The sequence below is a fragment of the Miscanthus floridulus genome, chromosome 7 (genome assembly GCF_019320115.1).
Source record: "Miscanthus floridulus cultivar M001 chromosome 7, ASM1932011v1, whole genome shotgun sequence".
NCBI classification, from domain to species: Eukaryota; Viridiplantae; Streptophyta; class Magnoliopsida; order Poales; family Poaceae; genus Miscanthus; species Miscanthus floridulus.
Window position 1 is genome coordinate 112,298,250 of NC_089586.1, and position 72,089 is coordinate 112,370,338.

The following is a 72,089-nucleotide window of genomic DNA, read 5'->3' on the forward strand; positions in this document are numbered from 1 at the left end:
AGAGAATTAATTACCTCCATGCCCGGTGGTATATGCTTCTTCAACTGGGAGACATGGACCACTGGATGAATAGCAGCTGAAGGAGGTAAGTCAAGCTTATAAGTCACTGATCCAACCCTGGACAAAATCTTATAAGGCCCAAAATACCGAAAGGATAGCTGCGATTATTACAAAATGCCATAGATGATTGTATATGAGGTTGAAGTTTCAAGTATACTAAATCCCCTTCACTAAACTCCCTCTCCGATCTATTTTTGCCCGACTATTTTTTCATGCGCTGTTGGGCTCTTAATAGCTGCTGCTGCATCAGTTTGGTCAACAAATTTCGTTCTATGAGCCACGATGCCAGATCAGGAACAATAACTTCCAATGGATCATAGATGCCCAAATGCCTTGGAGGATGCCCATACAACACTTCAAAGGGAGTGGTTTGCAAGGTTGAGTGATTTGAACTATTGTACCAAAACTCAGCTAATGGTAACCACTTGTGCCACTCCTTTGGACATGAATGAACTATGCACCTGAGAAATGCCTCTAAACACTGATTCACCCTCTTAGTTTGGCCATCCGTTTGTGGATGGTAAGATGAGCTCATGAGAAGTTTAGTGTCTGACAGAGTGAACAGCTGCTGCCATAATGCACTTGTGAAAATCCTGTCCCTATCAGAGATGATGGCACTAGGCAACCCATGAAGCTTATATATATTGTTGAAATAGGTCTGAGCAACCTGTAATGCAGTGTATGGATGGGAAAGAGGCAAAAAATGTGCATACTTTGAGAACTTATCCACCACCACTAGGATGACATCCCACTTGTATGACTTGGGTAATCCTTCTATGAAATCTAAGCTCACAGTGTGCCAAGCCTGCTCTGGTACTGGCAGAGGTTGTAGTAACCTAGGCAGTTTCACATGTCCATGCTTAGCTTGCTAACAGATCTGACAGCCCTGGACAAACTGGGTGATGGTTTGTTTGAGTTTTGGCCAAGCAAAAAGAGCCTTAATCCGCTCATAAGTAGCTTGAACCCCAGAATGCCCTCCTACTGCACCAGCATGTAAGGCTTGCAAAATATGTTGCTGAGCTATAGTGTTATTGCCCACCCAGATTCTGCCCTTTTTCCTGATGATGCCATTGTGTAGACTGAACCCTCTTGAGTTTTCCTCATGCAAGCTAAGCTCAGCCAACAACTATTTAGCTTCATCATCATCCTCATACCCCTGTTGAAGTCTGTTCAACCAAGCTGGTGTACTTAATGAAATAGCCAGGATATGAGGTTCTTCCATTACCCTAGATAAGGCATCAGCATCAGCATTAGTGACTCCTTTCTTGTATTGAATTTTGTACCTGAGGTCCATCAATTTGAGTAGAGCCTTTTATTGAACCTTGGACACCACTTTTTGATTGTCCAAGTGCAACAAGCTCTTGTGGTCAGTCCTGATCAAGAACTCCTGTCCATGCAAATATGACCTCCACTTCTCTATTGCCATGATGATAGCAAGACACTCCTTCTCATAAGTAGAGAATGCCTTGGACCTAGAGCTGAAAGGTTTGCTCAGAAATGATATGGGATGGCCATTCTACATCAGTACCGCTCACATACCTAATTCACTTGCATCAGTTTATTACAAAAGGCTGACTGAAATCTGGTATTGCTAGAACTGGGGCTTCTGTCAAAGCCTTCTTAAGCAGCAGAAAAGCCTCCTGAGCAACTAGGGTCCACTAAAATTGTACTCCCTTTTTCAACATCTGAGTCAATGGTCTGCTGATAAGCCCATAGTGCTTAATGAATCTTCTATAATAACCTGTGAGACCAAGGAACCCTCTTAGCTGCTTCACATTACTTGGTTGAGGCCATTGAGTTACTACCTAAATCTTAGAAGGTTAAGTAGCTACTCCTTGTGATGACACAATGTGGCCCAAATACTCTAATGATCTCTGTGCAAAAACACACTTGGACTTCTTCAGAAGAAACTGATTTTTCTATAAAATCTTGAATACTTCTTGTAGGTGATGCACATGCTCTTCCATAGTCTCATTGAATACCAAGATGTCATCCATGAAAATAAGCACACATTTCCTCAAGAGTGGAGCAAAAATATTGTTCATGGCACCTTGGAATGTAGCTAGAGCATTGGTCAGTCCAAAGGGCATGACCCTAAACTCATACAACCCACTATGAGTTCTAAATGCAGTCTTGAGCTCATCACCTTCAACAATTCTTATTTGATGATAACCAGACCTACAGTCCAACTTAGAGAAATATGAAGCCCCAACCAATTCATCCAATAACTCATCCACAATAGGAAGGGGATACTTATTCTTCACAGTGATGTTGTCCAAGTGCCTATAATCAACACAGAATCTCCAGGACCCATCCTTTTTCTTAACTAACAAGACTGGAGAGGCAAAAGAACTCACACTATGTCTTATAATTCTAGATTTGAGCATCTCATTGACCTGCCTTTCTATTTCATATTTTTGTTGAGGAGCATACCTGTAGGGCCTAACATTCACAGGTTGAGCTCCAGGTATGAGAGGGATGTGATGATCAAATGCCCTTTGAGGTGGTAAACCAGTAGGTTCTTGGAACAGATGATTGTACTGCTGCAGTAAAGACTAAACTGGTTGAGGGAGCAGATTATCATCCTTAGTCTCAGGTTGAGTAATGTCCTCAATGACAGCAATAGATTGTTGAGGGTCACTGGACTGCCTTGGAAGAGACTGAACATGCTGTAGTTCCAACATATGGGTGATAGCACCTCTTTTAAGTAGTCCCTTTAACTTGTAAGTAGGAACCTGAGAACAAACTATCTAGTCATCCTTGACTCCTTACAACAAAATTCTCTTGTTATTGTGAGTGAATTTCATCCACTTTTTCTTCCAATGGAACCACATGGGACTGTGTTCCTCTAACCAATCTGCTCCCAAGATGAGATCATAGCCTTTGAAAGACAATACTCTAGCATCAAAATGGAAGTTGTGGCCCTACACAACCCACTGCAACTGTGGAATGACTTTGTCAGATAACAATGAACTGCCATCAGCTACCATGAATTTGAGAGAATCGCAGTCATGCTGGTCTAGGTTCAATCTTTCCACTAGGTCAGAGTTGATAAAGGTGCCTGAGCTGCCAGAATCCAAAAGAATTAGAATCTCTTGTTGATTAATATACCTCTAAACCTAAGAGTCCTGCTCCTCTTTGATGGTTGAGGCTGTGGCTGCACTACAATTACAACTTGACCGGCATCAGCTTCTGTGTCCTCATCATCTGTTGCATAATCAGCTTCAGGTTCCACATGCACTGCATCCATGAATTCTTGCAACACATGAATAGACACATGAGTGGGGCATTTGTGTCCACGGCCAGTCCACTTCTCACCACATGTGAAGCACAAATTATTGGCTCTCCTGAATGACCTTAATGCAGCCAACTTATCTTCAACATCTCCATTCTTGACCTCATCCTTCTTGATCACAGCTTTGGGCTTATCAGCATTTTGAGACTTGGTACCCTGAAACTTGCTATGCTCTGACTTATGAGAAAATTTTGGCCTCTGCAACTCCAATTCTATCTTCTGCAAAGAAGCTAATTCACTGGCAATCTGCACAATCTTTGGTCGGTGCAAAGCAATAGCAGATCGGATCTCCTCCTTAAGACCCCCAAAAACCGTGTGACAAAGAAAGTATCATCATAAGCAGGATTATACAGCAAAATACTATGGGCTAATTCCTCAAATCTTGTCTGATAGTCATAAACCAAACCAGTCTGCTTAAGAGAATCCAAATGTCTCAACTGTATTGGATATTGGTCCTGATCATATTTGGCAAGCACTATCTTCACCATTGTTCCCAATTTCGAAACCGACCACGGCGTTCTTCTGACTGAAGCCAAACAGAAGTAGGAGCCACAAAATTCAGGGCAGCAAAGCGTGTCTTCAGAAATGGTGCCACCGAGTAAATCTTAAAATACAGCTCGCACTGATCCCGCCACCAATGAGGGTTGGAGCCATCAAACTTTGGAAACTCTATTTTCAGCAACTGCGGATGGTGACCCCCACAATCCCGATCTGAACTGGCCCCATCAACAAAACGTGGAGGGGAATCATGTGGCGAACCTGCGACCGGATGCGGTGTAGGTCTGAGAACTCCATCACCCTTATCACAGTGTAGAACAGACGAGTTGTGCCCCACGGCTGCTCCAGAACTCAATGCTGACAGCCGCACGGGCTGGTCTAGGTCAGTCTGTACGCTCAGACCCATCGGCGGTGGTGGCGCGTGCTCCAAGCGAAGAAGGTGTGCTGAAGCCGCATCCGTCTTGAGCAGCAAATCCCCCATGGATTCGTCCACCACCCCCTTCTAGGAGTTAAGGCTGCTCAACTCGTCCAACGCCTTCTTCATCATTGATTGAAAACCCTGGAACTGCTTCGCCAAATCTTCAATGTTCGTCGCCATCTGCTGCTGAAGCTTAGTTGGCTTCGACGGCGCCAGCACGAATCAACAGCGACTCCACCCGAACTCCTCCTGAACCTGGATCACCTCGCGTTTCACCACCGACCCGTTCAACATAGAAATGGACTTCTGGAATCAATCGACGAACACCGAAGTGCTTACGACGATTCCTGCCATCAGGATTTATGAACGCGATCAAGATGGGAAGCACGGCGGCTCTGGTACCAAATTGTCACGACTTTTCTCAGGTAGAAGGAATCAGGCGATTCCCAGTTGGAAGAGTAAGAACAAAGGAAGAGTTGGGAGGATTCAGAGTTCTGTTATTCCGTGATGATTGAGTTTGTTACAACGGCTTATAACACTGCAGCAACCGACTTCACACGATGGGCCAAAGCCCAGATACCAACTATCGGGCCAAGCCCAGTACAGAACCATTGCTTAGCCACTAGTAGTCTTGACATATAGTTTGATGCCATTCTAAGAAAGGACCGGCGGATTGGGCTGGCATAATTGCGTGGCTAGTATCGAGATTCAAGAATCTAAGTTGTATGCCTGTTTAGTTCCACCAAATTTCCAACTTTGACATTATGTAAAAAGAAGTTTCTCCGTTACATCAAATTTGCGGTACATACATGGAGTACTAAATGTTGACGAAATAAAAAAAAACTAATTACACAGTTTTGTTGTACTTTGCAAGACGAACGTTTTGAGCCTAATTAGTCAACGATTGGACAATTATTAACAAATAAAAACAAAACGCACTGTACCTGCTACGGTGTGTTTGGCGGAGCCGATTCTGCGGAACTAAACGTGGCCTAGCATTATAGTACTGACGACCCCAAGTCAACAGATTAAAATCGCAGAAATAGAGTCGGTTTGCATGCTTGAACAGCTCGCCGGGCGCGGCGAGCTCGAGCGCCGCGTAGCCCGCGGCCCCGGCCCCGCCCCCGCCCCCGCCCCCGCCCAGCAGTATCACGTACATGAACACGCGACCACCGACCACCGCTCTCTCTCTTTTGGACGTCTCGTCATCTGCCGTCCTCCATGGATGAGCTTAGGTAGCCGTGATCGCCGCACGGCTTTGAGGAGAGCAAACGCGGGGCCGGCATAGCGGGAAACCCTCCCCTCCCCTCCCCTCCCGTCAAGTAAATAAATATATTGCGATTCTTCTCAAGATTGGGCGCCATTCTCAAGGTTCACCATCTCGGTGCTTTTGTTCTTGGCTTCTTTGCTGCCACAGATGGATGCCATTTTCAGAATTTATTGTCATCGATGCAATGAAAGGTCCACAAGCATCCGAGCTTGGACACAAACATATGCTTTTATGATTACATAGGCTACACATTGCCATTCACAGTTATCTTCTTCGCTGATTACATGGACTTATAAAAGCTTTTTCAAAAACAGAAAGTTAACAACAGTGACCAGCAATGCCACAAAAATATGGATCTCATTCAGTAAAGAGTTGCAATTTTACAACAAGAGGGGCCCTGAGAGTTAGAAACAGCCTTCGGTTTCACTAGATAATACATGAAGGCATCTGTGTTTCTGTATACATTTGCCAGAGACTATACTTTCATACGTGTGGTATACAACTTTGCTTCAATTAACAGCCAATAGAACTCATCCCAGACATTCCACTAGCAGGTCGGCACGGCAGACCAAAGGGAATCACCCCAAATCCTCAAAACCTGCGGCGCTTCCTGCCATACCAATAACCAATTGCAGCGATTGACACTGCTGCTACGACACCGGCTGTGGCATGCCACGTGTAAGTAGGTTTTCCAACAACGGCAAGCCCACTGTCAGGCACCTCCTTCTGGCTCTCCTGGATGGCAAGTGCCAGGCCTTGTTTCTCAAGTTCACCCATGTTTATGACCATAGCTTTCCGCCGAACAGCAATCGATATGGCCTCGTACTCCTCCCGACTTCCGCCTTCAAGAAATGCACCTGCAATTCTGCCTTTGTTGACCCAATATGCACCAAACCTTGGGCTGCTGCTTGTGAAGTCTCCAAAGTGGACCACTTCCCCAACATTATCCCCATAGAATTGCCAGGACAATGTGAACACTCTGGAGTAGAAGAATGGCAGGTAATCAATGTCCCTGGTTTTTGAAGGCTCCAAGATGGAGGCAACAGCATGTCTAGCAGTTCTACGAGCTGAATCCACATGTTCAAGCCGTCGGATATCACCATCAAAAAGCTTGATCGGGAATGCAGCCACATCGCCAACAGCATATACAGAGTTGTCACTTGTCTGCAACTGTCCATTTACCTTTATCCCACCATTCTCCATTGACATCATCAGCTGACCTTCAAAAAGATTAGTGTTTGCACGGATGCCAATACCAACTACTACCATATCAGCAGGAAGGTGTCTACCATCTTTGAGGATTACTGCAGTCACCTGTGCATACATGGAAATATTATTATGGAAAAAGTCCAGTTTTTTTAAGCAAAAAAAGGTCCAATCTAGTAATCTAGCCCTTAACAAGATTTTTCATTTTTGTTTCTCCACATACGAGTTTTAAGTTCAAATTTTCTGGGGTGGTAGGTGACATCATAATTTATGTTAGAAAAATACATCACAAACTTTTCATAATTATTTTTGATAGGTTAGGCATCTAATAATAAATTAGCCCTACATATACAAGATTTATATAAAAAATAATGATAAATTTTCTTACTTATTTTTCTAACAAAAGTTATGATGTCCCCTATTGCCCCATAAAATTTGAACTTAATACTCAACTTGAATGTGGAGAAACAAAAAAAAATACAAATTTTATCAAGGGGTAGATTGGACCAACTGAAGTATCTTTGAAGAGAAATTGAACACAAGATTAGTTTAGGGGGTATCCAAACAATGTTTTAGGACGGAGAGAGAAAATTGAAATGTTTCCAATTATTAATTTAATTATCAATGTCAACAATGAAGGCACTGGCTTGAGTTTCTGACACTGCTTGAGGATTCTAATTGGCCAGATTGTGAGTACTAGGCTTTAAAATAGGAGAGCAAATATGATTGGCATTCAACGTTCATGACTAAATATGCTTGATGCAGTAAGAAAAAGATTTACAGGAATTGATGACAGGAGCCGACCCAGCCTTAGGCCATAGAGGCCCAGGACTACCCTAGATTTTGAGCCAAATTATTAGTACTAGTTAGATTAGATTTTGAAGGTCTAAATTAAAAAAGTTCAACACTGTTAAGTACTTTTGTCTCCACATCATCTGTCCGCTCAGCTGATGCTCGTTGCTTGCGCTCGGCCCTCACTGGGTTCAAATTATGTATTGGATTATATACCATATTAAATGCGAGATATTTTTGCTAGACATACCCTGGGTTCAAATTATGATTGATGAATCCAGGTAAGCTCATCGCTATCATTGTTGCCACAGCATACCATTTGAGAAACAAGCCATTTATATTCCAGTGTTATCACAATTTAAGCAAGGAATACCAAGGTGTCAAAAACTAGATAGTTTATCCCCATTACATACAGGCTGAGTCCAGGTGAATCCAAGAGATGAGATTAAGACCAGATTAATAACAAATTTAGAGAAAATCTCTTGAAAAAAAAGCAGAAACCTAGTTTATTGCTAGCAATCAATGAAAATAGTAAGTTCTTGCTCTGTTTTACTATAATAACTTTTAGGTCAATGAAATTGTATGACTTGAATAGTTATCCATATGCACTAGCAGGAACCTCTAGCAACCACTGGAAAGGAAGCGCTGAAAAAGAGGTTTCTGGACCAGGACCTCATGGTAATACGACTATAGTTTATTTCTTGGTGATAAATGTAAAATTGTGAACTATATATCTCAAATCAGTTCCAGTTTCATGATATGGAATTATGAAACCTCACCTTCCCCGTTGTATCCTTTTCAAAGAATGTAAGCACAGTTCCTTTAACAAAGGTGACCCCTTTTGAGGTGTAGTAGTTTTCATAAAATTCTGCAATTTGTGGTGTAAATAGACGACCCACTGCAGAAACAAATCAAGTTCATAATTAGACCAGAAGGAGAGGTATTAAAGCATGTTGGCAGCCCTGACACAAATAAGTGAAATTTTATTTATGAGATAAAAGCAACTACTTACTGCAGTGTTTCTCAGGGAAGACCATGGTGACCCTTATCTTGTTAGTAACCAATGCCGCTGCATACTCCATTCCAATGTAGCCACCACCAATGACAACAGCATTTCCGCCAGGACATGATTTCATCGCACTCACCAACTTATCCGCATCATCGATGTTGTGCAAATAACATATGTTTGAAGCATCTGAACCTTGTATTCCAAATTCTTGTAGCTTCAAAGCCTATGTTATGTAAAGAGATGAAATTAAAAAAAAAAACATAAACTGTTCATCATGTGCTAGATCTTTTCTCAGTGAAGGATAGCAGGTTTCATGAAGAATTGAATTTGGAGCAAAAAATAAAGAGAAGTGCAAATAGATCCAATACCCGAGCACCTGTCGCTATAATTAGAGTTTTGTAGCTGATAGTTTCACCAGTGCCTGTAAGCAATGTCTTGCGCCTCACATCAGCAGAAATCACTTTTGTTCCAAGAACAAGTTCAATGCCTAATCAAATAAAGTAAAAGTTAGAAAAATACAATAGATTAAAAGGATCATATGGATGGATCCACTGAATCATTTCCATCAATTATGAACAATAAGATGTTCTTTAAATATCCCATCATCCATAGTATTTGCCAATATGCAATACATGAAATAAATCATAGAATCCAGTAAAGAAAATTAAAAAAACTACCTTGTTCTTTGTACCATTTTGTTGTCAGCAATTCATCATTAGCACCAACGCAAGTATGAAATCCTGGAAGACGAGCAGCACCTGCAAGTATCTCAGGGGTCAATAACAGTCAGCGATATTAACAATGTCCACACCATTAAAAAAATCAAAAGGACCAACATTTGCCTCCAAAAAAATGGAGCAACCTTAGCCAAAATTATTTTAGCTGTGGAAAATTTAACAGAACATCGTAATTCTTCAAAACGAAGAGATATTACCTTCTGGGAGTAAATAGCCTTTGCTTAGTGCAGGACGTTCATAAGGAGCAACCTGGCGAGAATACAGAAATTGTAACTAGCAAAGCACTTGTCGAATAACAAAATCATAGAACATAGAACTACACAGTAGTTCTGATTCTGAAGTAAGTCTTGCAAGCAAAAGAACATGTTCTCGATGACCAAAGTTTCCACATCCGATTTTGCAAAAACAGAGAAGTACACACTGTGTATTGTCTACCAAGGAAAAAAAACATGTATGTCGTAGCCAAAAGATTATGTAAAGCCTAATATATCGCATTGGTGGATGGAAAATGCCAAAACATCTTTTTCGTACTGTTGGAATAGTTCATCATATAGCATGCACACCTAAAAATTCGGATTACATGCCTTCTCCAGACAAAAAAACATTGTTTTTAGTGGCTGCATACTTGTCGGCCTTCGTATAGTCTAAAAAGAACATCATTCAGTCACTGTTAGTTGATATTCATCAGTGATGTGAGGTCACAAGACCACGGACCACCGGAAGGAAAAAGTGATGGTCCAATCCTGGAGAGTACAAATGATTTTGGCACTAATACCTCACCAATTAAATTTCACTATAAAACTGCAGATTAACAATGACTCTCCAAATTGCTCCTTTTCAGTTCTGTTCAAAGGTTGTTTCCCCTGCCTACGCAGTCTCTACTTCACCAGACATATATGCTATCTGAAGTAGATAGTAATCCTATCAGAGTTCGAAGAATAATAGAACAAGGAATCCAAGCTCCCGAAGCAGTGCCGGCACTGGTCCTACCAGTGGAAGGTGTAGCAGGAAGGGAGATGGGAATACTAAAAAATTCCAGTCTCAAAGAAATGGGGAAAAGAAGAGGGATGCAACGGGAGCAGAGCGTACGGCCTCTTCGGAGATGATGCAGAGCTCTCCGCGGGAGTACCCTCCGCGGCGGGCGAACTCGAGCGCGGCGTAGCCCGAGGCCACGCCGCCGCCCAGGATCACGTACACGAACGCGCGCCCCATCCGCCTCCCTTCTTGCTGCCTCCTAGATGCGGGCCATGACTCGAAGGTCTCCGAGTCTGACCTGACCTTCTCGGTGCGAGGGAGGAGACGACGGCGCGTTGCCTTTGCCTTGCTGCCTCTCTCCTTCTCTTGGCTCTTGCTGCGGCCCTGCTGCTCCCACCCCGTTATCTTCTTCGCTTTGGTTTCTTGGCACTCTCTCTTCGCCTCACTAGTCACAATGCAGCCTCTTGAGTTCTGGTTCGTATCGTTGTTGATTCGTGAAGAAGTACTGCTGGCTGATTTATGTGAGAGAAAAATACTGTTTTGGTTGAAAATTTACGATCGTTTACGACAAGCCACAGTCAAACGAAACGAACAGGAGAGTCATTTTCTTCGCTCTTTGGGTGTGTTCTTTTCCACGTGAGAACTAATTAGTCCTTTTAAACCAAATATCAGGGAATAAAACAGAAATTAGGGACTAAAATATAGTAGTCTCTTGAGGCCTGCTAATTGGGACTAAACAACCCATATCCCTTCCTTGCAGTCTCTCTCTTCCCCTTTAGTTTCTTTTAGTCCCTGCAAATAAACACCATTTTAACTCATGTTTTAGTCTATGGTCTCAAGACTAGACAAAAGAAGATGTCCAGTTTTCGTGTGGAAGGGAGTACGTTTGCAGATTTGTTGTCATCAATTACCTCCATTTGTTTCGTGCAAGGATGTGTAAGCTAGATACGGAAGATTTGGGTAGGTGACAAAAAAAACATTGGTTCCATTTTTATTATATTGCTGTCTGATTTTGAATTTGAAAAACTTAGATTTTTCAAATCAAATATCTAAAACATTTACATTTATTCTTGTGCCCAAAAATATTAGTATTATAATAATAATATATTATAGCTTATTATGGGAAAAAAGCACTCGACGACCACACAAACGGTCTTGAAAATAATATATATTCATGAGCAAATCTTGATCTAAGTAAAACACTAAGTATGATTCATTTATACAGCCTCTACCTATAACAACTATAATATGTCAAATTATAAATTAGAAAAGTGGCTTTTTATTTATATGGTTAATATTTGAGTCCTCTAAAAGAAAGGAAAAACTATTTATGTGACAGCAATTGCTTGAGCCCGTCTTAGCCAACTATTATTGGCCAAAAGGTTCTTTTCATCTCTCCAGTGACATAGTTGTCTTAATCTACTAGTTTTATCAAAATATTATTTTAGCTATTTGAATATCAAGGCTAATTGTTTGCTCAAACATAAGGGTTTATTGGATGGTTAGCCTATGAGCCATGTACGAGTTGGTCCTTAACATAGGCCCGACTAATCTCGTACCTCACAATCAATTTCGCACACGTTCATAGCCTCGTAGGCTCCTCCTGTTTAGCAGCGCTAGTGGATTTATATGGCGATGTATCATGGACTAGTATTATGAATGTTTTAAGTAGGAAAGAACCCTTTACCCAAGTTTCTATTTGTATTTACCCATAGATGAAGTTTAAATAGCTACTAAGAATGGGTTTTAGGAAATGAGGTGGGTTACGCATAAAGGATTAGAATTTTTCTCGTTTCCCATGTTTGGCTTTTTTTTTTGATTTAGGTTATGTTTATGTGGTGGGACTAGGCCGAAAATGTAGAACATGATCATGTCGGATCCCTTATTTCATGAATGTCATTATGAACAATCATGTTGTTGTTTTGGAAAGATTTATGTTATCGTATTACTATTGCATTACAAAGTATCCCTCCACATAACTATTTTTGTTCTCCGTTCCTCGTTCAGTTTCCTCCCGCGAACATACATGCTAAGTTCTACTCAGTTTCAACTTTCAACAATGTAAAAAGAGTTAGCTATAAAATATTTTATTAAGAATGAGGGAGAATAATAAGTTAGCTTTTTATGAAAAGCTAAGCTCACACACTTTTTCTATTATTCATGTCCCCAACATGCAACTTAGATAGTTGAAAATAAAAGTAAAAGTAAAGTCTATCGGTGGTCGTCATACTTGTTCACATGTGGCATGCTGCCCATCTCTAAACATGTAAATCATATGTTTAGATCATCAAGCTTGTTCAGTTGTATCATTTTGATCCCTAAACTTACAAAGCACCCATTTATTCAACTGTATCATCTTAGTCTCTAAACCTACAAATCACTTGTTAGGTCCGAACAAAGATCGAGTATCTAAATAAGCGATTAATGAGTTTAGGGACAAACTTGTTCAACTATATCACACGGTCCATAAACTGGTAAATCGCGTGTTAGATGGTGAGTAAAATGATATAGCCAAACAAATTTAAGTACCTAAACTAAATATGTAATGTGTGAGTTTTTAGGGACCATATATAAGGGCATGTTTAGTTCACCTCTCCTAAACTTAGTCATTTTTAATCACTAAAATGCCAAAAACCTCTACTAAAGTTTAGGGGTCACCAAAATTTTGTGGTTTTTAGCCACAAAGGAATTGGTAAAAGTGACTAAAGTGTAACAGCTGCTCACTAACGGGCCCTAAGACGCAGCCGACAAAGTTTAAGGCCCTGTTTGGCCGGGCTCCCGCGGGCTCCAGCTCCTGCACTGTAGCGGGGTGTCGGCCGCCTAGGAGCCAATAGGTGCCTACAGGAGCCGGAGCCGCGGAGCCAGAAAAACGAGCTTCTCTGACTCCGGTGGTGTCAGTGAGAGAGAGGAAAGAAGGAGAGAAAAAAACGGCTTCGGTAAACGGTAGTCGGATAGCCCGGCCAAATGGGGCCTAAGAATCGGCGGTGTCACAGGTGGCAGCGCAGCTCTATGGGAGTGAGGCGGCTGCCGGCCCCGAGCTGCTACTGCTCGAGCTTGGCGACGGGCGGTTCGCTGCGCCGCGGACGGCCTGTGCGACGAGGCGAGGGGGACGGCTCCGGCGTCGCTCGTGGCAAGGCGGGCGAGGGCTCCGGCGGCCCTTACGGCAAGGCGGGCGGTGACTCCGATGGTGTCACGAAGCAGGCAACAGCTCCGGCACCACAGTGTACAACCGATAACCGGCGTCGGCAACTGGCAGACGTTGGGTGTTTTCCAGCCCTCGCATTCATGCGACCGCTCCAAAAGCTTCTAGAAGCCGCTACCGCCGCCACCCCTAACCCTCTCGCCGCCACGCATCTCCACGTTAACCTTCTCCGCTTGGGCCTCCTCCACTCTTCGCACCACCTCAGCGCGCACATCCTCGCGTGGTACCCTCCGGGCCTCGCCCGCGACCTGTTCGACAAAATCCCCAGTCCAACGCCTCGCCTCGCCAATGCGCTCCTCCGCGCCCACATATGCGCGCGGCAGTGGCGCGCCGCCATCCAACTTGGTCCGCGGCTCTGAGTGCGCCTGGATGGCTTCACCTTCTCGAACCTGCTAAGGTCCTACGCCGCGCTCCCCTCGCTCGCCTAGGGCCGCGCTGTGCACGCGGTCGCCATACGCTCTGGCACCGCGTCTGAAGACGCCTTTGTCACCACAGCGATCATGCAGATGTACGCCAGGTCTGGAGACATGGTTGGGGCCATCAATGCATATGGCGTGCTTGAGAAGCCGAACATTGTGCTTAGGATGTCTGTGGTAACCGGCTACGAGCAGAATGGAATGGTCGAGGAAGCACTGGAGTTCTTTGCAAGGAATGTGGTTGGTCAAGGCGTTATGCTGACACCAGTCACACTTGTGAGTGTGATGTCCGCAGCAGCACAGTTGGGGCATGTCCGGAAGGGACAGACGTGTTAGGTTTGATCTCCCACCAGTTAGGCCCAACGGACCTTTTGGGCCTTGTTCTCGCGCCCTGATCGGGGGCGCCCAACCCTACATGGTTGGTGGGCCCCCGTCGCATAGCGCTATAAAGGAAAGGTGGGGGCCAAGGCTCGCAGTACGAGGTTCACTGTGTTGCCAGTCACCCCACCGATATCCTAACCCTAAACCCGATCTTAAGAAGGGGCGCTGCCAGCGACGAGAAGCACCACCGACACCGGCAACGCCACCCCGACGCACACACCGCCGCCGAGGACGCCACAGCGCCGACTCCTCCCTCTCCACCGAACGTCGCTACCGGTGTGCAGATGGCATTCGCCAACAAGACCCCGGCCGGTGCTTCGACCACTACGGCCTTCGATGGTTTGCTACATCTCACTCCCCTTCTCTCTGCCTCTCATGTAAATCCTGAACATGTATTTTATTCCTATGCAATATATCCTGATCTGATGAATATGACTAAAACGAAAACCAACAATGGTACCGGAGCTAGGTTCCGAGAAGAAACTGGATCGGGAAAGAAAATAGAAAGCCTAACCCTAAGACATAACCCTAATTCTCCAAATCAAATCAAAGAAGGGAAAAGGGGAGGGTCAGATTCCGAACCCTAGATCTAAATCCTTGTTCGAAGAAGAGAAAAACAGACCCAAATCCAAAGAGGGGAAAGGGGATAATCTTGGAGAACTCGAATCAATAAAAAAAAACATGAATCGGGTTCAACCGAACCCTAACCCTAGATCCCTTTTTTCGGGTGAACGAGTGAAAAGAAAAGAAAGAAGATAGAAAACGAACCCAAAGAAAGGAAAGAAGGGTCGTAACCCTAACCCTAACCCTAGTTCTCATTCGGATGAACTCGAAAAGAAAAGGAAGAAGAACAATACGAAGCCGAAGGGGAAGGGGTGGATCTACCTCGCCGTGCGTCGGATGAACCTTCGCCGGCGCGGGACAAGAAGCCGAGCCGGGGGCGCTGGCTCACCGGGCTCGGCCAAGGAAGCGCCGCGGCTAGGCCGCTCAACGGTGGCATGCTCACCCATTGGGGAGCACGCGCGCCGGCGAGGGGGCCGGCGACGGCGCCGAGGCTCGCTCCACCGCCTGCTCGCTCGTCGCGCTCGCTCTCGGCTGCGCTGCGCTGAAGAGAGAGAGAGAGTGCGGCGAAGAAGAAGAAGAAGAAGAAGGAGAGAGAGAGAGAGAGAGAGAGAGAGAGAGCGGGCGCGAATGCGCTAGGGTTTCCACGGCACCGGCGCGGCGATGGTTTTGATCCGGCCGAAGACGGCGGGCGACCGTCCGATCAGAACCAACGGCCACAGATGCTCGGGCCGTCGCTGGCCCAGGCGGGCGTGAGCGCGCACGGCGCTTTGCCGGCCCAGGCCCAGGTTGTGGGCTGGGTGTGGCCTGTGCGCGTGAGGACAGCTGGGCTGAGCCCGCTTTTGCCGTCTTGGGCCACGCTGGGCTAAAATGAAAGAAGAAAATTTTCTTATTATTTTTCAGGAGTAATTTTAATGCATATTTTGATGAATTTGAATGATTTTGATATAATTTTCTGTGCAAATTTTATCCAACGATATTTTACTCAGAAAACAGTGAATTTTTTAGTGCTTCTGGAAAATAATAATATAAAAAGATTATTAATGTTTCCGCTGTGCATGATAATTATTGTTCTCTTTGATTAAATTTGAACCAACGGGATAATTTAATTTTAAGAGAAATGAATTTCTGATAATTTTGATGCGATTATGATATTGTTATTTTCTGACCAACGTTGTTAATAACAATATTATAATTTTTGATCCATGAGAAATTGTGCATTAATTTTACTTCTGCCCAACGGTGATGTAAAATGTTTGCATGGATGAATTATAAGTTTTAATTTGACCAACGTTGAGTTAAAGCATGAAATTTTATGTATAAATGTTTCTTACTTACTCTAGGTGTGATTTCAGGAGGCAAATGCATTAGTGAACATTGCCAATATCCTGACACTCAATGGGACCAATCACCGTGTGTGGCGGGAGAAGTATGAATTGGAACTTGCGTTGGGAGAGGTCGATTTTGCCATCACCTCACCGTGTCCTACTGAGCCAGAGGACCCGGTGAGAGGTGACAATGAATCTGACGCTGATTTCAGCTGCTCGAAAGCATGATCATGCTGAAATAAGAATGAAATATGACCTTGAACATAGGCAATGGACTCTCTCCAACCTACAAGTGCCTGTTGGTAGCCAAAGCCACCATAGAAGAACAGATAAGGGGCTCAATCCCTGAATGTGCTACTGCCAAAGAATATCTTGAGAAAATCAAGAGTCAGTTTACTGGGTCTACCAAGGCCACAGCAAGTTCACTGATTAAGAAGCTTGTGAATGAGAAATTCACTGGTGGTAGCATAAGAGAGCACATTTTGAAGATGAACACTACGGCATCTAGGCTAAAAGAAATGAATTTGAAGGAGGAGGATTTCCTGATTCATTTGATTTTTGCTTCTTTACCAAAAGAATATGACACCTTTATTGTGAATTACAATATGCAGCCTGAAAGATGGGGCATAGAAAGACTCATCTCAATGTGTGCTCAAGAAGAGGAGAGGATAAAGTCCTCACAAGGTGAATCTGCTCATTATGTGAAGGATAACAAAAGAAAGAACTTTAATGGCAAGAATTCTAAACCACAAGGAAAACCTAAGTGGGATAAGTCCTCTTCCTCCTAGTTCACAGGGAAAGAAACCCTAGGATTCTGAGAATCAGCAGTATGGTGGAGCTGAAAAAGATCAGTGCAAGCACTGCTTCAAGAAGGGACACTACAAGAGGGATTGTCCAGACTTCCTAAAATCTCTGCTAAAGAAAGGTGATGAATTTATTACATTTGTAGATGAATCCCTGTATTTATGTTATGATAAATTCCACTTGGTGGGTTGATTCAGGAGCAACTACTTCATGTTGCAAATTCCTTACAGGGGTTAAGTGGGACGAGAACCTTGTAAAGAGGAGAAAGAACGATTAAAGTTGCAAATGGAGTGCAAGCCAATGTTGAAGCCATTGGAGTTTTTTCTTTAGAATTGAATAATGGTTTTGTACTTAGACTTAAAGAAGTACTTTATGTTCCCTCTTTGCAGTAGAAATTTGATAAGTGTTTCGAAACTTGATGATGATGGAATTGATTGCCATTTTGGTGATGGCAAGTGTAAGATACTGGTTAATAATAAATGTGTTGGTCTTGCCTTCCAACAAGACAAGCTTTATTTATTATCTCTTGCTGAGAATGCGAACAATGTATGCGATGAGAATGTGAATGATTCCCCATCTACGGATGTAACTAAGAAGCAGAAGAGAATTGATACTATCTCTTCGAAATTATGGCATTGTCGCTTGGGCCATATTTCGAGGGGGAGAATGGAACGATTGGTTAAGGAATCAATTCTCCCGCACTTAGAATTTTCAGATTTAGAACAATGTATTGATTGCATCAAAGGAAAGTATGTCAAGAAAATTAAGAAAGATGCCAAACGAAGCACAGGAATTTTAGAAATAATCCACACAGACATATGTGGTCCTTTTCCTGTGAAAAGTGTGGATGGTTATGACTCGTTTATAACATTCACAGACGACTACTCTCGTTATGGCAATATTTATCCAATTAAAGAAAGATCGGAAGCATTGGATAAATTCAAAATATTTAAAGCTGAAGTTGAAAATCAGCACAATAAGAAAATCAAGATAGTACGATCAGACCGAGGTGGAGAGTACTATGGGCGACATACCCCATATGGCCAAATTCCTGGACCATTTGCAAGGTTCCTACAGGAAAATGGCATAGTTGCTCAGTACTCCACACCGGGGAGAGCCTCAGCAGAATGGAGTGGCTGAAAGACGTAACCGTACCTTAATGGATATGGTAAGAAGCATGATGAGTTACTCCACATTACCGATTAGTTTATGGATGGAGGCACTGAAAACCGCCATTCACATACTTAATCGAGTACCAAGTAAATCGGTGCCTAAAACACCGTATGAATTATGGACAGGAAGGGAACCCTCACTTAACCATTTGCGTGTGTGGGGCTGTCCAGCTGAGGCAAAAGTGTTTAACCCAAACATAGGAAAGTTAGACTCCAAGACAGTCAGCTGCCATTTTATTGGCTATCTAGAAAGATCTAAAGGATATCGCTTCTATTGTCCTGACAGACATACGAAGATTGTAGAAACAAGACACGCTGTGTTCTTAGAGGATAACATGATCAGAGGGAGCAGGGTAGCACGAGAAATCAGCCTACAGGAGAAGCGGGTACATGTACCCACTCCGATGGTTGAAGAACCATTCTTCACGCTACCTGCTGCTGTTGCACCGACAGTGTAGGACACTGTAGTGCCAACACCTGTTGCAAGTTCTCCCGTGGCGACAATGAATGAACATAAGGAACCTGTCCTTGAGGAACCTATCCTTAAGGAACCTATAGAACCAAATGTTGCACATGAGGAAGAACAACAACAGCCAAATGTGGAACAAGTGCCGGAGGCACCTAGAAGGTCTCAAAGAATAAGAAGATCAGCTATTACTGATGACTATAAAGTTTATGAAACAGAAGAATATCAGATGGGGGATGATCCCACCTCATTTGAAGAAGCCATGAGAAGCGAACCACTCATCAAAGTGGCTTAAGGCCATAGAAGATGAATTGAAATCAATGAGTACCAATAAAGTTTGGGACTTAGAAAATATTCCTAAAGGAGCCAAAACAGTAGACTGTAAATGGGTCTACAAAACGAAATATGACTCTCAAGGGAATATAGAAAGATTTAAAGCGCTACTTGTGGCGAAAGGCTTCACGCAAAGAGAAGGGATTGATTATAATGAGATGTTTTCTCCAGTCTCATGTAAAGATTCCTTCAGAATTATAATGGCACTTGTAGCCCACTATGATTTGGAGTTACATCAAATGGATGTAAAGACGGCTTTCCTAAATGGAGATTTGAAAGAAAATGTTTATATGGCACAACCGAAAGGTTTTGTCGTAAAAGGAAAGAAAATATGGGATGCCGCCTGAAGAAATCAATCTACGGATTGAAGCAAGCTTTAAGACAGTGGTATTTGAAGTTTGATAGAACGATAAAAAGGTTTTGGGTTTGAAGAAAATATTGAGGACAATTGCATTTATGCAAAGTTCAGGAATGGAAAGTATATATTCCTAATTTTGTATGTGGATGATATCTTGCTTGCTAGTAGTGATATCAATCTACTAATGGAAACGAAGAAATTCTTGTCCTCAAACTTTGATATGAAAGATCTCGGTGAGGCCTCGTTCAGTTTTGGGAATAGAGATTCACCGAGACAGGAGAAAAGGGGTTCTAGGATTATCGCAAAAGGCATACATAGAAAAGGTCCTGAAGAAATTTAGTATGCATGCGTGCAGTCCTTCACCTGCTCCTATAGTCAAGGGCGATAGGTTTGGGGAACATCAGTGTCCCAAGAACCAATATGAAATTGACCGAATGAAAGCGGTACCGTATGCTTCAGCTGTTGAAGTTTACAATATGCTCAAGTGTGTACACGCCCTGACTTAGCTTTTGTTACCGGGTTACTTGGCAGATATCAAAAGAATCCAGGAATTGAACATTGGAAATTAGTGAAGAAAGTCCTGCGTTATTTGTAGGGTACGAAAGGCCTCATGCTTATATATAGAAGATCTGATTCCCTGCAGATAGAGGGGTATTCAGATTCTGATTATGCGGGAGATGAAAGAAAATCCACGTCAGGATATGTATTTACTCTCGCAGGAAGGGGCTATATCGTGGAAAAGCTCCAAACAAACCGTGACTACATCCTCGACAATGTATGCCGAGTTTATAACATGCTATGAGGCAACGGGGCAAGGTGAATTGGCTGAAGAAATTCATACCCGGATTGAAAGTGATTGATGATATAAATGAACCACTGAGATTGTATTGTGATAACAATCCAGCGGTACAGTACGCTCATAACAATAGGTCAAGTGGTGCTGCCAAACACATTGACATAAAGTACTATGTTGTGAAAGATAAAGTTCGGAATCATATAATAAATCTTGAGCATATAAGTACAGAGAAAATGCTCGCGGATCCGCTCACAAAGGGCTTACCACCCAACGTGTTCAGAGAACACGTAGCCGGCATGGGTTTAAGGGAAAGCCTATGATTCCGAACATACGAAGGGCCCAAAGAAAGTTTACATTTTAAAACGGAGAAGTGTATTGTGGCTGTTAGTCTAACGGCACTAATTGCTGTGACGATGGGACAGTTCTATGCACTAATATGTGATGAAATAGGATGGAAGCAAGAAAAATATGAATTGAAAGTTTTGAGTATGAAATTAAAGAACGAAGAATAGATGAGAGATCAAGGGGGAGAATGTTAGGTTTGATCTCCCACCAGTTAGGCCCAACGGCCTTTTGGACCTTGTTCTCGTGCCCTGATCGGGGGCGCCCAACCCTACATGGTTGGTGGGCCCCAGTCGCACAGCAGCTATAAAGGAAAGATGGGGGCCGGGGCTCGCAGTACGAGGTTCACCGCGCCGCCAGTCACCCCACCGACATCCTAACCCTAAACCCGATCTTGAGAAGGGGCGCTGCCAGCGACGGGAAGCACCACCGACGCCGGCAACGCCACCCCGACACACACGCCGCCGCCGAGGACGCCACAGCGCCGACTCCTCCCTCTCCACCGAACGTCGCTGCCGGCGCACAGATGGCGTCCGCCAACGAGACCCCGGCCGGTGCTTCGACCACTACGGCCTTCGATGGTTTGCTACATCTCACTCCCCTTCTCTCTGCCTCTCATGTAAATCCCGAACATGTATTCTATTCCTATGCAATATATCCTGATCTGATGAATATGACTAAAACGAAAACCAACAAGGCGTGCCACGCTTATGTTGTCAGGAACAGCTTGGGCTATGATCTAGCTTTAGTAAATGCTGTTCTTGGATTTTATGTGAAGATCGGTGATTTCCAGGCATCTATGAGGTTGTTTGAGGGTATGACGGATAGGGATGTGATCACTTGGAGCTGCATGATCAAAGGGTATGTGCAACATGGAGATGCACACGAGGGGTTGAGAATGTACAGGGAGATGGTTAAGGCACGTGTCCAGCCCAATTCAGTGACTTTAGTGAGTGTTCTGCAGGCTTGTGCGCTTGTTGTTGATGCTGAGGAAGGTAAGAGAGTTCACCGGGTTGCTGTCAGCATAGGTTGTGAGCTTGAGGTGGGTGTAGCGACTGCTCTGGTTGATATGTACATGAAGTGCTCATGTTATGAGGAGGCAATGTGCTTATTTCATCGGATGCCAAAGAAAGATGTGGTCGCTTGGGCTGCTGTCATTGGTGGCCTCACACAAAATGAACTCCCTGGTGAATCCCTCCATGTGTTCAAATGCATGTTGTTGGATGATCATGTTCCTGATGCCGTCACGATGGTGAAGGTACTTGCTGCATGCTCAGAATTTGGTGGTACTCGCCTAGCCATTTGTCTCCATGGCTATTTAGTTAGAAATGGTTTCAATAATAATGCATTTGTAGCTGCTGCACTTCTTAATTTGTATTCAAAATGTGGAGACTTAGATAGCGCTGTCAGGGTATTTGAAGGTACTACAGAAAAAGATGTTGTGGTGTGGGGCTCAATGATTGCTGGTTATGGAGCCCATGGCCTTGGTCAGGAAGCTGTTGCGTTGTACCAAAGGATGATTGCCTCATCAATTCAACCCAACAGTGTGACATTTGTGTCAGTGTTATCAGCATGCAGCCACTCTGGCCTGGTTCAGGAAGGATTACAAATTTTTGATAGCATGACTCAAGTTTTTGGAGTCGTGCCAAATGCCGAGCATCAAAGTGCCATGGTTGATCTCCTTGGTCGGGCCGGTGAACTGCAAGAGGCTATAAGGTTCATCCGTGATATGGATGGAAGAGCTGTTGCCCATACTTGGTGTGCCTTGCTTGCTGCATGCAGAGAACACAACAACACTAAGATGAGCACAGTAGCAGCAAAGAGTCTGCTCAAGCTGGACCCTGACCATGTTGGCTACTACAATCTCTTGACAAATATATATGCATTTGATGAGAAATGGGAGAGTGTAAAGGACACAAGGGACACGGCGAGGGGTAGAGATCTGCGTAAAGTGTCAGGTTACAGTTCAGTTGAGGTCGTAACTTAGTGCACACGTTCATTGCTGGGGAGAGGACTCACCAAGATTGGGATAAGTATCTGTACATTGCTCTGTGATCTGTCACGGAAGTTGAGAGGCGAGGACTGCTCCTTTCAAGTAGGACACTAGCTGAGCATTCGAGGATTCTGCTGACTGCTCTTCTTTGAGTTGAAATTGATACTTGATATACCTCAACTATTGGTGAACTTCTAGAAGAAACCTGGTGGAAGAAAATGAATTTTTCAAAGGTGGAAATTCATCATACAAATTTGCAGTAATTTTAAGATTGTATATGTTGACAGTTATATTTGAGTTAAAGATCAGTAAGTACTAGGTAGGTTGGAGCATGCATATCCTGTAGTTTTGTTCCTAAAGAAGGTTTGGGCATTTCAAAGTTCTACAACCTGCAGATTTTGTAGCCTGTAGGCAGGTAGCTTATTAAAGTATTTGAACAGGTCTTATTATAAGCAATTGGAGGGTGTCTGGAATCTTCATTGATGATTCTCTGCATAAATTGCTAGTTTTTAGGGAACAGAAAAGCTCCAAGCCTCCAAATTTTTGCTAAACATTCATGTTAAAGTAACCGGCATCTTCTACATTCTGATGAGTGCAACTTTCAATAGCTAACATTGCCTTCCCAATGGAATGCTGATGGCCTTCTTGTATTGTGTGTAGGGAAATATGCCCATAGGTACTGCAAACTAGTGCCTGTCTTTTGTCCCTACTATGTATGGTATATCGCATGCAAATGAACAGGCATTGAATCTGCTACCAATTTTCTGTGATTACATTATATCTGTGTTGTGAAATGTGGTCTTAAATTTCATGACTTGGTATATGAAAGTGTGTAGAATGCATCAGCGCTATTGCAAAGCAAAGCTACCTGTAGGGAAGAAAAAAACTCTTTGTGATATGTTTAATGAAACCCTTTTTTGGTAGTTGTAGTCTTCTTTTAGATAAACAGGATATGAAATGAACTGGCCTTTTCACCTTCATCTACTAGTTATAACAGGTTAAGGAAATTTAGGTGTATTGGTCAGCCTAGTATAGTATTATCTACCTACTGGTGCATGTTTAGCACCAAAACTGGACTTTGCTTATTCTTTTATTCACAAAATGGTAAGAGTTGTTTACCCTCAACACTCGAATGGACTTCACAGCACTTGAACAAAGTTGGCACTCTAGAATGCTAGTGCTTTGTGGAACTGTTACTATTCTAGTCACAAATAATTGTGGTCTGGACACTAACAGGAATCTAGTTGGCTTCAACCTGCAGAACATACAGTGAGGTATTTGGGTCACCGATATATTGCATATACAAGCCGTGGTAGCATAATTCAAATCTTTTCATGCAGGCGGTAGTGTCATTCATAGCGGCACATATAAAGTGCTCCAGATATTTAGGCCTGCCAGGGGGGTGGGTCAACTTGTTCCCAACAGCTCCACTCCTAGATTGAGTCCATGGTTCGGAGCGGACCGACCCCAACAGGAAGAGGGTCCAAGGGTCGTAACTGTGTTGAGCCCAATTGACCCTAGGGTTACCCCGCTTGTGAGTGGTGGCATTAGCTCCTCGTCGCCTCACTTGTGATCCCCACACATTCACTCCTGGCTGCCTCCCTCATGGCCGAGGGGAATAGATGCAGCAGCCGATGCCCTCAACCGTCGGAATCATCACCGAACATATCCAAAAGGTGTCTCCTTCCACCCTCCCCTTCCCTGAGACCCTGAAGATCCAAAACATGCTTTGTTTTTCTTTCTAGATGCTGGGTTGGTTCCAATTAGTGGATTACTAGAGATGCTAGGTTTTCATTTCTAGATTTCTTTGTGGATTTTACCAGCTTTGTTTGAAGTGGATCACACCTTCACCGTAGTCAGGGAACCCTCAAGAAAGCAAACTGAAATAAAAATCTCTCCACTTCCTTTTGAAGTAGTATTTTGTTTGGAGTCATCCAACAATGATGTGATGTCATGTCTGGTTGGATTATTCTTGATTTCAGTTTACATGTTTGTATGAAAGCAGGTTAGCTGTCAATGAGTTTTTATTGTGCTATAGTGCCAGCTATTAGCAGATTGTAACTTGTGTGGGGAACACGACTTTCTTCTAATAGGCTACTTTAAGCACATTTAGTGAATGTCTGAAATGTTTTATCTGAAGCACCTGCACTTGGTTGGTTTCATTAAGGATCGGTAGCATGTATGAATCATTGTTTCTAGTTGGCATGCAACCCTGTTTCTCCAGGTAAGAACTCTGAAAAATGTGCATGTGTCGACAGATCAGAGCCTCGAGGATCAGAGCAAAACTAAGGGCGTGTGTCTCTGTACTGCACATCGCCATGCATGATAGCAGGTTAGTCACTAACATGTTCCTTGCTTGATCTGTCAATGAAATAACAGAGTCTCATATGCATCAGCAGAAATGAATCGATAACTCAATTGCAGAAATCTTTTCCTATATGTGTTCTGATCATTTCAGAAGCTTGATCAGTCTTAGTAGTAAAAGCATCACAAAGGGCTAGCTATACTGTATGCATGGAACCTTTCAACTGCAGCTAGTACTGTTTGGTCTCAGTTCTCAACTCTGAAGGAAAGCCACCTTTCAGTTAGCTTGCTTTGTTAAGTTTATTAAACAGTTCTGACCCCCTTCCTATTGGCATTAAATTTCTTTGCTTTGTTCTGTTTACCAAGCTGTTTCAGGTGTCGATCTATAGCATGTTTTTAGTACTCAATTACACATGAAAACTGAGCACATTTTACTGCTCAAAACAATGAACTTGACACAGATTTAATTTGTCTTTCTCATTCTGATTCTGCTAGACCTAGATGTATACATATGCATTTTGCATTTTCCTAGGTATATTTTCCTTAGCGGTAAGTGTGTATTTTCCTAGGTATGTTTTCCTTAGCGGTAAGTGTGGGTATTCTTGTAAATGATGAATTGTTGTCCCTTACATATGTACAAGTAACTGGTTAGTTTTCCACCGATCAACAACATAGACATCTAGGAATGCCACCAATTTCTCCTGAATATTGTACCAGAACCATGCATAGACAACTGTTATGATAGAACTGTATTGTTAGTTCTTCTCTAGTTCATGCATAGTTCAGTGATGAGAAACAGGAGGTGTTCAGTAACACATTTTTCAGCAGTAAAAAATAGGAACCAAGAAACCCATGAATCCAAATTCAGCACTGCTTTCAGCTTGGCAATACGCAAATGATTAGAGTCCAGATTGGCAAACAATTAGTGGTTCAGTTAGCATAGCTGCTCCACACACACTTTCACATGTTAAGTACTTGTCTGCTGTCCCATTCAACAGTATCTTACTCTGATAAACCCTCTGAAATTGGATAGCTGGTTAGCAGGAGTTATTTCAAGTAATGACATTTCTGAAGTTAACTTCCTGTTGCTCCACACACACTTTCAGTTGTGATTCTGTTGTGCTACAAACAGAACATGGAGGGGAAATTCCTGCTCTAGCATGGGACTGGAATCTAACTGCTCCAGACGTAGTGATCTCCCTCTGTTCTAAGCTACTTGATAAAACAAAAATATAGAGCTGCCCCAGGATTTATTACACGCTTTTGCTGCTTTGCGGTGATCTGGCTGGCCTGCCCCTCGCCCTTTGGCTTGCCTATTCAGCTCTGGCCACATCAACTCGCTGCTACGACGAGCACCATCTACGAGAGCCCTAGAGCACAGCCCTCTCCCCCACATCCTACTCCATGGTGAGAGACAGCTGTAGAAGGCTAGAGTACTTCCCCTCAGTGCTACACTTTCTTCTTCTTCTTTTTTGCAATTTCTAGATGAGCCATCAACTAGTCATCCATTGTTAGCACAGTTTAGCTCCTGTAATGTGTATCTGTGGTCTGTGGGTTGTTTGATCATGCGATGAACTAATGGATAAAAGTAAGAATAGAAAATACAACAATAATCAATTCTTGTTTCTCTTACCGTGGCATCTGTTTGTTGTTGGTTGTAGTATGATAATACCTTATACTTCCTTGGCAGGCTTTCAATTATCATAGTGCTAGCATGTCACAAAACTTGGCTAATTCACAGCATATTCAGATGTGTGTTTTTGCGAGTTTGGTGATAGGGCGGATAACTATCCTGGAACCTAAAATCCTTGCTTAAGCTGCACTCCTTGTGCATTTACGCATTGACAGTTTCAGCTGATGATATCCAGGCAACGGAAAGAGTACTGTTTCTTGTTTGGTAGATATGTAATGTTGTCGTGGGTTCAGCCAGTGGCAGAAGACAGACAAAAAAATGTGTACAAACACATCACACCCTTAAGGGGGCAGGGGGTATTACCTTTCGTGTATATAGCCAAGTAGGCTTATGTTACAAGATGTGACAAGACCTAGTCAAATACAATGAGTCCGCTGTATACATCTCTAATTTAGTGAGCTTCCGGTTACTTAATGCTAATTGTATCAGAGTCATGTATGTGAGCTTTCTGATGTTGTCAATGTGGAAACCCTTCAGCTTGGACAGTATCTTCCTTTCCTAACTGATTGATATTGGTAACTTGTTTTGTGAGCTTTGATCCTCAGGTATCTCGAGTGAGCTCGTCCTAAAAGGCTCTTGGCAAGTTTGAATCCATTGTTCGGAAGGTCAATGTCCATGGTTTAAGCTCGGTTGTCGGACCACATTTAGGAATGGTTGCATGAAAATAATCTCAAGAGCAGACTTCATTAGCCTTCCTGAGGATAGTGGTCATTGACCAGATATTTCATGTTTATGCAAGGAAATGGTACATGTATTGGCTATGATTGTTCAATATTTGCTCGGTTGCTTTTGTAGATACCTCCTGGTTCCAACTTCCAAGAGACTAGTGTTGTCGTAGGACATCTGCTAACGTTTTAACCAAATCCAGTTGGTGTTAAACTGCATTGGCTGACTAACATTTTTATCAAATCCTCGTTGAAGAATCTGTAGTTTGTTAATCTATGTTCATACTTTCTTTTTAGAATTCTGTTTACTCTCGTCTATATTTAGCCCTTGAGTGTGCCTTGCATGCACGGAGAAGTTGAAAGCAAGAGATCGCAGCAATCTCTACTTGCTTACTTGACGGTCCTCTTATTTGGTTACATTCGAATCTACTTCCCCGTTTCAAAGCACAAGACATTTTTGGCTTTTTTTAGATTTATGGCTTTTGCTATGTACTTAGATATACAATATATTTAGATGCATATTAAAAGCAATGTATCTATAATTTGAAATGGATGGAGTACCTCATTTTCGCTCCTGTGTATGTTGGAGTGAATTGGGTGAAAATGGGGGGGGGGGGGGGGGGGGGGGGGGGGGGGGGGGGGGGGGTGGGTGTTTAAAGTGTAAGCACCCCCCATCTGATATATTGTAGCCACAGATGCTGGGGCCAGGTGGCGTGGCACATGGTCCAAGGTATAAATTTCCGTTTGAGTTGCAGCTAGAGTTTACAGTATTTTTCTTCCATAATAAAATAGCTTCAGCCGGCTTATGTATGAACAGGCCCTTTAGAAATTACACTGGGGGCGATAGATTCAAATGGGCAAATTATTACGCCAGAAATCACGGAGGCGGGGATTGTTTTTAGGGAGACTACCTTTTTGAGTAAACGGATCAGCGGAAATACTGCACTGAGCTGCCAGCTGGACTTTTCATTTTTAATATAGCAGGCCTGGATGTGACTGAAGTTAAGAAAATGTACCGCACAGAATGTTCAACAACAAACAGGCCTTTGGAAGAACACTGCATCACGCGCTTTCCACAAATGGGACGACACGGCTGCACATCTGCAAACTACTCTTCGACCGGTCGACGACGCAACTTTCCTGTCTAGTTGTTTTTTTGGTAGCTCCTCGGATGTTTCGAGGAATAGGAATAGTAAATTAATAGTTGTTCAATTTTAGTCCTATCGAATCACATGGATATCGAAGTCGTCTGGACTAGTGATTTTTGACTCGACACATTAATAAAACTACTCTTGTAGGTTCGCAGGAAAACTCTTGTAATAATGTCTCTAGAGAAAAACAGATAGCCACCACCGCCTCTCCTCTTATCCATTGCCCTAAGCTCACGGCCATTGAGATTGATGGTCTCTTAATTATCTTTGACGACAAGGTGGCCTCTACGTATCAGATGCCATTGTCGATAATTATTGGAGGGTGATGCTCCAACGGTGGTCGTTGACATTGTTAAGTTTCGACAAATTGGAACTAGGCAATCGTCGATACCATAGATTGGAAATGATGAATGTTTTTAGGGGGCTCTAGATTTACTCTAGTGTATATTTCGCAATATCCAAAGGGGCTTGGACGTAAACACGATGTAATTATGCTATTAGATTAATATAATATCTTTCCCTTTGCAACAAAAATGTCTCCAAACTGCTATTTTAGAGGCGTCTTAAATCTACGTTCTTCTTAGGCGATGCGCGATAGGTGTCAAATTCCAATCGGATGCAAGATTTGTCATCACCTTGCTTCGGTCATCCTCTTTCTTGGGTTAGTTGCGACACGCTATATAGCATAAGCTGCCCTGACTACCGTCCTCGGTGACCCTGGCACTAGGTCATTGTCGTTGCCCCCACCGCGCTAACTAATGTAGTTTGTGGTCCCCTTCCCATATCTGGCCCAACCACCATCTTCCGCCACTGATAGTCGACGAAAGCTCGTTGCTTCACCCCTCACTCGCCACCTTCGCCTGTCTTCGCTAGCTCCCTATTTTTTTAGCTCATGGAAATCCATGGCAACCCCTCATCCCTGATCCAAATCGGTGTGAGGAGCAAGTCGTCGGAGATATTTGAAAATCTTAGGCTAGTCTCATTAGGGAGTTTCATGGCACAATTACCAAGACTCTCTCTCTCTCTCTCACTCTTCATAATTAACCTGCCAATGACTCAACAAATTTGCAATTGTGTAAAAATGAAACACCTTTGAAATCTCCATTGAGACTGACCTTAGACACATGTTTGGGAGGTGTGCTCTATTAGTGGTTGGTTACATGTGTGAGTTTTAGCAATAATGCTATGGCAAACTGAAAGCATCTAGGCCCCTAGTTGGGTTTCGGTGATTAATGACAATACGTGATTACCGTGACTAACGTGTGTTTTGCAGAGGCAATTAAGTTAGGTCACGGTAATGAAGATTGATTGGGCTATCATGGTGGTCATGCCCCTACGATGGAAATCGTTTCGGTTTTCAAAGGATGGACGACAAAGTTAAGGATGGACTAGTTCTAAGTGTTGATTAGAGCTGAAGAGACACTTAGAGTAGTTTAGAACTTTGTTTTTTCCTTTGGCCGTACTATTAAGGGGGGTATGGACGGGTAGCTTAACCTAGGTGAGTCTAGTGGGTTAGGTGTGGTGCATACTTGCTAAACCTAGCAGTAGGTAGCTCCTAAAAAGCCCTTAGATTCATTGGAGCAAACTTCATTCACGTATGATCGAAAGTTGGAAGTGAATGGAGGGTCAAATGCTGATCGGGCGCTAGCTTCGGTTTGACCGGACGCTGGCGCAGAGTCCAATCAGTTCATTTGATCAAGGTGAAGTCGTCTGGAAGTGACCGGACGCTGAGAGGTGAAGTGACCGAACGCTGAGTCCTAGCGTCTGGTCGACTTCAGTAAGGTTCTAGAGAGGGAAAATCACGATCGAACGCGTTCGGTCAGTGTTTATCGGACGCTGTCCAACGTCCGATCACATTTTAAACACTAGAGTTCGGGGAGAACTGACTGGAGTGTCCAATCAACGTGACCGAAGCGTTCGATCACCCCGCAGAAGCACATAACGGTTCGTTTTTCAGCCATGGTTATAAATACTTCCTACATTCGTGTGTGGGGGTACTTTTGCTCATTCCAACAGCTGAGAAATACCTTTGAGAGTGCCAAGAAGAGCAAGGTCCTAGTGAGGTGATTGAGATATGAGAATCCCAAAGAGAGCCCTCATTAGTGAGATCAAGAGTAGCAAAGTGTGCATCCACCCTTCTTATTAGGCTTGTCATGGTCAAGTGAGAGTTCGTGCTTGTTACTCTTGGTGATCGCCATCACCTAGATGGCTTGGTGGTGATTGAGGGTTTGGTGATCATCCGGCGGAGCTTGTGGGTGACCCAACTCAAGTTGTGAGTGGTTGTGGGTGATTCACCGCGACGGAGTGTCGAAGAATCAACTCGTAGAGAGCACTTCATTCTTGCGCGGATCAAGGGGGAGCTACACTCTTGTGCGGGTGCTCCAACGAGGACTAGTGGGGAGTGGCGACTCTCCGATACCTCAGCAAAACATCGCCGCGTTCCTCCTTCTCTATTTACTTTGAGCAATTCAATTCTTGTCATTTACATTCATAGAATTGCCATGCTAGAGTAGGATTGGAATATAGGTTGCTAAACTTTTATGCGGTAGATCAATAAATACACTTTCTAGGCATAAGGGGTTAATTGGGCTAACCATATGACTTAATTATTGTAAAGAAATTTAGAATTAGCCTAATTCACCCCCCTCTTGGGCATCTTAATCCTTTCAATTGATATCGGAGCTTCGTGCTCACGTATTTAGGCTTAACCGCCTAGAGAAAGATGTCTCACGGGGATGGATCTCCTCCTATCTTTGAAGGGGATGATTTTCCATATTGGAAAATTCACATGGAGGCGTATTTAGAAGCTCTAGATGTTGGAATACTTAGAGCCACCTCACAAGGCTTTCCAAAACCTTGGGATGCTACAGACCTATAAGGCGATGAGGTGAATTATGAAAAATGGAATGCAAAGGCTCGAAACACCATCTTTAGAGGCCTTTGCAAAGATGTGTTCAATCGGATGAGGAACCACAAAGACGCCCATGCACTATGGTCAGACGTTTGTGCGCTCCATGAGGGAACAAAGAGTGAGCGTGAGGAACGCTATCATCTTGTCATGAAAAAGCTTAACTCTTTTGAGATGCTTCCCAAAGAATGTGCTAATGAAATGTATTCACGCTCAAATGTTCTTGTAGAGGAAGTCAATGGGCTTGGACTCACTCAAATGCAACCATCCGATGTTATAAGAAAGATTTTGAGTGTCCTCCCCATTGACAAATATGGGCATATTGTGACCGTGCTTCATCAAGGTGATCTTTCCACCACTACATCAACACAAATCTTGGGAAAGATCAATGCTCATGAGATATACATGCACATCACACCACAAAATGGCTCATCCTCTACTAAGAAGAAAGAAAAAGACTTAGCATTCAAGGCTAGCCAAGAGAAGGTCAAAGCAAGGCTTAAGTATGAGAGCTCAAGTGATGATGAAGTTGATGATGCAAGCCTTGCTCTCATGGTAAAAAGAACCGCCAAGATGCTAAAGAAGCTCAACAAGAGTGGCATCAAGTTTGATGATAAGAAGAAGAAGTTCTTCACAAGCTCTAGAAGGAAGCCAATCTCTGAGATGAATTGCTACAATTATGGAGAACTTGGTCATCTAGCACATCAATGCACAAAGCCCAAGAAAGACAAGTACAAGAACAAGTACAAGGGCAAGAAAGATGACTCAAGCAATGAAGAAGAAGATGAGAAGAAGAAAAACAAGCCATACAAGAAGAGAGATGGCAAGAAGAAGGACTTCCACAAGAAGAAGAAAAGTGGAAAGGCATACATCGTCGGTGATTGGCCCACGGACATTGATTCATCTAGTGGCTCATCCGATGATGATAGTGTCAACGAGAAGGCGGCCGTCATTGTTATTGACTCTTCATCATCTTCACCGCCATCATCCTCTACACACCTATGCCTTATGGCCAAGGGTGATCGCAAGGTATCAAATGATGATAGTAGTGGTGATGAATATGCTAGCAATGATGATAGCGATAGTGATGATGATGAATATGAATCACCTTCTTATGATGATCTTGTTAAATTGCTAAATCAATACACTAAGATCATTAGAAAGAGTAAAGCTAAGAATGAAAAACTAGAGGCTAAGAATGATTCACTTTTAGCAAAATGTGATATAGCCGAAAAGGCTAGTGTTGAGCTTAGAGAAGCAAATGATGTTATATCATCCAAACTCAAGGAGCTCAAATCTTCTACAAAAGAGCTTAAAGATAAACATGATAAACTTAAGGGGATGCACAAAGAGCTCATCACTAGCCACAACAAGCTAAAAGAAGAATATAATACTCTTAAGATTAATCATGATAATCTTGTCATTGCTCAAGAATTTCTATCCAATGAGCCACATGATGCTACTAACAATGTTGTTAAGATTGATATAGCTACTTCATATGATGATTTGATCATTGAGAGCATTGAGCAAAGTTCTAGTAGCAAGGGCAGGCAAGTGGTTGAGGCCAATGATTATGATGAGTTTGTCAAGCTCAAGAATGACAATGAAAAGCTCAAGAAAGATCTTAGCTCAAGACCACCTACACCATAGTGCTTGAAACTAGTGATCATGATGGTGACTTGAGTCTTGAGAATGAGAAGCTCAAAGAAGAGAACAAGAAGCTCAAGCAAGAGAAAAATAATGATGCTCTCAAGGAAGAGAATAAGAAGCTCAAGTTGGAGAAAGAGTATCTCAAGATTAGATTGAGCAAGTTCACAAGAGGCAAGCATCTTCAAAGTGAGCTACTAATGAACACCATCATGAAGATGGATAAAAGTGGCATTGGGTACATGGCAAACAAAGAGAAGAAGGCTCAAGCTCAACAACAACAAAAGCCAAAGCCAAAGAAGTGTTTTGAGTGTGGACAAGAAGGTCACTTTGCCCATGAGTGCCAAACTCCACCACCACAACCCTTACCCAAGCATGCTAGACCTTTTGCCTTCAATGCTCATTACATGCTTAGAAAGGATTCTAGTGGAAAGAAGAAAGTCATGTTCTTAGGACCTCCAAACAAGAAGAGGCCTAAGAAAATTTAGGTTGCAAAGTCACTTGTTGAGAAGGTGAAGGGCCCTCAATTCCTAAAGCTTGATCTCATGTGTGTAGGTAAACTACAAGACCGGTGAAAGTCATTGGGTTATTGATAGTGGTTACACACAACATATGATCGGTGATCCTCGTATGTTCACCTCACCAGATGAAGAAGTAGATGGACAAGAAAGAATCACATTTGAAGATAATTCTAAGGGCAAGGTTAAAGAATTGGACAAAGTGGCAATATTAAATGATCATTCTATCTCAAATATGCTCTATGTTGCTTTATTGAGCTTCAACTTGCTATCTGTTAGACAATTGTGTGATTTTGGCTTCCAATGCTTGTTCACCGAGAAGGAAGTTATTGTATCTAAGAAAGATGATGATCAAGTTAGATTCAAAGGATTTAGATAACAACCTATACTTAGTGGATTTCACCTCCGAAGATGTTAACTTGAAAACATGCCTATTCACCAAAACAATATTTGGGTGGCTATGGCATAGAAGACTTGCTCATATTGGGATGAGCTCACTCAAGAAGCTAATGAAGAATGATTTGGTGAGAGGGTTGAAGAATGTGAAGTTTGAGAAGGACAAGCTTTGTTGTGCATGTCAAGCCGGCAAGCAAGTTGCAAATACTCATCCAACAAAAGCTTTCATGTCAACCACAAGAGTTCTAGAACTCCTTCACATGGACTTATTTGGACCAACAACATACAAGAGTTTGGGAGGAAATCTTTATTGTCTTGTGATTGTTGATGACTATTCAAGATACACATGTGTATTCTTTCTTCATGACAAATTAGAAGTTGCATCTTGCTTCAAGAAGTTTGCCAAGAGAGCACAAAATGAATTTGAAATGAAACTCAAGAAGATTAGAAGTGACAATGGGAAAGAATTTGACAACACAAACATAGAAGCCTATTATGATGAAGTTAGGATCAAGCATGAGGTGTCCACAACATATACTTTTCAACAAAATGGTGTAGTTGAGAGAAAGAACCGGACATCGATCACTCTTACAAGAACAATGCTAGATGAGTACAACACCTCCGAAGCTCTATGGGCGGAAGCTATCAACATAGCATGCTATGCATCCAACTGCCTATTCCTTCAAAAGTTCCTTGGCAAGACATCTTATGAGTTGCTCAATGGGAAGAAGCCGGACATCTCCTTCTTTAGGGTGTTTGGTTGCAAATGCTATATCTATAAGAAGCGGCAACACCTAGGGAAGTTTCAAAGACATTGTGATATTGGTTTTTTTATTGGTTACTCATTAAAGTCCAAAGCATATAGAGTATTTAATTATGCCATTGGCTTGGTTAAAGAAACATATGATGTGGAATTTGATGAATCTAACGGCTCCCAAGGAGCACATGAGAATCTTGATGATGTAGGTGATGAACCATTGAGGAAGGCTATGAAGAACATTCTGGTTGGAGACATTAAGCCTAAAGATGATAAAGATGATGCATAAGTAATTGATTCACCTTCTTCATCAAATGTGCCACAAGATGGTGATAAAGATGGGAGAGTAGAAAATGAAGACACTCATGTCTCCTATGATCAAATGGTGGTACAAGCACAAGATGTTGATACTCCACAACCTCCTCCTCAAGTGGTTAGTAGAAGAAACACACCTCTACTATAAGATCATCCACAAGATCTCATCATAGGGAGTCCATTAAAGGGTGTAATGACTCACTCACAAAAACTTGCTTCATTTATTGCACATCACTCTTCTGACTCTTGTTTTGAGCCTACTAAGGTAGAAGAAGCTCTTCGAGATCTGGATTGGATAAATGCCATGCATGAAGAGTTGAACAACTTCACCTACAATGAAGTTTGGATTTTTGAAGAGAGGCCAAAAGGTGCAAGAGTCATTGAAACAAAGTGGGTGTTCCGCAACAAGCAAGATGATCAAGGCATAGTTGTGAGGAACAAGGCAAGACTAGTTGCAAAGGGGTTCTCTCAAGTTGAAGGTTTGAATTTTGAAGAGACCTTTGCACCGGTTGCAAGACTAGAAGTCATTCATATCCTCCTTGCATATGCATCACATTATGCCATGAAACCATATCAAATGGATGTGAAAAGTGCATTTTTAAATGGCTTTATTAATGAACTAGTCTATGTTGATCAACCTCCCGGGTTTGAAGACCCTAGATATCCTAATCATATTTATAGGTTATCCAAGACGCTATATGGGCTTAAGCAAGCCCCAAGAGCTTGGTATAAGCGTCTTTAGGACTTCCTCATTGAGAAGGGCTTCACCATTGGGAAGGTCGATACCACACTATTCACCAAGAAGCTTGATGGACACATCTTCATTTGTCAAGTGTATGTTGATGATATCATCTTTAGATCATCAAATAAAGATTCTTGCAAAGAGTTTGGTGAATTGATGTCGAAGGAGTTTGAGATGTCAATGATTGGAGAGCTTACATTCTTTCTTGGTTTTCAAGTCAAGCAAATGAGAGAAGGGATTTTCATCTCTCAAGAGAAATATACAAATGATCTTCTTAAGAGATTTAAGATGGATGAATGTAAGCCAATCAAGACACCAATGCCAACTAATGGACATCTCGACCTAGATGAGGGAGGTAACATGGTTGACCAAACTTTCTACCGCTCTATGATTTGTAGCATGTTATATTTAATTGCATCTAGGCCTAACATTATGTTTAGTGTGTGTATGTGTGCTAGATTTCAAGCTAATCCTAAGGAAACTCATTTGATTGCCGTTAAAAGAATCCTTAGGTATCTTAAGCACACACCAAGCATTGACCTTTGGTATCCTAAAGGAGCTATATTTAAATTAGTTGACTATTCCAATTCGGATTATGTCGGTTGCAAAGTGGATAGAAAAAGCACATCCGGAGGGTGCCATTTGCATGGTAGATCACTTGTGTCTTGGTCCTCCAAGAAACAAAATAGTGAGGCTTTGTCCACCGCCGAAGCGAAATATATTGTCGCGGGTTCTTGTTGTGCACAAATTCATTACATGAAACAAATTTTGCTAGACTATGGTGTAGTTCTAGAAAAAGTACCTCTTTTGTGCGATAATGAAAGTGCAGTAAAACTTGCAAATAATCCAGTTTAACACTCTCGCACCAAGCACATAGATATCCACCATCACTTTCTTAGATATCATGTTGCAAAGAATGATATTTCATTAGAAGGTGTAAGGACCGAGGATCAATTAGCGGATATCTTCACTAAACTGCTAGATGAGGCGACTTTTTGTCGATTGCAGAATGAGCTCAATGTTCTTGATTTTAGTAACTTCACTAAAAATGAGTTTGTGTTGTCCCTTGTATTGCATTATAATATACAATATATTTACTTTTTATGGTAATGCATATAGGGCTTGTCTAACATGGTTAAGATAACCGCCGAAAAGCATGTGAAGAAGCTTAACCTTGGATCAAACTTGACAAGCAACTAGATTTACTTTCAAGTATTGCATTACATATGCATGAATGTTGCTTTGTCATTTATCTTCAATTTCCCTCTTATTGCCTATTTTCTTAAAAAGAATTATAGCCTAAGGCAAAATATTTTGAAATTTTTGAGGGTTTGAGAGAGGTCACTCACATCAGTCCCAATTCGTGTTTCTTTGGATATTATTGAAGTTATGACTTGATTGGGATTAGGCAGCATGAAGGACTTTGAAGATTTGCTAGAAAAAGAGTGACCGGACGCTGCACTAGACTCTGATGTCTAGCATCCGGTTAGTTCACAGGAGGTGAACTACTGCTGAGAAAGAGTGACCGGACACTGAAATAGTATTTTTCCCAGCGTCCGGTCAGATGGCAATCTAGCGTCCGGTCGATTGAAGACAAAGGAGACTGCTTGCACCGGACTCTGGCTGCGTCTGGTCGAGGTTCATCGGACACGTCCGATCATGATTCTAGGGATTTTGGACCTCTCTGGAATCGACCGGACGCTGGGTGGCAACGTTCGGTCGCTGTCACCAGAGCGTCCGGTCAGTAGAAAACGTACGAGATCCAATCTCTTTCCTGTTTCCTTTTCTGTTACGTCTTGGGGGACCCTTTATAACCACAGCACACACATTGCCAAATCGTACCCTAGCCGCGTACCTCACTGGACCACCGTGCTCCCGCTCACCGCGCGCCACCACGCCCACGCCCTACTTGCGACGCCGCGTCCCTACGTCGCCGCACCTGCCCGTGCCTACCGCCACCAAGCCCTGCCTGCACCATCGCCCTCACAGCTCCAGCGCCACCGTCGTGTCCCTATGCCGCCGTCCCTGCCCATGCCTGCCGCCGCCGAGCCCTACCAGCACCACCACCGAGCTCGTGCCCTAGCGCCGCCAGCGCCACCACTAGTGCCTCGTCAGAATCCCTGTCGCCTTCACAAGCATCTCCAGTGCCCACTTGGATCTCCATGGCCGATCCATGCCGACCAGTGCACCCTAACCCTAGCCGACCCGGTGGTTCCCCAATCCGTTCCTATTCTCGTTGTTTCGCAAGTTCATCAGGTAGCAAGCCCTCGTTTCCAATTTCGTTCCTAATTGCTTGCTTCCTAGGATTTCGTATCTTTAGATATATTGTATTTATCTATATATCCTATCTATTCTATCGTACAATGAGTCGGTGCCGTTATGGTCCCTTTGGCAGTTGTTAGCTAACTCAGGGCCAAGCTCACGAGTATGGATCGAGGCCAAGCCTTGGAAGTGACAATTGGCAGTTGATTCTTATCAGGGCAGTTGTTCCTTTTAGCTTCATTAGATGGCTCATGTCAAGAATGTTGGAGGAGGTCCCGATGATGAGGATCCAAGGCCCCTGCCTCGCCATCCTATAGATGCAAAAGGTAAGGCGACAAAGAAGCTAGCGATGAGGAAGCGCAAGTACCCTGATGTAGATACAGTGAGAGCAGTCATAGTTATAGAGGCCGCAGAGCGTGTAGAGAGAGGAGGTGCTCAGAGTGGTGTTATTATTGTAGATCAGCTTTCTCCATCTATGAGGGTTGCACTTGAGCAGGTTGAGCACTGTCATGGTGGTCTAGCTAGGACCCTCATGGTTGGAGGATGGCGTGTGGCTATTGATGAGAGTCAGCCTCAGGAGGAGTCACAGCAGCAGCCACAGCCAGCACAGCAGACTCAGGAGGAAGAGCAGGCCAAGGAGATAGATAGGCACCTTAGTCATAGCTTCACCGCTCTAGTCGTACCCGTGCTTTAGTCACACCGAGGTCAGAGACACAGCGAAGGGGTTCACATCCACCGCCTAGACCATAGGGTCTACCTCCAGTGACTCACTTGGATTTGAGGGCCACCACGGCCAAGCAGGTTCAGTAGCTGAAAGGTCCTTGTGTGGTTTTGGTAATTGAGTGACAACCTAGGTGGACTAATTGTGTTTATATGAGATACATAGGTGATTAGTCCATAGGTACATGCGTGTGAGCAACATATGCCATAAAAGGTGAAAATGGCTTGGAGATATTGCAAAGCTCACACATGTGATGATGAAGGAGCTCATTGCAAATGAGACATGATATTAAGTCATGTGATCAAGGTGGAGAAGATCAAGACATAACTTGGCTTGATGGACCGGTTGCAAGCGTGAAGGGCAAGTCAGAGGCTTTGGAGCGATGGACCACGTGGCGGTGAAGCTTAAGCAAGACTTGACGCCGATGGATGAAGGCAATGGTGAAAGGCAAGTGAAGTCAAGATCAATGAATCAATATGATCACGTGATGATATGAAGTGGATCATATCATTGTCGATCATATTGGTGCATGTGTTGCATCAACATTGGAGGAGATGAAATAGAATACGCAAGGCAAAGGTATAACCTAGGGCATTTCATTTCACCGGTCATAGGTGAGTAGAGAAGTTGATGACCGGATTTAGGATAGATGACCGCACTATCAAGAGGGACAAACTTGTTTGCATATCGGTCATCTAGTGCCACTTGAGTGATCTAACCTTGCATCATTACTAGGATTGAGTGGCATGGCAAGTTGAGTGGTTAATTCTTTAGAAAATGATTGTAAAAATGCTAACACACATACACATGGTGGTGTTGGCACATTTACAAAGGAGATGAAGTTGGAGTTTATGTGGATCAACTCGGCGATGGAACGGAGGCAAGAAGGGTTCAAAATTCCACCGACACAGTGTCCGCCCGTAGAGTGCGGACAGTCCGACGGTGCCACCGGTGCCCTATACAGAAAAATAGGGTCTCATAGAGTGCACCAGATGCTGGTCATGCAGTGATCGGACGCTGGGGTCCTACGTCCGGTCAGTGGCTGCAGAGAGCGTGCAGGCGTCGGTCTTCGACCGGACGCTGACTGGGTGCGTCCGGTCAAGGTGACGTGTGATGACCCAGGCAGAGCAGTGTTGCTAGAGGTGACCAGACACTGGTGCTGCGTCCGATCATGACTGACTGGATGCTGGGGTTGCTAAGTCTGATCAGTTCAAGCTGCTACGTCAGGTCGATAGATGACCGTTGAGATCGGGCGAACTGTATTTGAAGCAGGGACACGTGGCGTGCATCACATGACCGGACGCTAAGGTCTAGCATCTAGTCGCTCGGACCAGAGCGTCTGGTCGTCCCAACTTTTGCCTAGTGAAGGGGTAACGGCTCTATTTGTTCATGGGGTTATAAATAGAAGCCATGGTCGGCCTTGGGCTGGTAGCTAAGCACACTAGAGCCTTGGTGGCTTATGTAGTAGTGCTTGGGAGCCCTCCATCTCACATTTGCTTGATAGTGATGATCTGATTGTGTGATAGAGCGATTCTAGTGCGATTGCATTGTGAGGTTGCATCGAGTGGCACTAGGTGATCGAGTTGCAAGTCGGTGGTGCTTGTTACTCTTGGAGGTTGCCACCTCCTAGACGGCTTGGTGGTGGTCTCCGTCGAAGCCTGCAAGAAGCTTGTGCAGTGCTCTGAAGAAGAGCTTTGTGAGGGGCATTGTGCTCACCCTACGGGAGCCACGAAGAGCAACTCTAGTTGAGCGTGTCATTGAGTTACCCTCACTTTCGGGGTAGGTTCTTGCGGTGCCTGACGTGCGGGCTTGGCGGGTGATGCCAATTAGCCGTCGAACCACCAAGTGAGCGGTCGACACAATGGGGACTAGCGTGTTGGCAAGCACGTGAACCTCGGGAGAAAAATCACTGTGTCAACCTTGTTCTTCCCGTTGGTTTGCAATCCCCTTTCACAAGCTTGCATTTATATTTCATATACATTGTGCTTGTGTAGTTGCTCTTGTAATTAGTTAGCTTGTGTAGCTTACTAGTTACCTTCTTGCTTGTGTAGCATAGAAGTAGCTCCCTTGCGTGGCTAATTTGGTTTGTGTAACCTTGTTAGTCATATTACTTAGTTTGTGTAGCTAAGTATTTACGCTCTCTAATTTGGCATTGGTTGCCTTATTTTTTAGCATTGCTAGTGAACTTAGTTGGCTTTGTGCTTTTGCTTACTAGCATGTGTAGGAGCTCCCCTGTTGCTTAAAGTATTAGTGGCATAGGTTTATGTGACCTTGCTTCTAAAATTAGTTAGGTGAGCTCTAGCTAGCCCGGCACCTTTGTTGCTTAATTAGTATCTTTGGAAGGTGCTAGAGAATATAGATAGAGGGGTGTAGTCTTGGCTAGACCGATAGTCTTAATTCCACACTTATTTTGATTAGCCGACACGATTAATTTTAGAAAGGACTATTCACCCCCTCTAGTCCGCCGTCTCGACCTTATAGCAGCTTAGATTTGTGGACTTTGAGTAGTGGTTTTCACTGAGGCAGGATGAGCATGCTTCAGAGGGTTTCTACACACCTCTATAGAAAAATTTTTATAATGCATATCTTAACAGTGGGGCAGCATTTAGATCTCAGAGGGTGTGTAACATTGAGACCATTGTAGCAGTAGCTAGAGAGCATATTTGCCCTTACCTATCTTACCTGCTAGGGCTGACAGATTTACTTAGACGGATAGGCTTATATGTTCCATCTTGGGTCCATCGGTTCTATGCTACACTCTAGATTGACCCGTAGCACATATTTATACACTTTGTATTCAGAGGCAGAGATTACAGGCTAATGAGCACTAGGGCCAGAGAGATACTTAGGCTTCAGGAGCAGCCCATCTGGCTACATGAGGTTTGCCATAGACAAACAGTGCCCCCAGACGCCCTCATGGTGGTATGGTGCCCCCTACAGATTTAGTCCGCCATTGCTTCACAGAGCCATTCGGTGAGGGGTCTAGCAGGACACCCAGTGATCTCACTCCCACTGCTAGAGTGCTTGATGTCATTATGAGGAGGACACTACTTTCGAGGATGAAGTATCATGAGGGCTTGACTTGCATACAGTTATGGTTACTGAACACTCTGATGTAGTAGACAGTGTTTGACATTTTTTATCTCCTTCTATTAGAGATGGAGGATACTATTGCAGAGGGGTTCAAGGGTCACAGGCAGCTGCCATATGCTCACTGGATTATATTCCTGATCCACAGGGCAGTTACTATGAGGCCACCAGAGATGCTGGTAGAGTATAGTGATGCTACTATAGAGTTCCCTGCATACAACATGACTTAGATGATCCAACATAGTGCGGTGAGGACACTCCGCCAGCTGAGCCGACGTCCAAAGGTGCCAGAGACTGTAGCTCAGTAGGATGAGACCATCAGGAGCATAGCAGCTATAGAGGAGGAGGAGCTTGATGCTCAGTAGGAGGGGATTATTGCGAGCGACCCTAGTGATAGCTCAGATGATGGCTACTAGCTTATTCCTCAGATGCCTCCATGACAACATGACCATGAGGCCGGTAGCTCCAGTTCAGCTCCATCTGCACCACAGACTGACCCGCTCTACTTGACATACTTGAGCGGATGAGGCAGAATCAGGCTCGCCAGGCTCAGGTGACAGTAGCAACAGCAGGCCATGCATCAGTAGCAGCTCCTTATTGTAACAGAACCGACCAATTATACGAGATTAAGTAAGGAAATCATCCACCGAAGCAGATAATTTAGCAAACTTAAGCCTATATAACCCGGTAGTCTGTGAAACCACGAAGGATTTCAAACCAATTGACATACAAACCAAGATCGTATGAGTTTAGCAATTACTGTCACATATTACATAAAGTTTGCAATGACAGTTGGATACATCAGAGTTTAGAACATAAAGTTATTACAACCCAAGTTCAAACTAAAATCGCGGAAGCAAATAGTTTTAAAGTCACACACACACACACTTTTGGTTCAGATACAGTGCCAGTAGGTAGTCATCTCCAACAAAAGCATCAAAAGAGAGATATGGAGTGACCATTGCCCTTGGTCCTAGTTGTCACCCATCACCAGGTACAGGCAGTTAATGCAATAGCTGTAGTACATTTGACCATCTACAACAACAATGGGAACAACGCCCTAAGTACGAGAAGGTACTCAGCTAGACTTACCCATCTTAAACCAAAATAAAGAGACACCAAGGATTATGCAAGGCTTTCTTTAGTGAGCTAGCTGACTCAATTGCGAAAAGCATAAGCTATCATGAAGAAACCATTTTAAGTACTTTGCATCATCTTTACTATGACCTATCCATCTAGGTAAGCACCTATACTATAGCAATCACTTGATTAACCAATAACATCCAGTTACCATCTTAAATTTAGCATATCCCATACCATCTAGATAACCATCAATGTTCCATCATAATTACTACGATGCTGTAGCTCAAGTCAAGTGCTCACTATCCAGGAGCGATGGCGATTCAAATCAATTCCTAACCAGCTGGTGATTTATTCCTCACACAAACCACACTCGCCGATCAAGTGAGCTACAGATCACCAATGACACTTTCCAAGTAGCCACGGGATAACAGTCAGGGACCACACTACCCAGGGACCGCTCGACAGCCAGGACGCACCTTGGGCTCACTCTTCGCGTCCCCGTCATACCCCCTTCAGCACCAGTCTGCCAATCCAAGTTTATCCCGGCTTGAATAGTGTCACTAGCTTCGTGGTCGAAAGGTACTTTATTCAGCCAGCTAAATGTGAGGCATGCATTCAACATGACAAGAGGGACGAGCAACGATCAGTCCTTAATCGACACAGATGGAAGACTAACAGCACCCTAGAACCCTGTCTGGTTGCCTTCAACTTTTTCCGTCCGGTCTCCAATTATCCATCACACATGGTTAATTCTAGGATATCATTCTTTCTATAGCCAAATTCTTCTAGTAACCACCTATACATGTAGGTGACCGGATATCACCGATCGCTACCGGTTTAAGCAAGGCTAAGCAGTTATTCGATCCCGACCTAACAGGGTAAAATGGTAATAAGGTAGACAAGGATAGTAATAAATGCATCAACGGTTTCAATCAACTCCTACAACTTAATGCAACAATATATAAACTCGTATATAGAAAGAATTGCTTTTATAAAGTAGCAGACTTAGAATGCTCTGGGGCTTGCCTCGTTCGAACGAACTAGGTTGATGATCCACGCACTCGGGCAAGTCCTCTCCTTGCTCCTCTTCCTCTGGCACCTCCTGTGCCTGGACTTCTTGTGGATCTATCCCGGTCTACTCTTCCTAAACTACTACTAGCAACTCCTCCTACGATCCTATATGATGTAGATGTATAAATGCTCATGCATAGGTGCATCGGAGAGATGACATGTAATGATCATGATGCATGGAATATAGATGATCATATTTAACTCTATTGGACATAGTAGAAGTAAAGCTCTTCTACAAGGTAGCCAACATCATCCAAGAACATGTACTACTATTCTACTACTACAACCATTGTACTAACATGCCAAGTCACCACAACAAGCTAAGATGCTTCAAAGATACACCAAGGCAAACATCATTAACTAAACATGCATTAAAGAAGATTATTTTATTTCATTTTAAACGGGCTACAACAGTAACATATATTTTTGTTGCTCATAAAAATCTAAGAAAATTACAGTAGCATAGTACTACTCTAAGTAGACTACCATAAAATTTTAATGGCATTTGGATAAGTAAAATAGCCTACACAAAAATGACAAGATATGGCATAAATATGAGCATGAAAAATACTTTGTACTATGAAAAGTGTCAAACAACAGATTTGGTATTTTTTCTATGTTCTACACAGTAAACAATCACTGCACAAAAATTATCATACACATGTTTTATACAATTTTTGCTCTCATTAAAATAACAAAAATCATCAATTAAAGGCACTTAAACTACACATCAATATTTCTCTACAGAACATGCATGACATATATTTTTCCTACAAAGTACATCACTAAAGGAGATTACCAAAACTAGAACCATATTTTTTTGATAATTATTCTATTTACTAGACATTTTCTAAGAAATCAGCATTTATTCAATTTAAATAAAGCTACATAGAAAAGTATCACAAATTTGACATGCAATATTTTTAACAGATAGATCTAGTCACAAGAAACCTAACAAAATTTGTTTCATCAAATTTGGAGCAATATTTGTCAATTTATAAATTTCCAAAACATTTAAACAAAATCTGTAAATCATTTCTTTTATTCTTTCTGAAAATCCTGGCTCGAAAATGCTAGATCCACCCGAATTTGAACACACACACCCACATCGAGCGACAGACAGGCGGGACCTAGAGGGTCAACTGACCCCACCGGTCAGTCAAACCCGAGCAGGGCTCGCAGTTGACCAGCGAGATCTCGCTGTCGGCGAGGTTGCCGGCGATGAGGTCACCACCATCGTGACCACCGTGCCAAGGCGGACACAGCAGTGCAATGAGCTTGGCCAGAGGTGCATAGAGGCGACCTCGCCGATGTGCATGGTAGCACAGCGGCTCGGCTGTCCGGCGGGAGCGTGTCTCCAGCCATGGGGTGGCGCGGGGAGCGACGTGGGAGCTCCACCAAGCTCGGGCGGTGCTCGTGTGTGAGAAAGGAGAGCGAGAAGGAGGACGGAGGGGCGAGATCCACGAAGCAAAGCACTCCGGTGAGGAGGAGCTCACACCGGTGAGTGATTCACGGCCGGTGAATGCTTACCACGATGAACCAACGTGAGCACGGGGTGCACGAGGTGGAGGTGGAGCTGCTGGCGAGATGGAGCGATCGACGGCGAGTGGTGGTGGCCGGGCGAGCCAACTCCGGTGAGGCAGCGCAGCGGTGGTGGAGCTCGCTACGCGCGCGGGAGCTGCTGCTGCTACTGGCGAAGTGGAGAGGCGAGTGGGGAGCGTGGCGCAGTCGGGCAGGTGAAGGCGAGCGCGTGGAGTGGTGGGGCTCGCTGAGGTGCCACCCGTACGCCGTTGCCGGCGAGCGGCGGCCACACGGTGGCCGAGTTCTGCCGCGGTAGGCGGCGCTGGCGCGTGCTAGCATGGTCGAGCGAGCAGTGGGCACGGAGGCAGGCTGGGCCGGCTTGCGCGAGTGGGCTAGAAGCGGAGCGGCGGGCCATTAAGGTGAAACTGGGATTTTTTCCTTTTTATTTTCTTTTCCAAATTCATTCAAATGAATTTTTGAACCTTTTCAAAGCAGTTTCAAAAGTTGGACCCAAAATAAAAGTTGTTTAGAAATTTAAACTCTATAACTTTGTCAAAAGGTACAAGGTCTAAATCCAAACAGATTTTGAACTATAGATTTAAAGTTAATTTAAATCAAAAACCCTATTTTAGAAGATTATTTTTAAAAGCAAAGTTTGGGAAAATTTGAATACCAACCTTGCTCCAAAATGCATGTGAAACATTTCTAAGTCATTTGTACTCCCAAACAATCATGTTAAACATTATTACAAGCACAAACACGACTCAGGTTCATCTAAACAGTAATGCAACATACATGTTTTACGAGCATGTTTCATATGTTTCAAAGCATTATTTCAGTTATTATTTAACATGATTATGCATGTATGATTATGATGCTTGATGATGTATTATGTTCATGATTTGCAGTGCCTAAATGCTTGCGCAACACCGGGGTGTTACACTTATGCAGCAGCAGCTCCTTGGATTTATGCAGCATTTTATGACAGCTATTGGGGCTCCACCGCCACAGTCTTCGCCCCAGCTAGGTTAGCCTACCACCACTTCTATGACTCCAACTTTACAGCCTAGTGAGCTTTAGAGTTAGGGACAGCCACCAACACAGTTTGCTTCACCTACAGAGTAGGTGTCCTAGTGGTTTGCCTCGCCAGTGCTAGCCCCGCAGTTCACACCTCTTTAGATAGGCTTTACACCGGCTCAGACTTCCTTGCTGCTAGTGTTAGATACCTCAGTCTCTAGGAGCCTTGGAGCGACTTTCAGTGAGTTGACAGGGTAGCCAACTCCACCATATTTACATGTCCCAGGTCCTTCTACAGTTGCACCTATTACCGGGACTATAGAGACACTCTCTTTTTCTATTGCATCATCAGAGCTGCCTGCTTTAGTGATACCTGCACAGTCTATGGCCGCTCTAGTCTCTGATCTGACCCAGACCACTTTAGCATCGCTTCTAGGTACACAAGGTTAGACAACTCAGAGCTTAGGGTTAGATGATGATGGCACACAGTTCCAGCTCGCTCCTTGTACCTCAGCGCCTAACTCGTCTGCTGCAGCCCCACCAACCGACCCTTAGGTTTTGGTGTTTGACGCCAAAGGGAGAGAGGGATCGAGTATGTTAGACCTAGGAGGAGCTTAGTTTATCTATTATATTTGGTTTTTATGTGTGATACACTATTATGCATTCGTGAGTTTACTTTTATGCATCAAACTATATTTATGTGATAGTGATATCTACGTGATCATGATATGTGACATGTGTGCTCTCTACTTTGAATCTTTTATATGTCATATCACTAGTGTTATGCTCATTTGCTTTGCTTCCATATTTTACTCCGATGCAAATGAGCATTATTACTTGTACTCATGCTTATTTCATATCTTTTGAGTACATCAAGTTGGCTTGGGTCATATAAGCTTGCCTAATTCTTTTGTTCTTATTGACAAAAGCTTATATGAACCAAGCATGTTAAAAACCTCAACTCTTTCACATACTCGAGGTGGTATTGTCATCAATCACCAAAAAGGGGAAGATTGAAAGCATCTAGGCTCCTAGTTGGGTTTCGGTAATTAATGACAATACATGATTACTGTGACTAACATGTGTTTTGCAGGGAAATTAAGTTAGGTCACGGTAATGGAAATTTATTGGGCTATCATGGTGGTCATACCCCTATGATGGAAATTATTTCGATTTTCAAAGGATGGACGATAAGGTTAAGGATGGACTAGTTCTAAGTGTCGATTGGAGCTGAACAGACACTTAGAGTAGTTTAGGACTTTGTTTTTTTCCTTTGGCTGTACTATTAAGGGGGGTATGGATGAGTAGCTTGACCTAGGTGAGTCTAGTGGGTTAGGTGTGGTGCACACTTGCTAAACCTAGCACTAGATAGCTCCTAAAAAGCCCTTAGATCTATTGGAGCAAACTTTATTCACGTATGATCAAAAGTTGGAAGTGAATGGAGGGTCAAATGCTGACCGAACGCTGGCTTCGGTTTGACCGGACGTTGGCGTAGAGTGCGGTCAATTCATTTGATCAAGGTGAAGTCGTCTAGAAGTGATCGGACGCTGAGTCTCGGTGTCCGATCGACTCTAGTAAGGTTCTAGAGAGAGAAAATCATGACCGGACGTTGTCCAGCGTCCGATCACATTTTAAACACTAGAGTTCGGGGAGAACTGACCGAAGCGTCTGGTCACCCCGCAGAAGCACATAACGGTTTGTTTTTCAGCCTTGGTTATAAATACTTCTTCCATTCATGTGTGGGGGTACTTTTGCTCATTCCAATAGCTGAGAAACACCTTTGAGAGTGCCAAGAAGAGCAAGGTCCTAGTGAGGTGATTGAGATTTGAGAATCCCAAAGAGAGCCCTCATTAGTAAGATCAAGAGTAGCAAAGTGTGCATCCACCCTTCTCATTAGGCTTGTCGTGGTCAAGTGAGAGTTCGTGCTTGTTACTCTTGGTGATCGCCATCACCTAAACGGCTTGGTGGTGATTGAGAGTTTGGTGATCATCCGACAGAGCTTGTGGATGACCCAACTCAAGTTGTGAGCGGTTGTGGGTGATTCACTGCGATGGAGTGTCGAAGAATCAACTCGTAGAGAGCATTTCATCCTTGCGCGGATCAAGGGGGACCTACACCCTTGCGTGGGTGCTCCAACGAGGACTAGTGGGGAGCGGTGACTCTTCGATACCTTGGCAAAACATCACCGCGTTCCTCCTTCTCTATTTACTTTGAGTATTTACTTTGAGCAATTTAATTCTTATCATTTACATTCATAGAATTGCCATGCTAGAGTAGGATTGGAACATAGGTTGCCAAACTTTTGTGCAGTAGATCAATAGATACACTTTCTAGGCACAAGGGGTTAATTGGGCTAACCATAGGACTTAATTATGGCAAAGAAATTTAGAATTAGCCCAATTCACCCTGCTCTTGGGTATATTGATCCTTTCAATTGATATCGGAGTCCCATGCTCACATATTTAGGCTTAACCGCCTAGAGAAAGATGTCTCACGGGGATGGATCTCCTCCTATCTTTGAAGGGGATGATTTTCTATATTGGAAAATCCGCATAGAGGCGTATTTAGAAGCTCTAGATGTTGGAATACTTAGAGCCGCCTCACAAGGCTTCCCAAAACCTTGGGATGCTACACACCTACAAGGTGATGAGGTGAATTACGAAAAATAGAATGCAAAGGCTCGAAAGACCATCTTTAGAGGCCTTTGCAAAGATGTATTCAACCGGGTGAGGAACCACAAAGACTCCCATACACTATGGTCGAATGTTTGTGCACTCCATGAGGGAACAAAGAGTGAGCATGAGGAACGCTATCATCTTGTCATGAAAAAGCTTAACTCTTTTGAGATGCTTCCCAAAGAATGTGCTAATGAAATGTATTCACGCTTGAATGTTCTTATAGAGGAAGTCAATGGGCTTAGACTCACTCAAATGCAACCATCTGATGTTGTAAGAAAGATCTTGAGTGTCCTCCCCATTGATAAATATGGGCATATTGTGACCGTGCTTCATCAAGGCGATCTTTCCACCGCTACACCAACACAAATCTTGGGAAAGATCAATGCTCATGAGATGTACATGCACATCACACCACAAGATGGCTCATCCTCTACTAAGAAGAAAGAAAAAGACTTAGCATTCAAGGCTAGCCAAGAGAAGGGCAAAGCAAGGCTTGAGTATGAGAGCTCAAGTGATGATGAAGTTGATGATATAAGCCTTGCTCTCGATATAACCGACGCGTCCGGTCACCCCGTATTGTGCCCAGTGAAGGGGTACAACGGCTCTATTTCATGGGGGCTTCTATTTAAGCCCCATGGTCGGCTCAAGCTCACTCTCTTGGCCATTTGAATTGACATAGCAACCTTGTAAGCTTAGCCAAAGCCCTCCCACTTATCTCTATCATTGTTTCATCATCATTGTGAGATTGGGAGAGAATCCAAGCGCATTGCTTGAGTGATTGCATCTAGTGGCACTTGGCATTCGTGTTTCGTTGTAGGATTCACTTGTTACTCTTGGTGGTTACCGCCACCTAGATGGCTTGGAGCAGCGAGGATTGTTAAGCGGAGGTCAGTGATTGTCTCCAGCTCCGATTATGGTGATTGTGAGGGGTCTTGTGCCTTCCCTGGTGGAGAGTCGAAAGGTAACTCTAGTGGATTGCTTATGTCATTGAGTTACCTCACTTGTGGGTAGGTTCTTGTGGTGTCCAATTATGTGGACGAGATTCGTGCAACACCCCTTAGCCGCTGAACCACCAAGTGTTGGTCGACACAATGGGGACTAGCGTGCCGGCAAGCATGTGAACCTCAGGAAAAAAATTGGTTGTCTCTTGCCCTTTGGTATTCTCCTGGTGATTGATTTAGTATTCATCTTGTGATTGGTTCACTCCTCTACACGGCGGTATAATCACCCTGCTCACTCATTTATATTCTTGCAAACTAGTTGTAGCAAGCTCTTTAGTGTAATTAGAATTAGGAGCTTGCTTTGTTATTTTAAGTTCATCTAGTGGAGCTCTTTAGAGTAGTAAGATTAAGAGCTCTTAGTGAGTAGTAACATTGCAAGTTGTGTGCCTAGTAATCATTGCAACTAGAATTGTTGGATAGGTGGCTTGTAATCCTTGTAGAGCTAGAGCAAGTTTGCATTTCGCTATTTGTCATACTAATCAAATTGCTCTAGTTGATTTGTGGATTTATAAATAGGCTATTCACCCCCCCCCTCTAGCCATATTAGGACCTTTCAAGTGGTATCAGAGCCGTGGTCACCATTTGATTGAAGGCTTAACAACCTTGGTGTCAAATTATGGCTCAAGTTGTGTTCAACCATGTGGAGGGCAAACCACCGTTCTTTGATGGCACATGCTATGATTATTAGAAGAGAAAGATGAGGATGTATCTTGTTTCAATCAATGATCAAGTATGGGAGGTCACCGAGAATGACTATGCTATCATTGATCCTGATGACCCCACCAACCAAGACAAGACCAACAAGTAATGCAATACAATGACTCTCAACACCATATACAATACCATTGATCCCAAGGTGTTTGAGCAAATCAAGGATTGTGAAAGAGCAAATGAGGTGTGGAGAAGATTGGAGGAAACATATGAGGGCACACCAGCGGTAAAGAGTGCTAAGTTGTACATTCTCAAGGATAAGTTGATAAGCTTCAAGATAAAGGAAGATGAGAGCATTCCAGAAATATTCCATCGGTTGCAAGTGATTGTAAATGACTTGAAGACCTTAGGAGAGAAGATCAAGGATGATGATGTCTCTCATCAGTTCTTGATGTGCTTACCTCCAAGATTTGAGATGTTGAGATTGCTTATCATAAGAGGAGGATTGAAGATTACCCCTAACCAAGTACTAGGTGATGTCATGACCCAAGAGACATACCATGTGGAAAGGGAGAGGGATGACAAGGATGACAAGAAGGAAGAAGAAGAAAAGAAAAAGAAGAGTATAGCATTCAAGGCTAGCTCGTCATCATCCAAGAACAAGGTCAAGTCCAAGAAAGAATCAAGTGATGATGATGATCTTAGTGATATTGATGATGAAGCTATGGCCCTCTTTGTACGCAAGATAGGAAAATTCATGAAGAAGAAGGGATATGGTGCAAGAAAGAGAAGAGATCACACTAAAAGCAAAGAATATGTGAGAAGATGCTACAATTGCAAGAGTCCTGATCACTTTGTAGCAAATTGTCCCTACAATAGTGACAATAATAAGGATGAGAAGAAGAAGCACAAGAAGGATAAGAAAGAAAATAAGGAGAAGAAGGAGAATAGAATGACCTTCCAAAAGAAGAAGAAGGGTGGAGGCTATGTGGTCACTTGGGATAGTGATGGCTCTTCGGATAGTGATGACTCTAGTGATGATGGCAAGAAATCTATCAAAAAAGTACTAGCAAGCATCGCCATCAACAATAAGCCCTCCATCTTCGACACTCCTTCGACATGCCTCGTGGCAAAACCTACCAAGATAAAATATAATGTGAGTGATGATGATGAATGTGAAAGTGATGCTTGTAGAAGTGATGATGATGATGAGAAGTACTCCAAGGAGGAGCTCATGGACATGTGTGAGTAAGTGCATACTTGCTTTGAGATGAAAAGAAAGTAGTGCAAGGAATTGAACAAGAAAGTCAAATTTCTTGAGCAATCCTTTGATGAGCCCAATGCCACTCATGAGAGGCTAATGGAAGCCCATGAGAAGCTTGGCAAAGCTCACTCTAAGCTTGAGAAAGCTCACTCCTCTCTCATCGAGCAAGTCAAAGAGGAAGCCAAGAAGGAGCAAGTGATTGTATCATGTGATGTGGGACTAACATGTGATCTTATTGATGAATCTTTTTATAAGCCCATTATAGTTGCTCCCACTGACACTTCTTGTAGCACTACTACTTCTACTTCACCTTTGAGTGATGGTCTCACTTGTGATGCCAAACGTAAATTAATATCGTTAGATAGATCGTCGAATCTATTTTTATAATAAATTTATTTGAAGATACAAATATTGCACATATTTTTTATAAATCTAATCAAACTTACGGCATAGAAACAAAAAAAAAACGACAGTTATTTAGGGACATAGGAGGACGTCTCTATCATAGACGCTAGCTATTTTGCTAGGTGAAAAAAATGTGATTAGCTAGGTTGTTTTATTGTGTGTAGGGAAATCAGTTTTATTGTATACCATGTTCGCTTGGCTGATAAGCCATGACTGAAAGTATTGTTGGCTGATTTGGTGTGAGAGAAAAATATTATTCATTGGCTAAAAAAGTACGGCTTATAAGCCAGACGAACAGGGCGGTAAATGTTTTGGATCACCATAATGTAAAATATCAGCAAAATAATTGTACCAAACTCTAAGTTCTATATATACATGGTTCCATACAGATAAAACCTGAGCTCATCAACCACCACCAAATTGTAATTCGAATTCGAACCACAGCAAATGTTTGAACTTTGAAGTGGTACAACAACAACAGAGACATCATCTGAAATGACGAGCGGCAAGCATGGATCGTCCAAAAAACAAAACGACGAAACGAAAAACAGGTTAAAAAAAACAACAAGAAAGCAAGCACTTCTACGTAGTCACTCGGTACTTGTTAACGCCATTAGCAAACCACTGATGCAGTGCACGGTGCATGCAACGCAAGCATGGAGGCACGTTTTCGCCAGGATCTTAGATGGCCGCCGAGGAGCCATGGTACTGGTGCGCGCCGCCGAGCATGCCGCTCCACAGGCCCAGCGCGCCCAGCGAGCTGATGGCGCTCTCCGGCGCGCGGCTCGTCTCGCTGTACCAGTCCAGCGACAGCAGCCTCTCCGTCGCCGCGGGCTTCACCTCCATCGCGTCGTGCTCAGCGCGGCCCCCGAACGGAAGGCCCTGCAGCTGCAGGTGCTCGCCCAGGCCAGCCGCGTACCGGAACGCGCTCAGCGCATGGCACTCGCCGCCGCCACCTGGGATGCCCAGCATGCCCGGCCCTGCGAAGTGCGCCTCGGAGTTGGCGCCATCCAACGAACCAACGGCGCCACCGGAACCCGCGAGGATCGGGTCGTACTTCCAGTCCAGAAGGCCGAGGTTGCAAAGCGGGTCGGCCGCGGCGGCGGACGGCGGCGGCGGCAGATGCGGCATGCCGGAGAAGGACAGGTGGAGGCCCGTCTCAGCCATGTGCCGCGGCTGCATCGGCGGCGCGGGGGTCTTCTTGGCGCTGGCGCGCTTGTTCTTGCGGCATCCCCCGCCAACCGGGACGTTGCGGAGCGAGCCGCCTTTGGTCCAGTAGCGGCGGCACGTCTTGCAGAAGTAGCGCGGCTGCGAGAGGCTGTAGTTGTTGTAGTAGCAGAACTTGGTGTGCGTGGACTCGCACCGCGGGCACTTGAGTGGCTGATCGTGCTGCGGGCGCAGACGCCGGTCCGCCGCGGCCGCCGCCACGGCATGCATCGGCCTAGGGCATGCGATCAGCTCCGCTGACGGTGACGACGATCCCATCCCAGGCTCCTCGGGGACGATGCCCTGAAAAGCACAAGACCACGTTATCGCAGTGTGATCGCAAATCATTAGCCGTGACAGAATGGAAGTCTCGGAATGCGGGAAAGGGGTGCATATGCATATATATACTAGGCTAAAGTACGAACTGCATGCAAAGCTCCAAAGGTTATTATGATGTTTCATGATGGAGGCATCAAGTTGATCAAAGTTTTCAGATCTCTGATCAGCTTGATCCTATGGTGTATCCATAGCTTTTGGAATCACTACATTGATCAGTTTGTTGCTCGGCCCCATGATCTCCTTTGAGCGTAGTTGTGCTTTTGAGCACATGTTAAAGTTACAACGAACATAGATATCATGAGGGCCATGCAAGGTGTACTTGTCTTGATTTCTTATAAGTATAATGTCCCATATGCATGCATTTCCTATGATCTCGTACTAGATACAACCTCGGATCACATAATTTCTTGTGTCCTTTGATGTCAGTCGTCATGTATAGTATATGAAAAAAAAACTCCGCGGGGGTAAGACAACCCCGGTCATTGTGCTTAAGAAGAAGACCTTCTCACGCAGGTCGAGAAAACCCCCGAACCTCTGTCATACCCATACACAACGGCACCGCAGCTCTCATGAGACTGGATTGGCCTTAGACCTGTGCTTTGGCGTGGGACAGGACGAGGGGATTTTTTTTTTCAACGCGCAGATAAAATGTGCCTCCTCCGGCCAACAAATCCGCCCCGGTGGGGTTTTGAACTCTAGCCGGTAGGGTGCAAAGCGCACAGCTGACCAACTGGTTTAGTGTTCGCTTGCAAAATGCACATAGGGGCCATTACCTGGTGAGAGGGTTGGTCTATTTTACCTGTGTTGTGGGAACGCGGGACAGGCGAGGGTTTTTTTTCACACCGCCGGCCAGAAATTCGCCTAACCCGGGATTTGAACTCGGTCAGAGGGCGCCACTCGGAGGCTCGACCAATTGGTCTAGCAACCGTAGGCTGTATAGTATATGTGAAGAATGTTCTCACGTGGTGCTGTTTTATAACCCTAGGTAACAACATCTGGTCTTAGTTTGCAAATATAACAGCATAAGAACATCTCCCACGCACATAGAGATATCTATAGCATGTGCTTATTTAGTTACCAAAAAAATAATATCCCTAAAATTATGGTAATTAATGACAATAAGTCTACTTATTATATTCGCGTTGTTCTTTTCCCATATTGATAGTCTTTCCAGTGTTCTAAAGTTAAAGCCAGGTAGATCGGACGATCAAACCGTACTTGTTCAAATCTCCTTTCATCTCTTGTAGCTTTTGCTTGCAATATATGGGTAAGAATCTGACAGTGTGCATTGCTGTTTGTGTGGTTGTTTACTTTGTGTTTTGTGACATCTTTTGTGTGTACTCCTTCTAGAGTTTCATTTAGTTTCTCTCTGTTAGCTAGGGTAAGTATATAATGATTCACGTGTAGACTTAATTGGATCCTGGTGTAAGCAACGTAAGTAGCTAGTAAAGAAAAGTGTCAATGAAACACAATACACAGGAAGTAAAAGGAGTACTTGGTACTATAGATCTACAGCATGTTCGTTTGGCCGTGGCTTGTCGTAAACGATCGTAAATTTCCAGCCGGAACAGTATTTTTCTTTCACACAAACCAGCCAGCAGTACTTCTTCACGGACCAGCAACGATACGAACCAGCCAACCGAACAGGCTGCTATATATTGAAACTACAGGAAGTGAAAGGAAAGCATGATGCCATATATTTTTGTGATCACTGATCATAATAGCTTCATCAATGCAAGGCTATAAATATATAACAGACCGACGATCTCACTGTAACCTATGGTCATATTAAACCTATACTAAAGAACCACTGTAGGGGGTAGAGACATATACTAAAAGTACTTAATGACCAAAAACTAACAAACAAGGAGACACAGCACATAGATCAACAAAGAGTAGATTGAGCTGCCTACTGCCCTACTCGTGTCGATCCTCAACTTGTAACCTTTCTACTAGTTCTCCAAACAAAGGATCAATTGGGAGGCAGACATGCGTGAATTAAGTAAAACAACTAGAAAATATAACACAACTGATAACTAAACTAGCCAATTAATATCTGACATATATATAAATCTTGTATGAAATCCTCACGAACAGAAAATATAGAACAAGAAATAATGTTCTATGGCAAAAAGAAGTAAACCTTCATTCAAAAAAAAAAAAAAAAGAACTAAACCTGGGATTCAAGGAATTGTACTATGGCGTGTGACAGACGGCTATATATGAAAATCATCGATCAGATCATGTGGTATTTATGCACACGAGGGATGCCAGATAATTAGTAAGAATTCGTGTGTGAACTTGGAAGGATCACGTACGGTTACGTACCTTGAGCCAGTCCGAGTCCATGCAGATGTGCATCGGCGGTGCCCCGGCCATCATCGGTCGATCACTAGCTAGATCGAGATGTGTTCTGCCAACAACAGATCAACGAGCCACACGCAAAACCTAGCTAGATACACATACACACACCAAAACTATATACACAGCTGGTGGGTAGCTACTTCATTACCCTGATCATACTATGTAACTGGTGCCTTGTCGTCGACGAATTTTAAGGCAGCGAGGATACTGTCAGATCACGATACACCGAGCGATGTGCAGCAAACAAACTGGAGGAAGAACGAAGATAATAGAGGGGCGAAGGAGGTAGAAGAAGCTAGAGCGCAGAGGGAGAAGAGAGGATGGATGGATGGATGTGGTGCCGGCGTTTGGTGAGAGATGTGAACGATGGGAGACGTGAATAAGAAGGCAAGGAAAAGTTGCTACTAGACAGAGAGAGAGAGCAGTAGCCAAGTAGTAGTACTGGTGTTACGACAGAAGCAGGCAGCAGCAGCAGCGTGCCGGGGCGATGCATGCATGTTGCTGTGCCCCGCGCACCACAGGCCGGGGGTGGCCCACGGTGTCGGGGCCAGCAGCGCCCGGCTGCGTGGTGGACTGGAGCGCGCTGAGTGGAGACACGTCCGGGAGGAGGGGAGACTGGGAGGCGAGAGCCGGAGAGGCCGGAAGAGTGGAAGCCGGAAGGCGGCCTCGTCGCGTCGGCTTCGCCATTGCCGCGGTCCCCGCTGTTGGGTTCCCCGCGGCCCCCGCCGCCGGCTCGCATCCCGAGGCGTGCGCGGCTGTCGGCCGGCCCCGTCCATCCTGGCTCGGCGGCCTTCGCTTCACCATCCTACTTGCTCAGCGTTTTCGTTGTTATTTGATAATTAGTGTCTAATCATAATATAATTAGGCTTAAAAGATTCGTCTCGTAAATTTCGTCTAAACTGTGTAATTAGTTTTATTTTTTATTTATATTTAATGCTTCATGCATGCGTCAAAGATTCGATGTGACGAAGAATTTTGAAAAATTTGACGTTTTGGAGGGGAACTAAACAGGCCCTGAGCCCTACGGCTACGCGCTTTAGCTGGCTGGCTCTCATCATCCACCAGTGAGGCAGTGACTACCATCTGTGCCATTTTATTAGTTTTTCTAAACGACGCATTTCTAAAACTTAACTTTTACTCCCTTTCGATCAATTTTCTTTTCAAGACATTTAGGACTTCTGCTACTATTTGCTCCGTACTCCGTATATCCTAAAATATAGGATATCAAACCATTCAAAAATTCTCCTAAATTATAAGAGTGCATAGCGAAGTCCTTAACGTCTGTCACCAACCTGAAATCAGTATGTCCGTACAATTAAGAGAGAGTTATCTGTCATTTGTTTTTTTATCTCATAATATGTCATAAAAATTTTAGGATTATTTTATAGTTCAGGATGGAGAGAGCTCGACCTAGTTGAATCAGAGAATATATATATATATATATATAAAGTTAAGGTGGCAGAATGCCATTTTCAGTAATAATACCCCATCTGAAAGAGCTACAGTGACAAACTGACGTGGCATGGAGTATGGTGATGCGTAGCCATGACGACACCATCGTTCCGGGCCACGTGGAATATTTCGGTCCCCGTGAGGAAAGGCCAGAGAGACGAGAAAACCGAAAGCTCACTCCAATTGGGGCCCTGGGCCCATGCGTTGCCGGTTCGTCTTGACCCGATCGGCCCGGGCGCCGATCGCTGCTTCTTTCGTCGTCGTCGTCGGCGATCGTATTCTATCTCCTCTCCCGCACCTTAAAACATACGTACAGAATTTTGGTCGAAAGGCGCTCTGTTGACAAAGACGCTGCTCCAAAGATGGCTACGTAACTGCATCTCTTTCCTACTTGCTACTACGGCCTCCTGCTTTGATTCCATTTCCTTTTTTCTAATACTAATGTATACGTATAGTAACTGTGACTAGCTAGTGCTGCTAAAAGTAGCTAAACATGGTGCGACCAGTTGGGGTTTAAGAACACATTTCAGTGCAGTGGTTAAAGTTACTCGTTCAAAGACCAGTGCTGTTGGGGGATCCTCTCCGTCCGATGTCTAAAGTAACAACAACAAAATGGTTGAATAAACTCAAGACGATCATAGTGTCTTAAATTATTCATAGAAAACGGAAGACAAAATCTATACATAAAGACTCCTTTGGAGAACGTAGTAATTTTGTAGAACTGTTGTAAGCCGTAGCCTCTGTATATAGTTTAAGCAGTATATGCAAAGATAATAAGCCAAAACGCCACTGAGATATCCTAGTACGAGTAGTTTCGTAGAGTACGGCGAAAACAGATTCCTAGTTTATGTAGGGGTATGTATGTATGGCACTGGGTGGTACGTATGGGTGAGAATTTTTTTTTGTCTTGGGGTCGTTCAAAAAGCATGTTTTTGGGGGGTTCGAAAGGCATGGCATGTGGGAGCAAAGAAGAGACAAAGATAGCAGAGCCGAAGCATCTCTCCCTGTCCGTCTTTCCCGGCGCCTTCCCCTTCCCGGATTCAAATTTTGTTTGCTTTGCGCTTTACCTTGCCTTTGCGAGCTCGCCGTCCGCAAGCAAGGTATCCATTCGCATTCCCCCCTCGTCAGATCAATCATCCTCTACTCCTCTGCGAGCGCGCTGCCACTGGTCGGTCGTCTCGTCAGGCCAGATGCGTGCATATTGCCCATCGCCATCGATCCACCAGCGTTTCAGCGCGTTTGCTTGCTGGTGTCGCGGCCTAATGATATGTGTACGGTGTTGCATGGAGTTTTCACGCTGCTCTTGCATTGTTGTTGTTGTTGTCCGGTGTGGATGCGGCCTGCTGCTGCTAGTTCGTTCGTGGACGCATGACAGTTGGGTCAGTTGCTGCTCGATTGCTTGTGAGTTTATGCGAAAAGCACACATGAGCAACTATGCACACACTGCGGCTGACAAGCGGCAGGTCAGTACAATTCAGAGAGGACCAGTAGTTTGGTCAGAACTCAGATTACTAAGTTGATGTACTAGTACTATATATCAAACCCAAGCTGGGTTCATCATGTATGGCGTGTGATCTTGTGCAGCTGTGTATATCCATATCGTTGCTGATGCGCCACGTTGAAAAAGTGGCGATCGATCGGTTGCTGTCAAATGTCATCACTCATCAAATGTTGACCGGCATCAGATCAGCAGGAGATTCGTGACATATGTGTGGATCACCTGTAAAATCTGCTGCTACAATTAAGAAACCTCGGTGACTTTCATCAATGAATTGCGCTGTGCTGTAGTTGCCTAGATAACCGATTTGCATTGGTTATCTCATCAACAGAAACGCTGCCGCCGTGTAATAATAACTGTTAAGCTGCTAGCAGGAGCAAACAATTGGGGATTTTTTTTTTCCGTGTGGGAGATCTTACGCACACTGTCATGAATATTCTGAGACGACTTTCACGTGAAAAGGAATAGTAGTAGCGATTAGCGAAGAGATCGACGGGACAGAGTACCACTCAAGCAATTTGTAGAGATGGACAAAGTTAGAGCGTAATGATAATGTGGAGCATCATCATCATCGTCTTTAGCCTGCTGCTGCTGATATTTTTTTATCTAAGCCCATGACTAAAACAATGCTTGCCAAAAGCGCGTCGAGAGAAGAATCAAACTGCCAGTAGAAGCAGGACACGTAAAAATGTTCACGTCACCTAGCTCCATCTGTAGCAAGGTGAGCACTCGTAGATTCCAGACCATCGGGGTAGTAGTACTGCAGCCTCGGCTCAGGTTCTCCCACGGTCCCATGCATGGCCACGCCATCCTGGAAGAGTGGACGTGGACGAGAGCACGCGTGAGCAGTTGACGCAACGAGCCAGGCGCGCGGCAGCCAGACGCACCACACCACCGGCCAGCCAACCCCGGCCTCTGGGCTCGCCTAGTGCCCGGTGCGCGCGCGCGTCCGCTCCCGAGGGTAGCTCTCCACTCCTGTTCGGCTTACTTCATATTCAACTTGTTCGATTTTTTTTTAAACTAAAATAATATTTTTTTCTTACAATAATTCAATCGAAACCATGTTGTCCCCCGGCATCCCGGCGGCACGCCTCGACCGCGCTACTGTAGCCTGTAGTAGGCGTGAGCGGCGAGCCGCGCATGCATGGCGCGCAGGCGCAGCAGCTACGCGCCCGGCCCACCACTGAACAGTGTCGGCAGGCGGCAGCCCAGGTAAAAATCCAGCGAGAGGCGTGTGTGATCGGTCACCCTCGACCGGGCTCTGGCGGCGGCGGCAGAGCGCCGGGGCCCGTACGTACGCGGCCCAGCAGGAGCAAATGCGGCGCGTGACACCTGTCGGGCGGTGCTGTTGGGGCGGTGCAGCCACGCGCGCGAGCGGACGACGGTACTCGCTCGGGACGGGTAGCTTTCTTATTTTTCCACGCGCCGGCGTGGGCGTGTGTCGGCGAGCGTGGATTTAATTCGCACGGCGGATCGAGCGTCCTGTCGCGACGGCAGGCAGGCAGCCGCGGGTGATGCTGATACGTCGTTCGCGCGGCGCGGTCACGGATGGCGGCACGCCGGCGCCACGCTACGGCTTCTCGTTGCAGCCCCGCAAATGGTAAAACCCTACGGCTACGGGTTTAATTGGAGCCGGACCGGCGCGCGCGGGGGGCAGGTCGTTGGTCTGCGGCGCCTAGTCGCGTCCGTGCTGGCGCGGCGCCGGGTGCGCTCTAGCTTGGGGTATGCCGACCGGCCGCGCCGTGTCGCGATCAATGAGAATCATACGCACACGTGTGCTGGATTGTCGATCCTGTTCAGATTATGTGTCCTCGGGCTGGCTGGCTGGCTGGCCTGCCCGTCGCCGTCCCCGTCCGACAGAGCGTGCGGGCTGGGTTGAAATCAAGCGCTAGCCTGCGCGGCTTCTGTCCCTCCCTGGGTGGACTCTCGCCTTGTCGTATGCGAGCGGTGTCTATGTCAAGTGAAAGGCATGTCGAATGTGATGCACGATGGGAGTGGCACGTTGCAGGTCTACAGTTTACACTCGAAATCGAGCTGCTTTCGATCGGGCTCTTTGGTCCTGTGCAACTGTACTGTCTGTACATCACGATTTTGCGCAGATATCCACGTCTCTTTTTTTATCTCCAGATATCTATATCTTCGACGATGTACGAAACGGGAGGCTTGATGTTGGCAACTAGTAAGAAATTATTCCCACGACGAACGCGCTAGTCCAGTAGCATCTCTGATCTCTCTCCAATCTCCACTGAGAGGAGGAGTGGATTGACTAATTGGCCAGGCCTCACAGTTTTTGCGCTCTGAAGGGTGAGACTGGTTTATAATAGGCCCGGAAAAAAAAATACACAAGGCCCGGAAAGACTATTGCGCACCCATGATGAGGCCAGATTAGTTTCCTCGCTGAAGAGGGCCGGATTAAAATAGTGCTACGCCCGGCCCATGAGGGCTTGTGATGTCTCCCCACTTCCTTTTTGTCCCCGCCACTCAGGAAAACAAGTACTACAGGAGGACAGGACTCCAAACCCACACTTCCAAAGCCGAAGCATGTTGTTCATGCAGCAAAGATGACAATGCCGTAGCTAATTTCTTCAACAACAAAAAATAATGCCGTTGCTAATTCGTACCAAGTGTCACACAACACTTCCCAACCTGAAGCATGTCATTCGTGCGCGAAGATGACAATGGCCCTGTTTGATACTCTAGCACAGCTAGAGGTTAGAGTTAGTTTCTAGCTCAGGACTAGCCCTGAACTAATTCTAGCCTAAGAGATGTTTGGATACAAGGGTTAAAATGATAATAAATGTGCTTTCCAAATCATTGGTGCAGGTGAAAGTAGAGAGAAAATAGTGGACCCCACCTCAAATAGCCCCAACTAGCCCAAATAATCACCTCTTTGGGGGATAGTTTTTTAGGGTGGGCTAGTTGCAAATAACCCACTCTAGCCCTCCTGTTTGGCTACTTTAGGGCTAGTTGAGCTCCAACTAGCCCAAACTAGCTCTAACCCATGGATCCAAACAGGACCAATACCGTTGCTAATTCGTACAAAGTGTTGTTTGGTTGGGGGTTCCTTGCCTCTTATCAGTTCACGCTGCAATCCGATTACGCTCCTTCCAGTTTGGTTCGGCCAGTCCGTAATGAATAACAGTGTGAACCGTTACGGGTCAGTGAGATGCGGGTACTCACCTAGCGCTAACTGATACGGCCGCTCCGCTTCCTTTGCATTCATGAAAACAAGCGATCCACGGCTGCTATGGAAGCATTAGCGCAGCGATAAGGTCTCATTTACATTACCGTTTACAATGTCAAAAACTGACAGAAGTAAATGATTGGCTATAAGTCAAGTTATAAGAGCCAAGTTATACAATAGGTCTCCTGTTTATCTTTCATATTCTTCTTTCATATTCTTCCTCGCAACGCTTTGCTATTTGAGCCCACTAATGCCTAAAGGGCACGCGCCACGCAGGCCCTAGGTCCAAGCCAAGTCTGCCTGGAACTCTGGATACTAGAGACTTGAGAACAGAACGTTCGCTGCTACCGAAGCGAAGAGCGAGTACTATCGGTCCTCGACCGTTTCAGAATTCAGACTGCAGTGCCTTCTTCGATGCATAGACGACCCATGAACCGGAGAGGCAGCGAATATACAAGGACAGATCACAGATCATTCTGTACTGAACATCGCTGCGACGTTCTTAGTCCCAATTTTTTTGCAATTTGGTTCTTTTTGAACAAAATTTATGTTTAGCTTCCTAGGAGACATAAACTCATCTTTAGACTCTGGGGTCGGTGCCAGGACTCATGACTCCGAGATAACACGTCTCGGTGCCACAGATTTTGGCTCCGAGGTGTCTAACCGTGCACAGCAGGGCATCCTAGGTGGCGTTGACGTGGCCGGCACCTCGGAGCCACAGATCGTGACTCCGAGCTCGGTGCCAAGATCTGTGGCTCTGTCGATGCAGGACCCACGGGATACACCGCAAGGAAGAGAGGAGATCTAGTTTAATTAGGATTTCTCCCATGTAATCTTAGTAGTAGTAGTATTCTGTAATCCTACTAGGAATCCTCATTGTAAACCGACTAGAATTCTGACCTCCTGACTATATAAAGGAGGGCATGGTTCCTACAGACACGACTTTTACGACACAACACTTTACAATCAATCCAACGCAAAGGCTAACGTCGACTGGACGTAGGGCTATTACTCGATCAAAGATCGAGGGTCCGAACCAGGATAAATCGACTGTCTCTTACGTTAACCGTCGAGTTTCACATACGCTGAAGCCCGAACATACTACCCTGGGTACCCCCATGGCAGGCTATCGGTGGTAAAACATCGACAGGCTCCTACCTCGGAGCCGTGGATCTTAACTCCGAGCTTGGAGCCATGGATCCTAGCCCCGAGCATGGATTCAAAACCCACGGCCAAGTTTCCCTTTGCTGAGGCTGTTTTCATTTCTTCCTCCTCCCTCTCGGGTTCTTCCTCTCCCTAACCCGTCCAATCTATTGAATCGACGAATTTGACCTTGGATACTTGGATTTGATCCATACATCTTCGCGAGCAAGGTATCCTTTATTCCTTTATCATTTTTTACGTATTGATTTGGTATATATTACGTCTATTTGCAACCCTAGATACGTTATGAAGAGGACACGTAAAATTGGCACACATCCAATACCTCTGCCTATATGTGTTCTCTTTATCGGACTTGGCTACCTTGCAAGGATCACCGCACCAGCACATGGGCGCTGGAACACCACTAGGCAGAGGCAATGGGTCGAAGGCATTTCCGGTCATCCGGCCATAACTACAATTGAACCAAATTTGTTCTAAGAACCGAAAGCAATGAACATTAAACCTAAACCTAGGGTTTTTTCATTTGTTGCACATAAATGAAAACATAATATAACACGATGATAAGAGATTACCTTGGCTTATTATCTTTACCACGCTTTGGCATTCTACCGTTACATAATACAAAAAAATAAAAAATCACTTCAAACATTAGGTAATAACGTATCTAGGGTTGCAAAATAGACGTAATATATACCAAATCAATGCGTAAAAAATGATAAGGGGACAGAGGATACCTTGCACGCGAAGATGTACTGATCAAATCCAAATATCCAAGGTTAAATTCGTCGATTCAAGAGATTTGACGGGTTAGAGAGAGGAAGAACCCAAGAGGGAGGAGGAAGAAATGAAAACAACATCGGCAAGGAAAACTTGGCCGTGGGTTTTAAATCCATGCTCGGCGTCAGGATCCATGGCTCCGAGCTCGGAGTCGAGATCCACGGCTCTGAGGTCGGAGCCACAGATCTTGGCGCCGAGCTCGGAGCCAAGATCTATGGCTCCGAGGTACCGGCCACGTCAACACCATCTATGATGCCCTGTTGTGCATGGCTAGGCACCATGGAGTTAAGATCTGTGGCGCCGAGACGTGTTACCTCGGAGCACTGAGTCCTCGCGTGGACCCCTAGGGTACACCGACGAGTTTACGCCTCTCCGGGGCAAATCTTATTATTTTTTTAAAAGGACCACATTGCAAAAAGAAATTGGGTTCGTTCGTTACGAGGCCATCCTAGATCCACGTAGTCCCTTTGGCCTTGTGGGGAGCCCCCCTGTGGAGTCTGTCTGGGGACCCGGCAATGCGCAGTAGGACAGAGGGAACTAACCGTGACAGTTTTGTGCCCGCTACGGCGCTACACACACTGCTCCATTTTGTACAAACATGTAGCATACGGCAATCTGGATTCTGGAGCACTTATGTGTGCTAGTACCAGTGTTTTACTACTCCTATCTCTGAGACTCTGAATGGAGCAATAGTGTTAGGCTTTTTTCTTTTTCGTTTTCTATGGAAACCAAAAATGGGGCCTCAAGAACCGTGACCACAGGAGCTACTGCTACTCCGCCTCCGTCTGATAGGCCAAGTGCGACCTGGCAAAGCGGGCAAGTGCTCTGGCTGGCGTGCGGTCGGTCCTAGAGGCCGTAGCCGTAGCGGCTTTGCCGGCCGGCCGCGTCCAAAAACCTGAGGTGACAACACGGGCATAGAGCAGGACACCTACGACCTGACAGCCAGGAATCTCTCGAGTGCGAGTGGCGGGCGGGGCGCGACGCGCGAGCGGAGCAGCTCGGCCCAACAAAGCAGCGGCAACTCGGCGTGACGCGACCACATCGTGCCCTACAGAACGCGGGATCATGCCGCTGCGCTCCGGTCGCCGAAATGGAAGCACTTTAGGCCAGTCGCAGCCGCACTCCGCAGGCCAGGGCAGGCCCCCTGTACGACCCAACAGTACCCATATTACCATACACCCTTTGTTTTTTGCGAAGAGCTCATACCAAAATACTCCATCCGTGTCAGAATACTGGACGTTGTAGCGTTTAAAATTTGTCTCACAAAAAAAAAAGACGTTATAGCCACTCACAGGTATCCTAGTCTAAATTTGACGTCCCATCAGTCCATTCATCCCCACTCTTCTACTCTTTCCGTCACCAGGAAGTGAAAAAACAGAGAGATGAGTGGTGTTGTTTTAGTTATGTCAAATCGGAAATGTAGCATGTGCTGATGTGCATAGAGGTAATGCAGGTATTTATCCTCCACATTTATCTGCGTGTTCAACTCTACAACGTCAATTTTTATGGGACAAAGGGAGTACTCCCTACACAACCCTTTGCCATTTCAATTTTATCTCACTCCGTCTCTAATCCTCAGGTGCGGTGACTAAACTCGTTGTTACCGCTGTCGGGTAATGTACTTTAGGGCTCACCGAAATGCATGAGAAACGGATCTGATCGACCTTAATTCTGTTGAGCGACAGCAGCGGTTAACATTTTTTGAAGCAATGCTCGCAAAGCCTACCCCTCCTCTCTTATCGTCGGTCCAATCCATAGAGTAGTAGTGGTGGTGGTACTTGCAGCACGTCTCAATAGGATGTATCATGACCGGTTCCACGTCCCTATATGGTGTAGGCCTAATGATCGTCCCCGGGGTTCATTTTTTTTTTTTTAAGCTGGCCGGTTTGGTGTGAGAGAAAAATACTGTTTGTTGGCTGATAAGCCAAGGTTTATAAGCCGAATACAGGCTGTCGAATAGGCTGCTGTTCGTTTAGACTGGTTTGGCTTATAAACCATGGCTAAAAGTACGTGTCGGATACCGTGAGAAGGGGTACCCTAAGCAAAATCCAAAAAACGACTGCTTAGACTTCGTAAAAGATCGAAACCAGCTAAACGCTGTTGGCCTCGGCCGATTCTCCGACTCGCCCGAGGCTCCAAGGGCCTCGGCCGATTCTCCGACTCGCCCGAGGCTCCAAGGGCCTCGGCCGATTCCCCGACTCGCCCGAGGCCCATCGCCGCAGGCCTCGGCCGATTCTCCGATTCGCCCGAGGCCCCCTCGCTACCGACCCCGAGCGATTCCCCGCCAAAGGCCACGGCCGGGCCACCGACCCTCCGTCTCGCGCAAGGCAGGCTCGGCAGCACTCCGCCGCCTCTTCCTTCTCCCGTCCCTCTGACAAAACGTCGTGTCACATCAGCTCAGCCGACTGTTGCCTCTGGCGACAACCGCACGCCCGGCACCGTACAGCAGAATGGCCGATGGGACAGGAGGCAGGACTGGGCAGGGGTTACCCGCCACTGTACTAACCACCGTGACGCCCATGCCTCACTATGCTGCCAACTCCTGCACCGAGGACAATGCAGCATGGGGAGCCACATCTGGGCTACTGTAGCCTCGGAATCGGTACCCAAGGCCAACAACTCCCCCCAAGAACCTCGACAGTTTGCTTCACGGGCTCGGCAGCCTGAGGGTCCATGACCACCGAGCCCCCCGCGATGGCTCGGCCTCGGCATAGTCGCTGCCCCCTACGACGTCATTACACGGCAACCCGCACGTCGCCCGCCATGTCCTGCATCAAGCCGTACTGGAGCCCCACGACGCACAAGACCGAGTACGACCCGCATGCCACTTCCGCACGTCCTGTTGAGGCGCTCAACCACTCCAACAAATCACACGGCGGCGCAGTGCAGCGACGTGGCAGACCAGACGTCCGTCACGTCAGCACCCTGCCATCCACGACGGGACTGTGCAAGGGTTACCGGCTACTGTGCTGCCTAAACTCCTGCACCAAGGACGGACACGACGTGGGGAGTCAGAACCGGGTTCCTGTGACCTCGGGGCCAGCGAACCGACCGCTCCGCCCCGCTCGAGACCCCCGATGAGCCTCGGATTCCGCCTCGCCCGAGACTCCCGGTAGGGCCTCGGGCGAACTGGCCGTGCTCCGCCTCGCCCGAGGCTGGGCTCGTCCCGAAATCTCGTCACCTCCACCTCAAAAGTCACTCCGGCAGGCTATCGCATCCAATTAATGCACCCAGCTGCCCGCACTACGGAAGTCACGATCGGCAGCATGCCGCGGCAGGACAACGGTCAAATCGCCTTTTTACCATCCCTTACTGACGATACAGGGCACCGTATCCTATAGACGCGTGTTCGGCACTGTTCCGCCCAAATCAACTATCGGCGATGGCCGCCCAGACCGCACATTGCCACCCGCTAAAGGCCTCGGCACAGCAGGCCTCGGCACAGCGGGTCTCGGCCTCAGCGCGACAGGTCTCGACGCAGCCTACTACAGCAGCCCCCAGGCCTCGGCATTTCACCAAGTCAACAAAAGTACAAGAGCGCAGCATGTCGTCAGCCTTGAAGACCATACCGACTAGACATCGACTGGAACTCCCACGACGCCATACTGCTTCAGGGAGCGGAATACGTCAGCAAATAGTAGCCTTCTCATGTACCTCTCGCTTCCTCCTTGTAACTATAAAAGGAGGTAGCCAGGGCCATTTCTAGGGCACGGAAAAAAGACACACCGATAGAATCACGCACTTCCACGCTGCTTGGGAGCAACGTCCCAAGCCGTTCGCACCACCCTCGCCGAGACCTGGGGCTAGCTCCCTCTCTCACTCAGCTTGTAACCCCCTACCACGAGCACTCCGGTGCAAGGAATACAAGATCAATCTCTCAGACTGGACGTAGGGCCTCGACTGCCCGAACCAGTATAAACCTTGTGTCTCTTTGCATCACCATCCGGGATTAGGGACACGCAGTACAAATTCACTCGTTGGTTGAGGGACCCCCGGTTCCAAAACGCCGACAGTTGGCGCGCCAGGTAGGGGCCTCTGCGTGTCAGCTTCGTCATCCTAGCAAGTTCCGGATGGCAGACCACATACGACCATTGCGCCTCGGCACCATAGTTTGGTTTGGGAGCCTAGAGTTCATGTCTCTAGGGCATGAGTACGACATGGTGCTCCTCGCTCCTCGAACCCCACCGTCCGACGACGAAGTCACGCCCCGGCAGCCCAGGCGTAGGCGGCGTCCGGGCGGCCGCTCTCGCCACGCTCGCCGGGCACGGCGCGAGCAAGGCCACCCCGACGCTACGCGAGCCCGGGGCAGCACGACACTCCCCGCCGATATCCTGCGACCAGCTGTTGGTACGGGGTCCCTGACTGGGGACCTGTCTGACCTGAGCCTGGACAAAGGAAAATCGCCAGGGGCTTACGACGATGCCCAGTCATCTAACCCCGCTCCGCCACTCCCTGAAGAACCGACCCCGGCGGGGCAGAATCTGGAGACGGCCCCGCTCCCATACCCCTTTGGGTTAAGAAATGCCGCCACCTCCTACGCCTACGCTTACGCTGCCGCTCATGAGCACCCCTCGGAACGCCGCCAGCGCTTCGCTCTCGACCTAAGCACCCACTCCGACCCCTCGGACGAGGACGAGGCGTGGCCCGGAGTGGATTTCTCCAAACTCCACAACCCTGGGGCTTTACGCCAATTCTTGGCCGCAAGCGACTACTGCCTCGGCTATTCCGACTCCGACGACGAAGGGACTTACGATCCATCCCGTGAGTGCTTCCACGTCGGGCTCGGGATGCCAACGGTGGGCGAAGAGGAAGAAGGGACAGGCACTCGTTCACCGCCCCGGGCGGGGACGGGTGGTGCCACGCCTCCTCGTCTCGCAGCCCCGGCAGCACGGAACGAGAATCTCGTCCACGGGGGGCATCGTCGCCCAGACCTGGAGCAGCTCCGCGAGCTTCAGGCCAAGGTCGAACAGGACCGACTCCTTCTGCAACAGCTCCGGGACACTCTCGAGCAGGAGCAGCGAGGGCGCGGTGAGGGTGGAGGAGCCCGAGCGCGGGCCCGCGACGTTCATCACCGCATCAACGACAACGAGGGCGGAGAGCCACCCCCAATCTTTAACCGCGCTAGCCAGAATGTCGCAGCTGCTGCGATGCTGATCCGAGCGATGCCCGAGCCCTCCACCACCGAAGGGCGACGGGTCCGCGGAGAGCTCCGCGACCTCCTCGAGACCGCAGCAGTACAGCAGGCCGAAAGTTCCGCCTCCCGCCGGCGCGGAGGCACTTCGGAGCAACCCACGGCACGACCTCGCCCAGGTCAGGATGCCTCGGTCCGTCCCGAGCCCGCTCGCGCGCCGACGGTCAACAGGGCCCCCTCGGTGCGCGACCGACCTGGACACCAACGCGAGGTACAAGGCGACCACGAGGTAGTTGGCAGGCGACGGCGCCACGACGACGGAGCCGCCCGAGGCTACCACCCGCACCGAGGCGGTCGCTACGACAGTGGTGAGGACCGCAGCCCCTCCCCTGAGCCGCCAGGACCTCGGGTCTTCAGCAGGGCCATCCGCGTTGCTCCTTTCCCCGCCCGGTTCCGACAGCCAGCCAACCTCACCAAGTATAGCGGCGAGACGAACCCTGAGCTATGGCTAGCCGATTATCGCCTGGCTTGTCAGCTGGGTGGCGCGGACGATGATCTGCTCATCATCCGCAATCTCCCTTTGCTCTTGACGGACTCGGCGCGAGCCTGGCTTGAGCATCTCCCCCCCTCGCAAATCCACGACTGGCGCGACTTGGTTAGGATCTTCGTCGGGAACTTCCAGGGCACTTACGTGCGCCCTGGGAATTCCTGGGATCTCAAGAGCTGCCGCCAGAAGCCGGACGAGTCTCTCCGAGACTTCATCCGGCGCTTCTCCAAACAGTGCACCGAGCTACCCAGCGTCGGTGACTCGGAGATCGTCCAGGCTTTCCTCTCCGGCACCACTTGTCGGGACTTGGTCCGAGAGTTAGGGCGCAACGTCCCGCGCTCTGCCGCCGCGCTCCTCGACATCGCCACCAACTTCGCCTCGGGCGAAGAGGCGGTGGGGGCCATCTTCCCCAACAACGACGCCAAGGGGAAGCAAAAGGACGAGGCCCCCGAGGCCTCGCCCAACCGCGTCCCTAAGAGAAAGAAGAAGGGCCGCCCGGGGAAGCAGGAGGTCCTCGAGGCCGTTCGCGTCGCCACAACAGATCGCAGGAATCCCCGAGGCCCCCGCGGCCCCGGGCTATTTGACGACATGCTAAAAAAGCCCTGTCCTTACCATCAAGGCCCGGTGAAGCATGCCCTCGAGGAATGCACCATGCTCCGGCGTTACTACGCCAGGCTCGGGCTCCCCGACGACGATGAGGCCAGGAAAAGGGGCGCCGGCGAAAGGGACGGTGATAAAGATGATGGGTTTCCCGAGGTACGCAACGCTTTCATGATCTTTGGCGGACCCTCGGCATGCCTCACGGCGCGCCAGCGAAAGAGGGAACGCCGGGAGGTCTTCTCGGTCAGGGTAGCCACCCCCCGGTACCTCGATTGGTCTCGGGAAGCAATCACCTTTGACCGAGATGACCACCCTGATTACGTTCCAAACCCCGGGCAGTACCCACTGGTCGTCGACCCGATCATCGGCAACACCCGGCTTACCAAAGTGCTCATGGACGGAGGCAGCGGCCTCAACATCCTCTACGTCAACACTCTGGAGCTCCTGGAGCTCGACCGATCACGGCTCCGAGGCGGTTCCGCGCCCTTTCACGGCGTCGTGCCAGGAAAGCGCACACGACCCCTCGGACGCGTCGACTTACCCGTCTGTTTCGGCACCCCCTCCAACTACCGCAAGGAGGTCCTCACCTTCGAGGTGGTGGAATTCAAGGGGGCTTACCACGCCATCTTGGGGCGCCCGTGCTACGCCAAGTTCATGGTGATCCCCAACTACACCTACCTCAAGCTCAAGATGCCAGGCCCCAACGGCGTCATCACCATCGAGTCCACGTACGAACATGCATACGACTGCGATGTCGAGTGCATCGAGTACGCCGAGGCCATCGTGGAGGCCGAGACCCTCATCGCCGATCTCGTCCAGCTTGGTGGCGAGGTTCCCGACGCCAAGCGGCGCGCCGGGGCCTTCGAGCCCGCGGAGGCTGTCAAGCACGTCCCCGTCGACCCCGCCGTCCCCGACGGCCGAGGACTGAAGATCAGCGCCACCCTCGACAGCAAATAGGAGGCCGTGCTCGTCGACTTTCTCCGTGCGAACGTCGATATGTTCGCATGGAGTCCCTCGGACATGCCAGGCATACCAAGGGAGGTCGCCGAGCACGCCTTAGATATCCGGCCAGGCTCCAGGCCGGCAAAGCAGCGCCTGCGCCGGTTTGACGAGGAGAAGCGCAGGGCCATCGGCGAAGAAGTACAGAAGCTCGTGGCCGCCGGGTTCATCAAGGAAGTATCCCATCCAGAGTGGTTGGCTAACCCTGTACTAGTCAGGAAGAAAAGTGGCAAGTGGAGGATGTGCGTGGACTACACTGGTCTAAATAAAGCATGCCCGAAAGTCCCATTCCCACTACCACGAATTGACCAAATCGTCGACTCCACTGCAGGGTGCGAAACCCTCTCCTTCCTTGATGCGTATTCCGGTTACCACCAAATCAAGATGAAAGAGTCCGACCAGCTCGCGACTTCTTTCATCACTCCATTCGGCATGTACTGCTACGTAACCATGCCGTTTGGCCTCAGAAACGCAGGGGCCACTTACCAACGGTGCATGATCCAAGCCTTTGGCGAACATATCGGACGAACCGTTGAGGCCTATGTGGATGACATCG

General features: G+C 46.0%; 2 protein-coding genes, 1 long non-coding RNA gene and 1 pseudogene across 3 annotated transcripts; 2 read left to right on the plus strand and 2 right to left on the minus strand.

Moving 5' to 3' along the window:
• Window positions 1-5,879: 5,879 nt before the first annotated feature.
• LOC136467591 (monodehydroascorbate reductase 2, peroxisomal-like) lies at window positions 5,880-10,690 on the minus strand. Its single transcript, XM_066466349.1, has 7 exons — window positions 10,375-10,690; window positions 9,483-9,534; window positions 9,226-9,306; window positions 8,917-9,035; window positions 8,552-8,771; window positions 8,319-8,437; window positions 5,880-6,855 (listed from the first exon to the last, which is right to left on the minus strand). The coding sequence occupies exons 1-7, from the start codon at window positions 10,495-10,497 to the stop codon at window positions 6,133-6,135; spliced, it is 1,437 nt and encodes a 478-aa protein (XP_066322446.1). The 5' UTR covers window positions 10,498-10,690; the 3' UTR covers window positions 5,880-6,132.
• A 2,855-nt stretch (window positions 10,691-13,545) lies between these two features.
• Window positions 13,546-22,569, plus strand: LOC136464292 (putative pentatricopeptide repeat-containing protein At3g01580; annotated as a pseudogene).
• A 1,367-nt stretch (window positions 22,570-23,936) lies between these two features.
• On the plus strand, window positions 23,937-27,352 carry LOC136464293 (uncharacterized). The gene is made up of 3 exons (XR_010761171.1): window positions 23,937-24,088; window positions 24,671-24,744; window positions 26,955-27,352. It is a non-coding gene; the product is annotated as an uncharacterized lncRNA (long non-coding RNA).
• A 25,398-nt stretch (window positions 27,353-52,750) lies between these two features.
• On the minus strand, window positions 52,751-56,509 carry LOC136464294 (dof zinc finger protein DOF5.6-like). Its single transcript, XM_066463258.1, has 2 exons — window positions 56,146-56,509; window positions 52,751-53,781 (listed from the first exon to the last, which is right to left on the minus strand). The coding sequence occupies exons 1-2, from the start codon at window positions 56,197-56,199 to the stop codon at window positions 52,954-52,956; spliced, it is 882 nt and encodes a 293-aa protein (XP_066319355.1). The 5' UTR covers window positions 56,200-56,509; the 3' UTR covers window positions 52,751-52,953.
• Between the last annotated feature and the right edge of the window lie 15,580 nt (window positions 56,510-72,089).

Coding starts and splice junctions, on each gene's coding strand:
- LOC136467591 (XM_066466349.1), bottom strand. CDS start 10,497: ATGGGGCGCGCGTTCGTGTACGTGATCCTGGGCGGCGGCGTGGCCTCG. Junction 9,036..9,225: donor AAAATGGTACAAAGAACAAG/GTAGTTTTTTTA, acceptor TTATTTGATTAG/GCATTGAACTTGTTCTTGGA. Junction 8,772..8,916: donor TTATAGCGACAGGTGCTCGG/GTATTGGATCTA, acceptor TACATAACATAG/GCTTTGAAGCTACAAGAATT.
- LOC136464294 (XM_066463258.1), bottom strand. CDS start 56,199: ATGATGGCCGGGGCACCGCCGATGCACATCTGCATGGACTCGGACTGG. Junction 53,782..56,145: donor TGGACTCGGACTGGCTCAAG/GTACGTAACCGT, acceptor TGTGCTTTTCAG/GGCATCGTCCCCGAGGAGCC.